Source organism: Phacochoerus africanus, chromosome 2, assembly GCF_016906955.1.
Source record: "Phacochoerus africanus isolate WHEZ1 chromosome 2, ROS_Pafr_v1, whole genome shotgun sequence".
Classification (NCBI taxonomy): domain Eukaryota; kingdom Metazoa; phylum Chordata; class Mammalia; order Artiodactyla; family Suidae; genus Phacochoerus; species Phacochoerus africanus.
Genome location: NC_062545.1, coordinates 228505919 through 228578007, shown reverse-complemented (window position 1 = coordinate 228578007; position 72089 = coordinate 228505919). Strand labels below are relative to the sequence as shown.

At 35.7% G+C, this 72089-nt stretch overlaps 1 protein-coding gene across 1 annotated transcript; it reads right to left on the bottom strand.

The window, feature by feature from the left end:
* Nucleotides 1–48802: 48802 nt before the first annotated feature.
* On the bottom strand, nt 48803–66620 carry ANXA1 (annexin A1). The gene is made up of 13 exons (XM_047767777.1): nt 66425–66620; nt 60444–60520; nt 60243–60351; nt 59617–59711; nt 58408–58521; nt 57893–57983; nt 56244–56323; nt 55996–56052; nt 54618–54711; nt 53672–53767; nt 52533–52591; nt 50318–50440; nt 48803–49156 (listed from the first exon to the last, which is right to left on the bottom strand). The coding sequence occupies exons 2-13, from the start codon at nt 60507–60509 to the stop codon at nt 49100–49102; spliced, it is 1041 nt and encodes a 346-aa protein (XP_047623733.1). The 5' UTR covers nt 60510–60520; nt 66425–66620; the 3' UTR covers nt 48803–49099.
* Nucleotides 66621–72089: the final 5469 nt, after the last annotated feature.

Sequence of the window (72089 nt, the reverse complement as noted above, 5' to 3'; positions counted from 1 at the left end):
ATATTTTAGAGGATTTTTAAGTGACTGTTTTGGAAAATTGGTATCATTTACTCAGGTATTTTTTAATAAGAAGTTTTACCATTTCTTTTGTTTCCCAAAAGGTAGTTTTGCTTTTAATTAGCAGAATAGAATGCTATTAGTATTAGTGATAGTATAGTTATTATTGAGTAAATATTTACTATGTGTCAGACATCTTTTAGTATATTATGTATTTAAGGCAATCTTTTGAGACATGTTTTATCTTTTGAGACTAAGATTATCACCCCTACATATGAGAAAACTTGGACAACAGAGTTTAAATAACTTCCCCAAGATCATGTAGTTAGTTAAATGGCAGAACTGTAATGCAAACCCAGACAACTGACTACTAAACCACTATTCTGAATTACCACTATATCATCAAAAACCAGGTTTAGGAAAAATTTAAAAAAAAAAACATTGGAGGAATATAAATGTTACCTAGCCACTCTCTTCTGGCTAATCTAGGCTGTATCTTTTAGTCAAATCAGAACACCAAAAGGCCTCATTTTCATAGTGTTGTAAATTTTTTTTTTAGAAAGGGACTATTTCAGGAACGCAAGATTAGATTCATTATATTCCTTGTTCATAATGAACTTTGTCATTAGTCTAGGCATGGATCACTTTTTTTTAACTTAGTAAGTTGATTTCTTTTTAGAATATGGCAAGCCTCCAACACTGACCACCCACTAGGACCTTGGTTAAAAACCTACACACAACTTTAAAAACTAAATAGAGCTCTAATAAGATCCTAACTTGTATTAATAGTTTTCCACATTCATTTTTACAATGTTTTATAATTGAGATATGTTACTTCAAGTGAAATGCACATATCTATCTAATCATAAATTTTGTTGAGTTTGATAAGTTAGAAAACATGCTTATAAGGGTTAAATCTATATCCTCAAGGCACAGGATATTTTTAAAACACAAAGTTCCTTTGTGTTCTTTCCTAGTAAATCCCACCACCCAAAGACACTGTTAAAATGATTTCTATCCAAACCACTTACCTTTGGTTATATCTAAAACTTCATGAAATATGTACTCTGTATATGGCTTCTGTCACTCACCTTAATGCTTTTAAGATTATATTGTTTTGTGTATCAATAGCTCCTTTATAATGCAGAGTACTCTTCCATTATCTGAATATACCATAGTTTATCCATTTCTTGTAAATAAATTTTGAGATGTTTCTAACATTTAAATATTATTTATAAAGCAGAAATAAATATTCTTAAGACTTTCTGTGAGCAAAAATTCTCCTGAATAATTACTCCGGTGTGTAATTACTAACTTACAGGATAGATTTTTTTTTTTAACTGAGATACAATTGACAAATAGCACTATATAGTTTTAAGTGTATATAGCATGATTTGATGTATGTATATATTGTGAAATAATTACCACAAAAGTTAAGATCCATCACCACACACAGCTACAATCTTTTTCTTGTGATGAAAATTTAAGATATCTTAGTGACTTTCAATTATACAATCCAGTACTGTTAACTATAGTTACCAAACTGTACATTACACCCCTAGAATTTATAAGTGGAAGTTTGTATACAATTGACCATCTTCACCAATTTAGTCCATCCCCTACTCCCCAATTCACTAATATGTTCTCTGTATCTGTGTTCATTTTTGCATCTTTGGTATAGGATTCCACATATAACTGAGACTACATGGTATTTGTGGTATCTGTCTTTGACTTATTTAGCTTAGCATAATACCCTCAAGGTCCATCCATGTTTTGCAAATGACAGCGTGTCCTCCTTTTTTCTGGCTGAGTAATAATTCCATTGTATAGATACCCCACATTTTATTTATCCATTCATTTATCAATGGACAGGTTGTTTCTTTCTTAGTCATTACAAATAGTGTTGCAATGATTATGGGAGTGCAGGAGTCTTTTTAAGGTAGAAATTTTGTTTCCTTTGGATAAATACCCAGAGACAGAATTTCTAGATCATGTGGTAATTCTGTTTTAAATTTTTTAAAGGAAAATCTCTACTATTTTCCATAATAGCTGCACTAATTCACATTCTCATCAGGGGTGTATAAGGGATTCTTTTTCTTCACATCTTCACCATTTGTTATTTCTTTTTTTTTTTTAATTTTTTGATATTTGCTATCTCCTTTCACCTGTTAGAATGGCATCATGGTTTTGATTTACACTTACCCAATGATTAATGATATTGACCACCTTTTCATGTACCTGTTAATCATTTTTGGGTTTTTTTGGAAAAAAAATGACTGTTGAGATCCTCTGCCCATTTTTAATCAGATTTTTTTCTATCGAGTAATAGTTCTTTACATCAGTTTTCCCATAATAACCACTTTTAAGTAGTTAAGTAGTCTTCACTTGATCTTAGCCAAAAGGCCGAGAAGCGATTAAAGTGGTTAAGTAGTCTTAAGTGTATTCACATTGTCATGAAAGATCTCCAGAGATTTTTCATTTTGAAAAACTGAAAACTTACACCCTTTAAACATTAATTTCCCTTTTCTGCTTCCCTCCAGCCTCTGGTAACCCCATCCTACTTTCTGTTGCAATGAATATGATTACTTTAGATACCTCATGTAAGCAGAATCAGAGAACTTGGTTTTTGTGACTGGCTTGTTTTACTTCACATAATGTCCTCAGGGTTTATCCATATTGTAGCATATGGCAGGATTCGATTCCCTTTTAGGGATGAATAATATTCTGCTATATGTATGTATTACATTTTGTTTATCCATTCATCTGTCAGTGAGTATTTGTGTTGCTACCACCTCTCAGCTTACTGTGAATAGTGCTGCTACAAGCATGGGTAGGCAAATGTCTCTTCAAGACCTTGATTTCAGTTCTTCTGCATATGCACTCAAAAGTGGAATTGCTGGATCTTTTGAGGAAATTTTATACTGTCTTCCATAAAGTTTCTCTCATTTTACAATCCCACCAACAATGCACAAGGGTTTCAGTTTATCTATATGCTCACCGTTCCAATTTATTCATATGCTCACCAACACTTTTTTTTTGTAGTAGTAGTCATCCTAACGGGTGTGAGGTGAGAAGTTTCTCAAATGTATTGGTCTTTTCAAAGTACCAGTTCTTTTTTTTTCAATTTCACTTGATTTCTGCTCTTATCTCTATTATTTTCTTCATTCCCTTGTTTTGGGATCACTTTGCTCTTTTTCAGGTTCTTAAGATTACTGATTTGAAACTTTTCATCTTCTTTATATATTTAGTGCTGTAAAATTTCCTTACTGTAAATTTTCACTACTTTACCTATGTCTCAGAAATTCTGATGTGTTGTATTTTCATTTTCATTTGGTCTAATTCATCTTTTCCCTTTCAGACTTTCCATTTGACTCATGCGTTGTTTAGAAGTGTGTTGTCTGGTTTCTGTTTGAAGACTTTCTTGTTATCTTTTTATTATTGCTTTCTACTTTGATTTCACTATGTAAGAAAATATACTCTGTATGAATTCAATTCTTTTAAATTATTGAGGTTTTATGAGATATGATCTACTTCTATGTATTAAACCAATTTTGCATTGCTGGGATAAAACCCACTTGGTCATGATAGCTTAATGTCTTTGTATAATGTTAGATTCAGTTTGATAGTAATTGTTATGGACCTTGTGCCTATACTCACAATGGTTATTTGTCTGCAATTTTCTTTGTATATGGTATTCTTATCTAGATTTGATATTAGAGTTATGTTGGCCTCTTGAAATACCTTAGAAAGTATCTCTACCAAACCCTGCAAGAGTTAAGAATATTCAGTATTTGATAAAAATTCCCCATGAGGGCCTTTGGAACTAAAGCTTTTTATGTGGGAATTTCTTTAACTACAAAGTCAATTTAATAAATGGTTATAGGGCCTTTTAGATTTTCACTCTTGTGATCCCAGAACATACTCTGATTTTCTTCCCATTTATATTAAAACATAATTTACATTCAGTGAAATCTATAATTTTATAATTACAAAGAATTTATAATCTTTATAATTAAGCATGTAAATGTGAGTTTTCACAAACATATATAGTTATATGAGTACCACCAAAATGAAGATATAGAGCAAGATCATCCAACTATGATCTGTGGACCACATGTGGCCCATTGACTGCTTAAGTTTGGCCCTTCATTTTCTAATCTACACAAGAAATATTATGTTCAGCTGCTAAGGAATCTGAAGATAGAGCTTTTAGAAACTAGGAGAAAGGAAAAAGGAAGTTCTATGAGGTAATCTATTTGTTAAGGTCTCGCAGATGAAAAGGAAGGTTTGGAAATTACCTTTAGCTGTCATTTTCATTTTCCCTGAGTCTTAAGTCTGGGTTTCTCCAACAACCTTAGGCCCAGCATATTTTTATTTTAAAAGCAAAACAAGCAGAAATCATGAATCATACAGAATTTGTGCCCACAGCCAGCATGTACCATTTTGGAAGCTACAGTGTGCTTTGACTCACTGTTAGAGATCATCCTGAGACAGAAAATGTTTATTCCAAATATAGTGCCTAGTCCAACTGGGCATCATTGTGAATACTGTCATTGTTTTGTCATTGTCATGGAGATGACATGTACACACTGGGCCCTTCCCTCAGGAAAGGCTTTTACTAACAGTCAAATACCTGAAATCTGATGATGACTACCACGTGTATCTGCTCCCCTTTTGTGCCTGAATACTCTGCTTTAGTTAGAAAGAAGATGCTTTAAAGTGAATGGGAGCATGGTGAAGTTAAATGCTTAATTAAAATGTTTTAGTCATCAGACTGCATGATAGAAATGGAGGTGTTCACTCCAGCAAATATATATCATTATCACAAAAAGCGTAAGGAAAAATAAATAAATACACTTGAGAGAAAATATGCAAAGCCACAGAGGCTTTGGCATATTGGGGGTTTGGTGGTAAACACAGTGCAAATGTATCATTCCTATATTTAATTTAACCTAGAGTTTGAAATTCACATTAACTCTGAGTGCCATTTTGCTGTCTTCAGGGCCCACCTGGCAAGATCGTCGTAAAGGATCACCAAGAGCCAGTTGAAGGAAGATCTGGAGTTCAAGAAACCTGAGTGCAAGTCCTACTTAGGTGTCTGCAGCTAAGTTACTTCTTACTGATTTTTAGATCTGACTTCCTGCAAATGGGTATATGACAATAATTCTACAGCACGTGAATTTTTATGAAGAACCTATAAAATGAAATATGATCATGGTTATACAATGATAATATAAACTTTTTGAGTATACAAATGTTAATAATTCTTATTTTTAAGTTTTTAAAAACTTATCTGTGAACTGGAAATTAAAATGATTGGCTTTGTTGTGAAGTCACTGTGTACTAAATTTAACCGGGCTAATTCTCTAAAGTTCAGTACTGCATACATATAAACAAGAGTTACATGGAGTTCCCATCGTGGCGCAGTGGTTAACGAATCCGACTAGGAACCATGAGGTTGCAGGTTCGGTCCCTGCCCTTGCTCAGTGGGTTAACGATCCGGCATTGCCATGAGCTGTGGTGTAGGTTGCAGACGCGGCTCGGATCCCGCGTTGCTGTGGCTCTGGCGTAGGCCGGTGGCTACAGCTCCGATTCGACCCCTAGCCTGGGAACCTCCATATGCCGCGGGAGCGGCCCAAGAAATAGCAACGACAACAACAACAAAAAAGACAAAAGACAAAAAAAAAAGGAGTTACTAACAATTATGTAGTTAAAACATTTACATCATCATTGTATGACCATGAGCTATTAGTCAGACAGTGAAAGACAAACATCCTATGCTATCACTTATATGTGGAATCTAAAAATCCATAAAAATGAATTTGCAGAACAGACACAGACTCACAGACTTTGACAACAAACTTATGGTTACCAAAGGTGACAGATGGTGAGGGTGGACTGGAGGTTTGGGATTAGTATGTGCATACTGAGGTATATGGAATGATCGGCCAATCGGGACCTGCTCTACAGCACAGAGAACTCTGCCCAATATTCTGTGATAATCCATGTGGGAAAAGAATTTGAAAAATAAATGATGTGTATATGCAAAATTAAATCACTTTGTTGTACAAAAGAAATTATCACAACCTCATAAATCAACAATACTTCAATACAACTTTAATAAAGGTATTTTGGGTTTTTATCATAATTTTGTACAACAGTCTGCTTTGCACAATTTATTGACCAAGGTTCTACCCCCAACCTACCAATCAATGTATTCTTCTAACCCTTTCCCTATAACTCCTGGAGTTGGCTATCTCTTACAGAATTACTTTAACTCAGGAGTTCCCGTCGTGGTGCAGTGGTTAACGAATCTGACTAGGAACCATGAGGTTGCAGGTTCGGTCCCTGCCCTTGCTCAGTGGGTTAAGAATCCGGCATTGCCATGAGCTGTGGTGTAGGTTGCAGATGCAGCTCTGATCCCACGTTGCTGTGGCTCTGGCGTAGGCTGGCAGCTACAGCTCCGATTCAACCCCTAGCCTGGGTAACTCCATATGCTGTGGGAGCGGCCCAAGAAATGGCAAAAAAAAAAAAAAAAAAAAAAAGAATTACTTTAACTCATAAGAATGCAATAAAACACATATCTAATAATGAAGGATTTTTAAGACCCTAATATGAGGTTTAATGGATAAAATTTTAAGATGATCAGATTCATCAATTTTTTACAGGCTTCAAGGTACAAATTAATACAAAATATTGGTCAATGTAACAATCTTTCTTTCTCTCACACATATCTTTCCCCAATTTTCCTACATCTCCCAAAAGCCTGTTGACTTGGTGGCAAAATGCACAAGGGGTTCAGCAATTCATGAAGTGAAGCTTTAGAAAAAGTCTTTTGATCTAGGATATCAAAGAAAAGAAACTGGCCTCCCAAAAGTCACTCAGCAGAAGGCGACATTGTCTCTACAAACAACAGCAGTGTTTAGGTGTATTTGATAAAGTTGTTGGTTATCATTTTTACAAAATAGAGAACCTCAACAGTTCCTCTAGGGTTCTCAGGCAAGACAGCCTTGGCCCATAATACTTCTATACCATGCAGCTCATCTTTGATGGCACAGAGTGACATTTTACCAATCTCAGTAACACCTGGTAAGTGCCTCCTGTTGCTAGTAACTACCGTGTTTTAATGAACAAATAAATGGCTTATCCACCCTTCTTGGCAAGAAACCCCAGCTATTGAGGTGAAGCATCAGCTCTCCCCATGTTACTTGGGCTAATTGACTCTTTGGATGAAGTTAAATCACACTTATCCCCAGTGGGATGTATGTTTGCCAGTAATCAATAGTTCAACAAGATCCACATGGCAGGTAATTAAGTGGAAAGTAATTAATACCCATCAAAGGTTTTATTAACTGTTTTCCATTCCTTCACTCAAAAGTCCCAATGTACTGTAAGGAAGAGAGGAAGAGGCAAGAAGAGAAGGCAGGGGGAAAACTAGTTTTGTTTTGTAGGAAGCCAAGTAATTGCAATTTTCTTCCTTGGGTTAATTCCATTTTGAGGCTGAAAACAGCTCTCCCAAGTTATCATTTTGTCCGTTTGTTCAATTTGCTCCATTTTTGCAAGTACTCAAGTACTCAAGATCTCAAATAAATACACTACTGTAGAAAAAATGGTTTTATCCTGATATTATAAAGAAAAGGCAGAAGAAAAATAAGGTGCCACAGTATTAGGGACCTTTGTGTTGAAGAAATAGAGTACTAATAGTCTAGATTTGGGAAAGAAATTTTACTTAGAAAACTGTTATCTTGGGCAAGTGGAAAGCTCTAGGTATACCAGTTATTTTTTTGTTACTACCTTAGATTCTTTATTATTTTAAAATATCTAACTTCATTTTTTATTGAGAATCAGTTCTTTCTCCCAAACCTCAACTGCATCAAGAATGATTTTACATCATGGTCTATCCTTTTAAAAATCTACCTTTCATGCCAATACCTTTTGGAGAATATATTTAATGTATAAAAACTTTTCCTTGTGCTTTTGCTTCTTCTCCATATTTTAATTTGAGAAAGGAATTGAGTCAGTTTACAAAGAAGCCCTGATTATAGGTGGGATTCTTGAATAAGGTAGGGAAATGGCATGGGAATGATGCATAAATTAAGAGGACACAAAACAGATTGATCCACTGGGAAGGCAGTACTTCATTTACTTGGAAATTTATCACCTATTGACCAGGTTTTAAAGCTTGGATTATATTTTCAACCTCATTTAGTTACAGTTTTTTTAAAAATGCTGTGACATATGTTAATGATAGGGACCTGGAGAATAGATTGTTTCCAAATTAGATCTTTATTACCAGACCTCTAAAGTATCATACAAGCATCCCTTTCTTGTAATTGAGACCTCAAAACAATTTTCATTGGAAAAGGCACACATGTTCAGGATGACAAAGGCTACAGAACATATGACTACTTGACAAACTGTTATATGCACATTTTACCCTATTAAAACAATTCTATGCTTACAGAATTTTTATAGTGCCAAAATGAAAAAAAAAAAATCCTTCAAATATAACACTATTTTATTCATGAAAATGAATTCTGCCTAAGGGACAGAATTTAAGTGAGTTGCCTATATCTGTCCTAACGTGGGCCCTAAGGGAATGAAGGAAAAGGCCTTAAAAATTTTGTCTTTCCACTAGTACGTTTCCAAGAATCTTATCAATATACGAGATAGCTACTGATTAAGCATTGCATTCCAAGTGAATAAGGCCCTTTTTCCTAGACATGCATCTCATTAATCCTAATATATATACTCCTAATAATATAAGAGGGGGCTGAAGAGTTTTTTGTTTAACACACACCTCATAGCTTTCAGCATGCTGTCTGTCCTTTTTCACGAGGGGACTACAAGTTTAGAGGACTTTTGTCTACGTGGAACACCCAGAAACCTATCATGAGAAAAAGGAAGATATTTTGATGATTTCTTTATATATTATTTTCTCATTTGTTTCTCACCCAAAAATACCTAAGAAGGAGCTATGTCATTGAATAAACAATAAAACAAAAAAATGCAAGTTCTAAGAAACTAAGTATCAGGCTGCATTTTGCAAGTCTATGAGGCCTGTACATGCTCAGCTTTAAGACCAAAGAAAGAGTCAATGAAAAAGACATCAATAGTTTAAAGGATGGGGGAGCTTACAGATCTGAAGGAAAGTTCTGGAGGGACACCTGATCATGTGCTGAGGATGGTGGGTTGAACATGGTAACAGGCTTTGCTCTCAGGATGGGGGGGCAGTGGCAGGGAGTTTCCCAGTTATAATTGATCTCAAGTTGTCTCATTAGTTACTAGGGAAACCAGCAAGGGTCATGCCCCTCACCACCCCCAACCTTGATTAGAACAATCAGTAGCTGAGGCCTGGGGCAAGTACTTAGGGAAGTCAATCATGTGCACAGGGTACAGGTGAAGCAGGCACTAGTCGTGAATCAGGATATGTACAGAGAGCAGGAGAACAGCCATCTTGAACAGCCTGAACTTACAGTCATCGATCGCTGTTCAAGTAGCTAACAAGTGAAAACCGGAACTCGAATCCAGATATATCTGCTCTTCTGGAGCTTTTCATTATCCCCTAAAATTTGTTCCTTTTCAGAGGAGAAACCAGATACCTGTGTTAGAATCATAAAACCCTACTAAGGGAGTTTTTAATAGAGAAGGTGTTAAGACCGTTGAGGGCTCTAAAACCTCCTGCCTTAATTCCAAAACCAGAATTTCTGCGAGAAGTAGGAGAAAAAATACAGCAGTTTGAGACCTCAAGAAGTCTACTGAAATGCGTTTTAGTCATTCTTCTACTTTCTACATTTCCACAGACGAAGGCTATAAGCAAGTCAGGTCAGTTGTTGACTGGCCAATGTTCTCATGTTGTGCTGCATCTTTGCTTTTAGGAGTATGAAACTCCAGCAACTTGACAAACAACTAGTAAGTGACTGAAAAATGACTAGGAAACCTATCACAGTAAAAGGAAATTCAGATGAAGGGACAGCATTTCAAGAACTGCAAGAAGGTGAACTCAGACAAGAGGATTGTTAAATGTCTTCAAGGAAAGGAACCATTAACTTGCTGATTTCTATTAGTATCCCAGAAAATATTAGAAGTTTGTCAGCACTGAGAAAGTTAATATATTAAAATTAAAAATTATTTAGATATTGGATAATTGATTCATGTATCATAATTATCACTGAAACCAAGCAGGGTTCTGTAGGGCTCAGGAGCACCAAAGCCTTTCTGTGTCTCCGATTTCTTGTTTTTAGGAAATGAGCTTCATTCAACTTCCCTGAGTTCCAAAGGATAGGTTCAGACACTTGATGATTGGGGAATGGAGGGGATAACAAAGGCAATGGAGGAACAGTCAAGCAACAATAGTACAGCCTTGGGGCAGGACCCTGGTTTCCTCTCAAGGATACACATAATGACATAGGCATGTTATACACCTAAGAGAAGTTATATTCCTTATGTTTCTCTTAGAAATAAATATATTAAAACTTAGCAGCTTGGAGCTCTTCCTTGTTCTTCTTGTTTGATTATAACCTAAACACAATCACCTGTAAACTAAAGATTAGCCACCCTGAGCACAAGGGCCTGTGGATTAAATATCATTAGCACATGATGTTTTGTCAAGAATTTTTTTACTTTGTTCTAATCTCTGATCAATATGCCATTTTCAAAAGTACTGTTACTTTAGGCAATAACCCAGAAGACCGCCACCAAGATCATGCCAAGATCTCCTGGTACCAGCTTTGATGACTAAGATTCCTCAAAAGAAAGAAGAATGCATGTCTGCCCCAGCCCTGATTCTTATCTGAAACCCTCTTTTTCTCCTTTTGGACTATAAAACCCCCTGCCATTCTTCCTCAGAGGAGGCCCCAGTCATTAAGGCATTAGCCTGCCATGGCCTCCTTTGCCTGGCAAAGCAATAAAAGCTATTTATTTCTACTTCACCCAAAGTTTGTCTCTGAGTTTCCATTTGGCACCAGTGGATGGAGAGTTTCAGCAACATAATCACAACATCATTTCAGCTACCATTTTTCACATAATTTTTAGTCTGCATCTAGAAATTATTCCTTTGCTAAATCAATAAGGGGTTGCTATTATTAACCCCAGTTTTTAGCAAAAAAAAAGAAAGAAAGAAAAGAAAGACTTGAACTCTGCCCCAAAGTAGCTACTGTTAAGAGATCCTCGGACCCTGGACAGAAGCTGGCAAAAGTTAAGAACAATTCCTTAAAAATCTCCACAAGAAAAGCTCAGAGGGAAGAGACAAGATGGGAGAGAAATTGACTGCCCTTACCTCCTCTTGCAAAAATGCCAAAATCAGAACTAACTCCTGAACCACTATAGACAAAAAAGACTAGAATTGACCAAAAAAGATATTCTACATCCAAAGATAAAGAAGTAGCCACAATGAGAGAGGAGAAGGGGCATATCTGCAGTATAATCAAATCCCATCCCCACTGGGTGGGCGACCTGCAAACTGGAAAATAGTTATATCACAGAGGCTCTCTCACATGACAGTTCTGAGCCCCACATCAGGTTCCCCAGCCTGGGGGTCCAGCATCAGGAAGAGGAGCCCCCAGCGCACCTGGCATTGAAAACCAGCAGGGCTTGAGCACGGGAACTCCACAGGACTGGGGGATGCAGAGACTCTGCTCCTGGAGGGCGCACACAAGATTTAAACACACTGGGATCCAACACAAAGCAGCGACTTCAGGCCTGGGCCAGACCTACCTGTGGGTCTTGGAGGATCTCCTGAGGCGGTGGGAAGCTATGGCTGACTGTGAGGGCAAGGACACTGCTGGCAGATGCTTGAGGTGATAGCCATTGGCGTGAGCTCTCCTCGAGTTCACCGTTTTGATGCAGAGAACTGGCCCCACCCAGCAATGAGTGGACCCCACTGCCTGAAGCCTCAGGACAAACAACCAACAGGTGGGAACACAGCCTCACCCACCAGGACACGGTCTGCCTAAAGTGGTCCTGAGCTCATAGCTGCCTCTAAACACATCCTCTTGACAAGGCCCTGCCCAGCAGAGGGCCCTGGCCCAGCTCCACCAACAAAGGGCAGGTGCCAGTCCTTCCCACCAGGAAGCCTGCACAAACTCCTGGACCTAACTCACCCACCAGGGCACAGACACCAGAAGCAAGAGGAACTAAGATCCTCCAACCTGAGGAACAGACCATAAATACAAAAAATTAGACAAAATGAGGAGTTCCCATTGTGGCTCAGTGAAAATGAATCTGAATAGGAATTATGAGGTTTTGGGTTCGATCCCTGGCCTCACTCAGTAGGTTAAGGATCTGGTGTTGCTGTGAGCTGTGGTGTAGGTTGCAGATGCAGCTCAGATCCTGTATTGCTGTGGCTGTGGCATAGGCCGGCAGCTATGGTTTCGATTCCACCCCTAGCTTGGGAACCTCCATGTGCCACAGGTGTGACCCTAAAAAGCAAAAAAAAAAAAAAATAGTTAGACAAAATGAGACCCCAGAGAATTATGTTCCAGACAAAAGAACAAGGTAAAATCCCAGAAGAACAGCTAGGTAGAGCTAGCCAAACTGCCAGATAAAAAAAAGAAAGAAAGATCAGAATAATGATAGTAAAAATGACCCAAGTTCTCAGAAAAAGAATGGAGGCACAGGCCAAGAAGATATAAAAAATGTTTAACAAAGAACTAGAAAAATAAAATGATACATATATGAAAAATACAAACTGAAATGAAAACTGAGGCTTGGAAAGATAAAGACATTTTCCTGGGGTCACAGAGCTAGTAAGTGGCAGAGCCTGGATTCAAAATCAGGCCTTTAACCATAAGGTCAAAGTCTAAAAAGAAGCAAATCTTTACATATGGATTTCCACAATTAAATAATTTTAAGTATTGCAAGTAAATCCAATGCGCAATATTCCAACATCTGACTTCTGACAGGTAGAGAGGAAAAGATCCTGCCACCTTGGTCTAATTGTAGGCAATTACCAGTACAAAGAGGATTCCACTGAGCTACTGATATTGCATGCTACATAGTTTTAAAGAGGTTCGTGGTTCCTAATACACCCAGCACAGGTGCCACTCCATAATTATACTGCTAGCAGCCCTGTAATAAGGACTTTCTTTTTCCCCTTCAATCAATGTAAATGTCTATCAACATAAAATAACCACACATCTTTCTACAATCTGGAGAGTAAAAAGCAATCCCAGGTTGACATAGTATCTGTAATATATCTAGGCATATTGCTTTTTTCAATATGCATTACTGGTATTATTTAACATGCATTGAGGGTAGCCAGCATGCAGGAATAATTAGAACAATGGACACCTCAAAGGGAACACATAGATGCCCTGCTGAACTGATAATGAAAGGTGCTATCAGAGGCAAATCACACCCAATTAAGACATAAAAAGGAGACATTATTAATGCTTAATTCTGACTGTGTCAAGAATCTCTGTTTGCCTTACCTCATTGCTGATAACAGCACTGCCTTGACCTTACTGCAAAATTAATGGTAAGCATTACATTGTTATACTCACTGTAATCTACTAGAAATTTGTATGTGTATGTATTTATGTACATACTTTGTGATTTGTGTCTTTATACTGACATATCATTTAGCCATAACTTTGTTTAGAATTCTTTTAAAAATGGAAAGCCTCAGAGCTTAACATTCCAAAAAATCTGTGTTCACAACATTCAAAACTATTCAAGACCAGCTTAATTTAAATTTGCATGAGTTAAGTAGACACATAAGCTGGATCTCCATTTGATTTCTTGTTTTTTAAGTTTTATATACTTTAGTGTACATATCTAAAGACAATACTTTAGGAGGTATTGTTTTGTACATAATCATTGTACATCTCCTCCAGAGGAATTGATGGTAATCCTTAAGTAGTGTGGCTACATGGCATTTTTTTTAAAGTATATTGAAGTATAATTTATGTGCAATATTATATATAAATTATAGGTATACAATATGGTGATTCACAATTTTTAAAGGTTATACTCCATTTAAAAATATTATAAAATATGGGCTATATTCCCTGTGTTGTACAGTATATCCTTGTAGCTTATTTTATATAGAATAGTTTGTACCTCTTAATCCCCATCTCTATTTTGCCCCTCCCTGCTTCCCTCTCCTCACTTGTAACCACTAATTTGTTCTCTATATCTTTTTCTGTTTCTTGTTTTTATATTCACTAGTTTGTTATATATTTTAGATTCCACATATAAGTGATATCATAGTATTAGTCTTTCTCTGACTTATTTCACTAAGCATAAGTCCATCCAGATTGTTGCAGATGGAAAAAAAATCCATTATTTTTAATGGCTGAGTAGTATTCCATTGTGCATAAATTTTATATATATATAAAAATATATATATATATAAATATATAATATATCAAATATATACCATGTCTCTTTATCCATACATCTGTTAATGGATAATCAGGTTGCTTCCATAGCTCATCTTGGCAACTGTAAATAATGCTGCTATGAAAGTTGGGGTACAAGTATCTTTTCAAATTAATGTTTTTGTTTATTTCAGATATATATCCAGGAACAAAATTGCTGGGTCATACGGTAGTTCTATTTCTAGGTTGTTGTTCTTTTGCCACACCACTGGCATATAGAAGTTCCTTGGCCAGGGATTGACATGAGCAACAACAGTGACAACACCAGCTCCTTAACCCACTGAGCCACCAGGAAACTCCTATTTCTGTTTTTTTGAGAAAACTCCACACTGTTTTCCACAGTGGGTTCCTGTCGCAGAACTTTTACTCAATCTTACTTTTCACTTGACAACTTCCTAAAAGGACAATCTTTCAATTTGGAGTCTTTTCTTATTGTTAATTTTGGGAAGATCTATGTAATGATGCAAAATTTGTATTCTCTGTAGTGACTTGTGTTGCTTCTGTTTCACTTTGGTATATGAGACAGGTCATGATGATGATCTTGGGGGCAACAAAACTCTTCCTTTTTGAAATCTAAAATAAAAACTGATCTTCCATTACCACTGTGTCATGACACTTTCTGGGTAACACCATTCATGTTCTACGGGCACCAAGAGCTTCATCTTGGTAACATGTGTATTAAAGTATAAAGGATTCAATTCAATTCAGCAAATACAGGTTGAGTATTTAGTACTCAACAAGCTGGTTTCTCAACATCAAAACAATTCATAAGCTGATCCAAAAAACACTCATATCCACAATGACTCAAGCCATAGAACAATTCTGAAGATAATATTGATGCAACATAGAGAGTCCTACTCAAAAGTTGCTAAGAGAGTAGGTCTTAAATGTTCTTATCACAAAAAAACGATTTCTTTTTAACCTTGTGTGACATGATGAAGGTGTGAGCTAACTCTATGGTGGTAATCAATTTGCAGTATATAATAAAACAGTATCAAATAAAGACACTATATCTTATCCTTACACACAATTATATGTCAATTATGTTTCAATAAAGTTGAAAAAAAAAAAAAACATAGAGAGTCCACACAGATCCTCCCACACTTGTTCTCAGAGAAGAGAGAGAGGTCATTGCTTTTCTGATGATTTTATCTCTTCAAGTGCTACACTTTTCACAGTCACTGCAGAAGAACAATCTAATCAAGCTTTATTATCTCTACTGCATTATCTTTATTGTTGAGTAGCATGATCCTTCACTGCTCTCTACTCAAAGGTACTACATAAGTACTGTCAGCTGATGCTAAAAAGAGAAGGGTTATATGTGTCTAATAAAGGGGCTTACTAGAGCTGAGTCTTCTATGAGGGCAGAATGAAGTGAAAAAATAGTGATTTTTGTTTTGCCTTGGTGTTCACCCAGCCTCCTAAAGTGTTCACTGATAACCTGAAAAAATATGAGTATAGATGGGAACAAAGGGACCTTATCCAGGATTACCTACATCTCTTGAGCCAGTGACATACACTGTGAGCTGGAATCTTACCAGTTCCTGGGTTCCTTTATCACACAGCAGGAGAATTTGGTGCCCCTGCTAAATACTCATGAAAATAGGAATTAAATATGGTTGAAATTGCCCAACTCAATGACAGATCAATTTCCAAATTCATAGAGGCAATGGAATTGTTAAATTTTAAAACACCTCCCATTTTGAACATTGACTATAGCATTCTTTTCTTGTCCTATATTATACATTATTGTTTCCATGAAACTAGTCACTTTTTAAAGTGTAGTATTGTAGACATGGATACTAACTTGAGGCCTGGAACTTCTTCCTTTGTATTTCCCCAAATCAGGAATGGCAGATACTGTCATGTGAATGACCCTCCTTGTTCATCGAAGCCTTGGGCCCCTATCCATTCTTTAGCTTGGGATGGCATATAGACCTCCTTTTACCTCTGTCTTTGAACCGCTCATTTGTGTGGGGTCTCTGACCATCTCATGTATGTGAGATTCCTGTTCAAGTGAAATTAAATTTGATTTTCTCCTGTGAATCTCTCTCCTGTCAATTTAACTCTTGGATCAGCCGGAAGAACCTAGAAAGGTAAAAGAAAGAATTAATCATTTCAATTTTCATTGTGAGTAAAAATATGAGCCCTGGAGCCAGACAGCCTGTACTATATGGCTACCCTCTGGTTTCTTTATCTGAAAATTGCCAATAACTGCTATGAGGATTAAATGAGCTAGTGCATACGAAGCACTTCCTGCCACATAGGATGTGTCCAATACATGTTAGCTGCCAACAGTGCTTATAATGCTAACCATTGTTGTTAGTATTAATATTAACAGGCTAGACAGATTTACTCTTTTTTATATGCACATTCTCAATATGTTGATTTATTTAATCAACTTTGATTCATGAAACCCAAGGTTCACAGTTACATAAGCGAGGCACATAAATAATAACAATAGCAATAGCATAAATTTCACTGTCTCTTTCATTCATCTGTTTCCTTGGAGCCAAATCTCTCTGAAAGTGCTGCAAGTGGTCTTACTAATTTCTTTTCTTCTGCATTCCCTTTTTCAAATCAATTCATGACTATCAACTTGTCAGAGAGTACACAATTTGCTAGCTAACATTCACATGAGTGAATTCAGATATTGTGCACATGCCATAAAAACAACTTAGTATTTACTGTGCACAAAGCTATAAGCATCAAGAAGTAGAGAGATAGAAATTTTCCTATTCTCCCTTCTTTTATGACCTCATCTCCATGTCTGCCAAGCTCTGAGACTTTCTTTCCAACATGCAAAGACCCTGCCCACCATATACATCTTTGTCTTTATACCTCCAAGCATCCCATGAGTCTGAAATATTTAAAAAATGCAAATGCATAATCCTGTAACATCTTAGCCATACAGTTCCTCAATGTTAACAAAACTATTTGCATTCTTCCTTCATTCATCTAAGTGTGGCCATCCTACATCTCCTGCATGTTCTGGATCTAATCCTCCTACAAGATCTCAAACCCAGAAACTCCCTCTCCTGAATATCTGTCATCCTTCCACTCCCCTCACTGTGTTTTATGACACACTATCTTGGGTTATAATTATTTTTTTACTTATCTCCTTCAATATACTGTAGGTTTCTTGAGAGAAAGAAAAAAATCACTTGTTTTCTATTTACCAGCAATGCTTCATGCATAGGAAGTGAAATTTTAACATATGTGGAATAAATCACCATGACAGATAATTATATAAAGATATAAAGATGTACTCTTTCTTATTCCTCGAATGCTATCCTGAGGCTTATTTGCATGATTTTGTTGTCCCTAACAAAGTATCCGTCACCTAGTTTTTATAAAATAAATCCATGCCATTTGATCACAGACTTGCACTTTACCAATAGTATGTTTCATAGGGAAGTTATTTAATCTCTCAGAGCCTCATTTCTCATTTCTGTAGAGGAGAGAATCTTCCTGGTGTTGTTGTGAAGTGATGATAAGGAAAAGCACCTAGTACAGAGGTACAGCTGTTATTCTACTTACCCTTCTTTGGTGTATGATGGCCTTCTCAAACAATTTGAATATACTGAATACATTTTAATACATGAGAGATTATTTTTCTCCTCCCATACTGGGAAAGAGTAAGCATTTTTTGACAATGCCTAGTTTTTAGGAGAATATGTGGAAGCAAGGCATATGCTTAGAAATGCTGGTGTGTGTGTAAATTAGTGTAAGTTTGGGGAAAGCCATTTGGCAATGAGAGAATGGAAGATGAGAAATACAGAGGAGAGAAGGAGGGAGATGGAAAAGGAAAGTCAGAGGAAATGAAGGAAGAGAGAGGTCAAAAAAGGTTGAGAGAGGAAAAGGAAAGAGCTGTTGGAGTAGATAAAGAGAGTGGAAAGAGAAAAGAGAGAGAAGAGAAAAATAGGCTTGATGCCTTGAAAAGCATAACATTTCTGGATGGAGAGCACAGCACCAGAGCTCAGTCGTTACTTCTTCCCACCCGTCTCATGCTTTGGCTCTGCTCTCTTCCCTGCGGTCACCCTCTGGCCACAAACCCAGAGAGAGGGGGACATGCAGCCACTCACAAAGCCTTCTGTCCTGGGCTTTGCCTCTATGGCCACATTCAATATTTTTCATACCCTTTTGATGGTTACATGTGAAATGCGGGATCAATAAGAATTTGATTGCGGACCACATGAACATCAGAAAGCAAAATAGAAATAGTGTATATTATCTTCTCATTCATTCCACATGGCAATCTCAATGTATGTGTGATATTATGATTTACAGTAAGAAATATATATATTTGGTTTTCACCCCCATTTGTAGCACAGAACTCCTAAAACCTGTGTAATTTTTAAGTGATGGGGGTGGGGGAGTAGGAGGAGAAGATATCTTTTGTTATGCTAATGAGGGGACTTTTGGACACCACCGAAGCTAGGTTCTGGTTGCCAGTGGAGCCAACCATGTGATTACAGGTTTGGAACTTTCAGGGATGGGAGAGGGGCTAGAGGTTGAATCAATAGCCAGTGCCTAATGATGTAATCAATCATGTCTATATAATGCAGTTCCTACAAAAATCCAGAAGTTCTTATAAAAACCCAGGACTGAATTTAGAGAGCTTTCAGGTTGGTGAACACACTTAGATTTGGGAAAGTGGTGCACTCAGAGAGGGCTCCGAAGCTCTGAGGCCTTCTCCCCACACCTGGCCCTGTGCATCTCTTCCATCTGTATATTACTGAATTGTATCCTTTTATACTAAACCTGTGATCTATAAGTAACATATTTCTCTGAGTTCTGTGAGCCACTCTATCAAATTGATTGAATCCAGGAGGAGGTCATGGAACCTCCAATGTACAGTTGGGAGATCAGAAGTACAGTTAACCTGGACTTGTGACTGAAGTGTGTGTTGGGGGAATGGAGGGAGAGTCTTGTGGGACTGAACCCTTAGCCTCTGGAACCTGATGCTGTCTCTGGGTAGATAGTGTTAAGATTTAGTTGGATTCTTGGGGACATTACGCTGGTGTCCAAGAACCACTTGTTGGTGGTTTGGGGAATACCCTTCTCCCCAACATTTGGAATTGGTACCAGAGCTTCCATAATGGATCAGTGTTGGATTTCCCCATTTCTGCCACTACCTATATGTGTGGCTTTGGCTCATTTGGTCCTTCTGTGTCTCAGTTTTCTTTTCTCTTAGTTGCTGGAATCAGCAGTTTAGATTTGAAGTCTGAGTTTCCCAGAAGAACCTGGAAAGTTCTATGGCTCTTCAGTTAGAGGCTGAAGTCAGCAACTTCCACAGAAGGTGAGGAAGCATCTGGTAGTCAGGGCTCAACAAAGCAGCTCTGCTTTTTACATTCCACGCATGATTTCTCCTGGGGAAGAGTTTGCATTCTCTAAACCCTCATATACTGAGTGATCACAGGATTGTATACTATTATTGGCTAGAGACCCACTCATAATTCTGCCTCCCTCCTCTCACCAGCCACATATTCTTGGCCCACCTTTTATTTATGTCCAAAGACTGCACAGCCCTCTATAGCTTGTAGATATTAATGGGTTCATATTGTCTAAAAACTTACAGGCCTCTTTGGTAGATGCACTTACCTCCAGCCCTTATAATTTCCCCTCCCCAAATTTCTCTTCTCATGCACACTAATTATGTATGTACTTGAGGTTTTCTGCCCAGCCTGCTCCCCTCCTTTATATCAGCTGTCTCTAAAGTCCTTTGTGTTCAGCCATAAGCCCTGCTTGTGAGAATGCATGACTCTCTAAGGGCTCCAGGAATTAACCATTGAGGAGCCAAAGTAGCATCATACCTCACACCCCTGAGTGAGTGCAGTCACAAGATATTTCATGCAGAAGAGACGTTACTACTCTGTCCCTTCCTCTGATGCATTTTGTCCTCTGTGACTAAAAATACAGTACTTCTTGTACTTCTAAGGTTTTCCCTTTCGGAGATGATTCCATTCCTTCTAATTCTGCTTGTATCCTCTTTTCTCCACAGGACTTAGGCACAGATCATGTGATGGTGATGGCATAGTTCCAACTTCTGAACTAGACACCACTCACGTTTTCTTACCCACCACACCTTTCATCCTGAAAGCAGTGCAAACCTTTTTCTCTCCCCACCCTAACCCCCTTTTTCTTCCCCCAGAGGACTTATCTCATGAAAATAGTTGCTTTGGACAACCTACTTTATCAAACGTTCAGATATTCCCAGTCCCATGTAAATGAATCCCATAATTGCCTCAATCTCATTTATATCCTAGCAATGAGCTCACAGATTCCCATTCCTTCAAGATTATGTTCCTTACAAGTTGGTGAAGGTTGATTTTGATGGCCTCTTTTCCCCATGTTTAAATACATATACTTTAAAACAAATTAGATTCTTTTATGGAAGAAATACACAAGATGAATGTGAGATGGTAAGGTTGGCAAGGGCTGGAGCAGTCTGGGAGAGTTTAGATGCAGATACACAGATAGATACACATACTATAGATACATGTGGTGTGTGTATATTTATATATGTATGTATGTATAGATAGATAGATAGTACATACGTATGCATATAGGACCCCTTTTGTGTGTGTGTGTGTCAGTGACTTATGTCCTATGTGAATAATTCTATTTATTGATCCACCAAGAGAATGGATATAGAACACTGATACAAGAAAGTATAAGTATGCAAGAGCTTACTCTAACAGAAAAGTCAAAGCCTGAACCATGACTCTCAAAGAATCATAAGAAAGAAAAATGAGCAAGTTAATCATGTCCCTAACTTCCCGTTGGCTATAAAAAAGGCTTTAGACCCACTTGTGTTGTTTCCCTGAAGCAGATATGCTGTTGTACATCAAATATTTTATGCACATTAAACCATTTCCAGTATTTATCATCTCTCCTAGCATGATCTCATTTTTAATATTGTGTTTTTAAAAAACTGAATTATTTTGTTAATGTTACCAAATTATATGCTAAATAAAATTTACTAATATATAATTATATATAATAAACACAGATATACATACATGCATACACACAATTTATGTGTGTGTAACAGATCAAAAATTTAGAATATTTTTAGAAGGATTGGGTAAATAAAGCATGTTAACTTAGCAGAGGCATATATAACAAAACCAAAATAGCTTTTCCTGAATGCTTGCCATTATTACCAAAAGTGTCTAGGTGCCAAGAATTGTGCTATGCAAAGCAATGAAAATGATCTCACATCACATGAAAATAAAAACCATATTAGGAATTAAGTTCACATGAGATGTGAGAATGAAGAAATGAAAAATGAAAGAAATAAGGCATAATTTTAGAAACAGTGATGCTTACCAAATCCACAAGTAAATTTATTTTAGTATTTTAAAGTATGCAAGTACAAGGACAATATATAGAACTCCAACTCCAATCTGAGTAACATTTGTCAAAGCCACCAATTTTATGGAGTTGTCCATAGGGCAGTCAGGTATGCATATCTACATCACTGTTTTGAAAAATATGACTTAAGGCCCTCACCGAGTCATGAAATCAAAGTAATAGAAATCTTTTTAATAGAATAGATAGAATACAATCAATTAGAAAGGAATAGAAAGATAAAATAGAAAAGATAAACAGCTATGTATTATCCAAAGCAACAAACTTTGCTTCAGACAAACATCTATAGAGAGACAGATATGAGACCTTTTTATTTTATTTATTTATTTATTTTTGTACTGTGGCTACCTACCAAATGTTTGGACCAATACTTCCTTTTACAATATGAGTGAAAAGTAATTTGCATGATACCAATTAGATGTTCTACTTTGAAAGTATTGCCAATGGTGACCTTTCTGCTAGTACAAATGACAAAGCACTTCACAAATAAAACCCTGCAGTCAGAATAATCAACATGAAGTGATGATGTGGGGGAAGAAAAAGAGGGAGGCCAGAGCAGTGGGGAGTGGTTGGCAGTGATAAAGAGCCACTTCAATCTATCAAAGAAAAAAAGGGCTGCTATTAGATTAGCTACTGTCCACAACTAGCAGTTTCTTCTCCACTTCCACATCCCATATACTGTTTTTTTTTTTTTTTCTTCAAGTGTGTGAGTTCTTGGACAATACAGATTTTGACATTTCCCATAATATAGAATGGCTCAAAAATCATTACAATCAACAATCATTACAATCAACTGGGTGAAATGGCTGGAAGATGCTTAAATGCCTTTAGTGCCAGCTTCTCACTCACTGAAGCAGACCTCAGACCATCTCTCACCACTGATTAGGCCATGGCTTAATGCATTGTAGTTGGGACTCTGATTTACTAGGAAAAGGGGAGAAAGGAAAAAAAAGGGGAAAAAGTTGAATGTTTTAATATGAGCTGAAAAGTTTCCCTCCTTCCTTCTATATTCTGTATCTTCCCACCACCTATATTTTCATTCTAGTTATAGAGACAAGCTACATTTTGGATTCTACATTAGAGCAAGTTTCTCTATTCATCCCATGAGACTTCTCAATCTTGGGAGAACTAAGTTTGAGGTGTTCTGCACATGCTTGTGATTTAAACATTTATTATAGAAATGAGCTACGTCTTCATCTCAAAAAAGATCTGGAGAGACTGTGCCGCATAATGGAGGGAACTTAAGCTGTGAGTCAGTTCACCTGGGATTTTCACCCAATCACTAAATAGTAGTTTACATAATATAGATACATTCCTGCATTTCTTCAGGTTTAGTTTCCTCATCTGTAAAGTGAGGAAAGAACTGGGCTAACTGTTATTAGAGTTTCCTTTCATTCCAAAACTCCTACCATTTCTCCTAAATCCATGGGATAAATACAAAAATTCTCACCAAATAATCTATGTGTTTGTTGGTGTAAGCACTGAGCCATGATAATACCAACTAAATAAAATATAACTATAGGCTGCTAGTTAGTTGCAAACTCTTGTTAGTTATTAGTTGCTAAAAACTAGAAAACTTTAAGAAAACCAAGAAACTCAAAAGAGAGCAAAAGTAAAACAATAAAACCTATTTAAGAGATCACCAAAGAAAGGATCCATATAGACGTGCCTTTATGGAGGAGTAATAATACTGGTGTGCAGATAGAGCAAAAGTCTGAAGAGTGACCCATGGGTAGGTGAAGTGTGGGGAACATTTCACGTTCTAATTTCCTAACTGTCTTTGGACTCTATGCATGTTTTCATTTCTACTTTTTTTTTTAAGGCATTTGAGAAGACATATTTTTAAAGTTAAAGAATCAATTTAAAATGCTAACAGCAGCTTCCTAGTTGTTAAAAGGGGAATATCCTCCTTCCTAGAACAAGGACAAGTAAGGCTAAGCACAGTTCATTAAGGCCAGGGATCTTAGCAGAAATGGCTTGCTGTAGGCACTGTTGAAACAGATTGGTTACAGCACCATGTCTAATAATACTAAGGAAAGCAAAACTACGACAGGTGTCCAACTTGGCAGTCATTCTCCCAGTAAGACCATTTGGTTTTTGGCAACCAAAAAATAAAGCTCTATCAGATATACATAAGAGATGATTCACAGCATCTAATCTCCAGACCTTACTTTCCTTCCTTCCCTGGTGACAGGAAAGCCAAAGCTCTTACCTGTAGAGAAACATCACAGGAAGATATTTTCAAAGCACTCTTCTTGGTCACTCATTCTTACGGATTGGAGAATTGTCCTCTTTCTTCAATGGTAATGAATAACAATGTTAATATAGATATTCTCCTAACTGTGTCAGATAGAGATCAAGCCTTTGACCCTTAACTGATTTTTGGTAAAAAATATATATATATAAATTCTTTTTTTTTCAATTAAAAAAAAAATTGTGGCTGTACCAGCAGCATGTGGAAGTTCAGAGGCCAGGGATCGAATCTAAGCCATAGCTGCAACCTGCACCACAGCTGTGGCAAAAGTGGATGCTTCACCCACTGCACCAGGCCAGGGATTGAACCCGTGCCTCTGTAGAGACCCGAGGGGCTATAGTCTGATCCTTAACTCACTGCACCACAATGGGAACTCCAAAAATGTAAATTCTTAAGTATGTCACTATTATAGTGATGGCTAATCTTGAAAGGGACATTATGTTGCCTCAGAGCTATAGTATAGAGCACTGGCTTTAACTCCAAGCTAGTTAGCTGTTTGGCTGTAGGAATGGGATTAAACTTCCCTAGACTTCAGGTTATCTATGCAAAATGAAATAATAAGAGAACAAAATTAAACCGGTATGTATAAATAGTAAATGATACACTAAGTGCTTGGAAAAGCAACTGGCACATTTAAGATTCAAGACAATTTTTGCACTGATCTTATACATACATGTTTCAAGGTCAATTTGGTATTGTAGCTAAAATCTGGAAATGTCAGATTTTCCCACATAGCTATACTTTTATTAATGTCGTTCAATAAATTTCTACATTTTTTTTCTCTTTTGCTCTGTTTTCATTCTCTATTATCTTCTATTTAGGCCCTGTAGTTGCTTGCATTGTTTCCCTGCATAGTGGAGAATGTTGGCAGCCCAGGTTTTTGCTGTATTTCATTTTCAAAGATGTGTTCTCAGACCCTCAAATGTGGCACTGCATCTCTTTTTTGTATTGTCAACTTTTTAAAAAGCTTGATTCATTTAACCGTGCACCGGCATGTTGTTAGAACTTGGCTCTCACAATCCACCTGGGAGAACAAATAAAATCTTCCAGCCTCTGCTGATGCATAATCAATAAGGACATGGCTGTTTGTGATTTTACTTATCTTATAGCTACCGCCGCAGCATAAATGCAGATTAGAATACTCAAGGATTCTGGGAGTATATCTAAACTTCACTAAGGGATTTTAATTTCTGATTTAATGGACCCACCATGCATATTTTTATTGTTTTTCATCTACTAGAGATAAATTACTTCAATCTAAATTCCCTTAAGACAACCAATGTTAGCACCCTGACTTACCCCTCAATTAGCAGGTTCAAATCTTTATCTCACTGCTGTTTCTAGTGTTACTTCAGAGAGCATATAAAAACATGGACGTTTCCTGGTTTGACAGTTGGTGAAGGGTACCGCTAACTCTTCACCATATTATTTTGACCTTTTCATTTAACAAAATAGTAACTCAAGTAATGTTTTAGTTTCCTAGTGCTGCCATAACAAAAATAACACAAAATAAGTGGCTTAAACAACAATATACTGTCTTGAAGCTCTGGATGCAGGAAGTCTGAGATCACTGTATTCACAGAACCATGCCCCTCCCCTGCCTCAAAGGCTCTAGGGCAGGGTGTGTTCCAAACCTCTCTCCTAACTTCTGACAGTTCCCTGTGTTGTGGCAACATGACTCCTGTCTTCACTTAGCTTTCTCTCCATATGAGGGTCTACCCCTGTGTTCCAATTTCCTCTCTTAATAAGGACACTAGTCCTACTGGATTAAACCCCTCTCCTCCACTGCTATGACCTCATCTTTAACTAATTACATCTACAAAAACCCTATTTCCAAGTAAAACCATGTTCTGAGGTACTGAGGATTCAGACTTCAACATATAAAGCTGAGGGGTTGGGAGAGGGAGCAGGATTCAACCCACAACACAGCGGAACACACAACTTCACTGATGAATTAATGACTTTATTCCAAGACCTAGTCTATAATAAGAGCTTATTTTTCACATGGGTCTCTGGTAGATGAATTTATAGCACAAGACTCCCAGGAATTTCACTCAGGATGCTAAGTGATAGAAACACGTAGAAGAACACAAGGACAATATTTGTTGACTGTGAGCTGACTGTCCAAGGAGAAATAGCATCTGGCTTTCCAAGGCTGTGGCTGACGTTCACAGTGTAGGATGTGCTAGAAATCCCAATACACACACAATCAAAGCATGTAAGGTTCTTACGTACAACACTGACTCACAACACAATAACACATCTGAATCTGCATAAAAAGTCTAGATAGACCCGCTTCCTGAATAACACCTAAATTGAGGTGTAAAATTGTCAGCATGTTAACACCAATTCAAATAAAGGAATCAATTGTTAAATCCTCTGATTCCTAGTTCACGAAAGAGTGAACTTGATGTAGGCGTCCATTTCTTCATCCAGCCATTCCAAATCCTTTAAACTTACAGGGGTCACTCTTCACCATTCACATCTGCATATAGAATTTAGCGAATAGTGTGGGTGAAGGATTTGGGGTGTGCAGTTTACCACAGTAACAGAGCTTTGTTTGGGAGACAATCATTTAAATAGTTCCTTTTGCACTTCCCGTCGTGGCTCAGTGGAAATGAATCTGACTAGTATCCATGAGGATACAGGTTTGATCCCTGGCCTCACTCAGTGGGTTAAGGATCCAGCGTTGCCATTAGCTGTGGTGTAGATTGCAGATGCAGCTCGGATCTGGTGTCACTGTGGCTGTGGTGTAGGCCAGCAGCTACAGCTCCAATTCGACCCCCAGCCTGGAACCTCCGTATTCGGCAGGTTTAGCCCTAAAAAAACAAAAAACAAAAACATTTAAAAATAGTTCCTTTTAAGGACTTTGGTTTACTAAAAATTATATTTATGGCTAACAGAGTGCTTAGCACACAGCTGGTGCTGAACAAAGTATCTGTTGAATGAATAAAAGTGATTTACCAAGAAATCAATACTTACCCTATTTCAGTTTTTTTCCATAAGCATTCATTCATCATGAGCAAAACTCAACCTGGAGACTAAGACAAGAGGAAATAAGTAAAAGAAAAGGTTGAAGACAGAAAGATGGGGGAAATGACAAGGAAAAGGAGGGAGAAAGAGAATTGGCACCACAGAGATTGAGACCACAGTTCCTCCGTTCTGTGCACTAGACCACGCAGCTCTTCCCGAGGTCATTCTTATTAAAGTATATGATACCCTCAAACAGAACCTGGAATTGAAATGCTTTTAAAAATGCAACATGTTTATTTAGTATAAAATAAATGATTTGCTAATTTTTTTTTTTTGAAGTTCAAGAGGCTGAGTCATAGCAAGAGCTCCTAAATCCTATTGGCTTATTTTGATTGCATTTGCAAGTACCTCATGAAAATGTGCAAATCAGCCCATCTCAGCATTTCAGGCTTCCTGTTGATTGTGTGACAGAGTTGCCAGGCACATAACACATTTGTTTTACAGCACTGCATGATGAACTCACAGTGTTTTACCTCCAGGACTGAAAGTCCTTAATTTGTTCTTTGAGGAACAGTCTGTTTTCATCAAGAGACATGCTTTCGTTGATCAAGCAATTCTACAGAGAGTGACATTAAAGAAAAAGGATCTGGGGATAAGGGTTAGCGAGGAAGTATCTTCCCAGTGCCTATGAAAATATAGCAGTTCTTATTTTCCAGTTAAACACATTTATTAATTTTTAAATGAAGTTTCCAGAATATGCCTATATCCAGCAAAACAGCAATCTCCAGGGCAGAGAAAAAAAAAATGTAACAAAAGCAAAGAAAACATTGATCAGTGAACTTGTCATGAGTGGTTTAAGGGAAGTCATTCAGTGTCAAGGAGTATATAACACATTTAAAATATGGTTTTGGTAAAACATTACTCTCTGCTTAAGGATCTATCATCAATTTTCTAAATCGAGTTTAAACATGTTGTGGGGTGAGAAAAATATATGCACAATAGATACTGCTTTTCTAGTTGGTATTTAAATTCCTCTTAGGGAATACCTTGATGTATTCATTTAATATAATCATGTACCCCCTCCATGTCAGCTACTCACCACCAACTACCCTCTTCAGACAATGGAAATTCAGGGATGAAATGACAGACACCCATATGAAACCTACACTCTAGTTTGAGCTCATCTTAACAAGCCCCTGAGGGTAAAGTTGAGGTGTGGGAGGCTTGGGTGAGAAAAAATCAAAGAGACTCAGTGTGCTCTGGATAGGAAAGGAGCAGTAATTTAGGGATGAGGCAAGCACAAAATCAAGTAGAAGGTAAGGTTGTAGAGGAAAGAGAGAAAGAATGAGGTAAAAAGCTTAGTGAAAATGACTGGAAACTCTGTATTTGTATATCTCTGAACTCTTTTTAAAGCTCTTTAAAAGGCACCATCTTCTTTTCTATGCACAACCATGCTGCTAGATAGACCTAACTGATCCTACTGAAAGCCAGTAAGACAAAGCTCTGAGAGGCTAATTGAGTATCTCAAAGTCACACAGCAAATGATAAGTCACTTCTTATTTCAGGAACTTCACTTTTCCACAACACACTTTTTTTTTCTTTTTAGCCATGTAATGACATCAGAAAATTGGCAGTAGCTTCAGCCATCGCCTAACCCATCTTGTCTTCTGACAGTGAGAGAGCTCTGTACAAATGATCCACAGTCAGAGATCTTGAAATATCCAATCTTTCTGTTGCATTAAAAACAAATATCCAGAGGTGTGGAGAACGTACATGGAAAAAAAAGAGAGTGGAAAAGATGTTGAAGTTTAAACAGCTCTTATCATGCTGGGTAATTGCTTTCCATAGGTTTTGTTTTTTTTTTTAAGCAGAAATTATAGATCCATAATATGCTAATGAACATTCACACTCACGGCATGTGCTGTAATGGAGAAGCATGCAGCTTCCATTCACTTCTAAACAGGCTGCCAAATGAAATCATACATAGTTTCAAGTAATCATGGATTAAATAATATCAGTAGCTTACTTTAAAATACACACACACACACACACGCACTACCACCACTACCATAAAATATTTTAAATCATAATAAAAGAGAAATATAAAGAACTCTTTAGAGCCAATTATGAAATGATCCCCAAATTAAGCATTTTTAAAGGCTAAATGAAACAAAATATATTAGGAATCTAAGGGAAATTTTGTTCTTCTCCAAGTTTACTGTCAATCGCAATTCTTAGAAATGCCAGAACCTGAAAGACATAACATCAATTTTTTAAAAATGTAGCAATATTAAGCACAGGACAATCCTCCTAACACTTTCCCCTAGACCAGTACAACTTCTCAGCCTCTCAGTGTGCATGGGCTGGAGTGTGGGTATGTTTTACATACATGTGAATACAGCACCCATTCCAGCTCTTGCCACCATCCCCTCAAAGAAATATAGTTGCCAGCATTTCAGATCTGAACACATTGGATTTCAATAATTTACTAATTGTCTCCCCATTTTGCCAATTGATGGGGAAAATCCCAGACAGTAAGCAGCTGATCATCCTTATCCTTTCTCTGTAGTGCGTGACTGCAGTGCAGCGCAGCCACAATTCAGTGCAAAGCAACACCTCTTTCTTCCTCTGTTTTCTCTACTTAAGGCTAAACTGGACTTGGCTACTTGTCCTAATTTGAGTCTGTATTAGTAGTGCCCTTCCTGAAGATGAAATTCATTTTACTCCCTTATGCCTCCTTCTGAGGAATTCAATTCACAGCTGAGACAATACTTTCTCAGTCCTAGAAACATGTCTTACTTAGCTCCCTAAGTTAAGGCAGTTTTGTATTTATGTGTGTATGAACGTACACATGAATGCACAAGTATGTCTTAGTTTGGATTCCTTCATAATCCTGAAGTAAGGATTGAGCACAAGTAGTTGATTTGGAACATTATCCCAGCAACTAGCCGTGAACGGGTAGGGGGCAGTCGTAGGTTGTGTTAACTCTCCTTTCCCATTGCAAGAGGGCAGACTTGGCTCCAGCTTTCAAAAAAAGCCATTGGGCAAAGACAAGCAGTGGGTGGCATTTAGAAGTCTAAAGTCCATGCATTACATGGTGAGTCCCTAAGGAGTATAACAGGGAACTAACAGCATTTGCTACAGGATAGATAAAACCTAGACAGGATAATAAGAGAACACACATCATCAGGGTGCTATTAGGATGAAATGGAAACATACACATAATCCACTAGGGTCTGTGTGTGATGAGTATTCAATAGATATGTCATGTCTATGACTATTATGATTATGATGATATATTATTTTATCAATCTATTGTGTCTTCATTTTTATTCCCTTAATAATCATTCTTCTCTGTGCTTTTTTCTATAGGCTTCCTTGCCTATTCCAGAAGTTATTTTAGTGACTTATGATTGTAAATAAATTATAAATGTTTAAAAGTAGCAAATAGAGAGGCACAGTTGGAATTACAGAATGGAGCAATGAATGGGACTAAAAAAACATTACACAATGACCTACACATCATCAGCCCTGATATATTACATATATAAATACATAGCTATTTGTCTATAAGCTGTTTAAAAGACAAAATCAGCAAGACTGCAAGCCAGAACTAGTTGCTTGTTAAATCTGAGCAAAGATCAACTGATGACTACTAACAATTAAATGCTTGAAAACCCTCAATAAATAATTCCTGAACATTGACTAAGCAGACATCCTTTTTGTCCCCAAAATCTTCTTTGTCGTTTTCAGTTGTTGTTGTTCATACAGCACTTTCAGAAAAGAGCAAAAACAGTGGGTACAGGTCCAAGTCACATATTAGGGAAAAACCCCTTTTCCATCTCTGCAGTGAATGCAGGCTCTATTTGATCCATTTGTTTAGAATAATGCATTATGAGATCAAGATTATAAATCTCAACTTGGACAGACATATAAAGAAAAAGCATGAAAGAATTAACATCAATCTATCATCACTGCTAAGGATATAGCTTAAAACTATCACTCATGGTGGGGTAATAATATCATGCTTATTAGTAAAAGAAGATTGATTCATTAAAAAACACATGGAAATCTCCCCCCCGGCCCCTTTTCCAACTTATTTCCACACAACTTAGAATAGATATACAAGGAGATCCTGCTGAATAGCATTGAGAACATTGTCTAGATACTCATGTTGCAACAGAACAAAGGGTGGGGGAAAAAATGTAATTGTAATGTATACATGTAAGGATAACCTGACCCCCTTGCTGTACAGTGGGAAAATAAAAAAAAAAAAAAAAAAAAAGAATAAAGTCCCTGGAGTTCCCGTTGTGGCTCAGTGGTTAACAAATCCGACTAGGAACCATGAGGTTGAGGGTTCGATCCCTAGCCTTGCTCAGTGGGTTAAGGATCTGGCATTCCCGTGAGCTGTGGTGTAGGTCGCAGACATGGCTCAGATCCCACATTGCTGTGGCTGTGGTATAGGGCAGCGGCTACAGCTCCAATTAGACATCTAGCCTGGGAACCTCCATATGACATGGGAGCGGCCCTAGAAAAGGCAAAAAGACAAAAAATAAATAAATAAATAAAGAATAAAGTCCCTTGGGAAAGTCCTCTTCATTGATCAGGGATCAGGAAAGTGCTACCTAGGTCCATATATGTTAAATTGAGCAGTCCTTTGCCAGATTATCCATGACTCCTCGTATGGAATTAAATTAAACAGCTAGCTAACTAGATGGATAGACATAAAGATATATATTGAAGGATATAATGAATTCTTAATCTATTGCCCACTGTCAACAACAAAAATAAAATAAAATGACTTTAAAATAATCGAGTTATTTCAAGTTAGCTGTATTTTTACTGAAGGTCTAGGTGGGTCTTGTTAGGGAAGTAGAAGGAAAGAAAATTCACTAAATAGTCAATATAATAAAACAAGTTATAAAGTGACCATGATCTCAGCTAGTGATCACAATATGAAGACATCAAATACCAGGAGTTGGAAAAAGAGAGCAAAGTAGCTGCCACAGTGAGGGCTTCCAAGGAAAGTCGTACTTGCCTTGAAACTCATGTAGGAGGTTCCTCGAATGAATCATTGATAAGGAGATATTGTGTTTATATGGTTATGGTTGCCATATTGCTATGACTACCCCGTCTAAACAAGGAACAAGAAAACAAGAAGCTCTTCATTGCTTTCCTATCTCCTTCAGCTTCAGACAGCAAGAAAATTGAGTTATCTACACACACACACATACACATTCACACACACAGAGGCAAGAACATTTTAACCCCTGCACAAAGCCAGACATGGTACTTACGGCCCTGACAATTTTCAAGGCCAACTACTGGTTAAATACTGGGAATTAATGAGAGGAAATTTCTGTTACAACATATTCAACAACTATGCATCATATTGCCAAGGACAAAAGGACAAGAATATTTTAGAAAAGTATACTTTATTTTTTTTAATTATTTGTAATGGACTTTTAGAACAAAGTAATGAAGTAACTGTCTGTTTTATCTCTTTTTTAGAGTCAATATCCCAACCTCAGAAACACCATACATCTTCTATTGTGCAGTATCTTCTGGTAGTACTTCTAAAAGGGAAAATGGGGAGTTCCTGTTGTGGCTCAGAGGGTTACTAACCTGACTAGTATCCATGAGAATGGGGGTTTGATCCCTGGCCTTGCTCAGTGAGTTGAGAATCCAGAGTTACTGCAAGCAGAGGTGGAGTTCACAGATGCAGTTTGGATCTCACATTGCTGTGGCTTGGTATAGGCTAGAAGCTGCAGCTCTAAAAATTTTTCAGGTTTTACATGTTTGTTTAATTTGGGGATATTAAATGGATGTGTTGAAGCATGGAAAATAAATAATAGATTTAGCAAAACTTCCCAATTTTGAACTAACTAAAAGGGAAACGGTTCTGAATTAATGACAATTTTGAAGTCAGTACTATCATTTTCCCTCCTGAGTATATTCAGGACCTCACACTAGGCTAATAAAATGTTGCCTAGAAACAATAATTAGAGAAACTACTAAACAAGAATGTAAATAAGAATGAGCCACAATTTGTCGTGTATTGATTGTTTTAAGGGAATATTCTGAAGTACAATTTACATAAACCAATTAAAGACAACCCAGCAAACTAGTTTGCATGATAAAATCAAGCCATGGGCTCCTAAAACTAGAGAACTAACAGTCCAAAAGTTTTTAGACATTTACACAGCAAGCCTAATACAAATGTTTCATTTCAATAAACCCTACACATCTTCAATCCTGATACTAGTATTTTACTTATACTGGACAAAGAAAAGAAGCAATGACAATTCTCCATACACAGATATACACCCATACTCATCCTTTGTTGACATGCAGCATGGAAGAAAGACAAACCTCATGCACATTTTGCTCTTGCTATTTAGGGACTGTAAGAATACCATATAGGGTGAAAAGTAGAATATCTAGAAAAAAATTAATGTGCTGATCACAAATAAATGGCCCCTCTGGAAACAAAAGCAAAGATAAATAACAAAAATAGTCTATTTTTTAATCTTCCAGGGAATAATAATTTAAAATACATTTTTACTTTTAAGATGTAGAAATCATGATACCAGGCACCAAACAAACAAAAAATTGTGGTAATTATAGTTACGGTCAAATGCCAATGAATCGATTCAGTGTAAGGTAGAAACGAGAGGACAATTAAGACAGCGTCTTTAAAAACACGATTCTATTAATCAAACTAGGAAACCAGACAGCAGGCAAATGCCAAGAAATAAGGGTCTGATGTCTGCCCTTTCCCAGACATTTGTGTCCAAGAGTAATGTAATTTTAAAATGTGGGTGATAACAGTGCCTAGTCAAAGAAAACAGTACATTTTAGGTGTGTAATGAAAGATTTTCCTTGACAGGCAGGGATAGAAAACACTGTTACTGGACTAATTCAGATAACTTACTATCAGTTCTATAAAAAAAAAGATAATTTTCAAAATGATGCAAAAATATACAGTTCTTTGTTTTAGTTTCAGCCAATCTCTACTCATTAGTTACCAATAAGGAAAACAGGTGAATTTTTTTTGTTGTTGTTATTAAAAAAAAACACTTATGTTTCCTCCACTGATCCTTTTACTATTTCAATTGGAATTTCAGAAGTTGTTATAGCACCTCCAAGCCAGCATCAAAGATGCTGAAGTGATTTGCTCAGTTTCATAAATATTTGGAAATCAAACTGGACTAGAATGATCTATCTTGACTGTATTTCTAAGAGAACTTAGTACAGTGAATGTTGCTTTGATGCAGATAGAACAATAGCTGACAGAGACAATAGAGGCTCATGTTTCCTTTTTGTTTCCCTTTTCAGTGTCAGAAAATCATCAACAATTAACCATCCTGGCACAAACAACATTACAATAATCAGCCACCCAACAATATGGGTTTTTTACAAAAATGGAGAGCGTCTGAAGACAGTATATTTTGAGCCTTCCAGTGTGGTTGGTCCTTGGCTGCTTTGCTAGGATGGTAAAGGACAGTCAGACTTCATTAATGTCAACTCTGATAAAATTGCTGGGGACATGGGGACTTCAATTGTTGAGAGGTGGACTAAGTCTACCAGTTCTTTTAAAACCAACATTTAACAAAGCTTTCTGAAAATATTACATATGGCATGTATCAACCTATGACATGTGGCCAGTAACAACAGATATAAATTTAACTTGGGAAATGTGATGTGAAAGGCATAGTAACTCATTAACAATGTGTACAATTCGGCTCTAGAGACAATACGCAATTAATTAGGCATGGCACAGTCAGTGTATAGTTTTGACCACCAGTGCTGTCATGATCAGGGGGTGCACTGCAGGAATTTTCAGTGGGGGAGATGGAGGGGTACCTTTTGAGTTATCAGGTACATGTTGGAGAAAGTTCTTACAAGAGACTTGATAGTAAAAGGAGCCATCTTGCATACAGGTCAAGGTTACATAGGAAAAGAGAGTCTGGTAGCAATGAAGAAAGAGAGTTTTATTACTGTCAAGAGATATATTTTTGTTAGAAAGGGAAGTCAATGGTCAATAAATAATATTGTTTAAGGGATAGCAATGTGGTCATCTACTAGAACTGTTTATCGTGTAGACAAAGCCACGCTCTGGATAATATAGCAGGAATGATACAAGTTACAGTTACAGTCCTTTCTTCAAGAAATTTATATTAGACTTGAGACATCCACAAACCTTAAGTTTAGAAACTATAGCAGTGCAGAGCAGCATACATAGATAGAGTCACCATCAATGTTCTGAAGATACTGATCATTATTGTTTAGAAAAGAAGTTCAGCATTAGTAAGAGAAGAGCCAAGAAAAGCTATTAGAGGCATGATAAGAGCAGGACAACTGAACTTCAAAGTAAAAAAGGAGAGACATGTGTGCAAGATGTGAGGTGAAAGTAGGTATAGGGAGGAACAGTCACACTCTTTCTGGGGGATTTGAGTAAACAGATTGGACTAAAGCATTGGATTCTAGACTGTGGATGGCTTGATTGCCATGCTAAAAACAACATTATGTTCTAGAGCAGTGCTGCCTGATGAGGGAAATATTTTATATTGGTGTTGTCCAATAGTGTAAGCATATGTGGCTATGGAGCACTTGAAATATGGCTAGTGCAACTGAGAAATGGAATTTTAATGTTATTTAATTTTAATTAATTACAATTTAAATTTAAGTGGTCACCTGAGGCTAGTGGTGTCAGCATTAAAAACAGCACAGCTCTGGAGAGTAGGGAGTCACTGTAGGTTTTAATGTAGGCTTTAAGCAGAGAACGACAAGATAAAAAATATATGTTAGCCAGATTAATTTGGCAGCAGCGTTTAGGCAAGTTAGGGGGAAAAACAAGTAGTTTTTTTGAGAATGTACTAAATTTATAAATTGATCTGGGAGAATTGACATCTTTAAAATATGTTTTCCTTTCACGAACATGATGTATTGTTCCCTTTATTTTTTATTTATGTATTTTTATTTTTTTAAGGCCACACCCATGACATACAGAAGTTTCCAGGCTAGAGGTCGAATCGGAGCTGCAGCTGCCAGCCTACACAGCAACTCAGGATCTGAGCCTCACCTGCGATGTGCGCTGCAGCTCATGGCAACTCTGGATCCTTAACCCACTGAGAAAGGCCGGGGATCGAGCCCAAGTCCTCATGGATACTAGTCGGGTTCGTTACCACTATACCACCACAGGAACTCCCTGTTGCATTTATTTAGCTTTTTTCAATTTCTAAATGTCTCTCACCAAGTTTATAAACTTATAGTAACATAGTTCATAATAACAAAAATGTGGAAACAACCTGAATGTTCATCAACATATAATGTGTGAGTAAAATACCATGCAATAGTCTATTGCAAGGAAAATTAAAGAGCTATGGCTAAATGCAATATTATAAATAATATTAGATAAATGAAAACACAGTTTTATATATACAGTATTCCTCCATTCAAAAGAGGACACAATAACAGGCAAAACAAAATTTTATTATTTTTTATATGCATAGTAAAATCACAAAGAAAAGCAAAAAAAATGATTTACTAAAAAAGAATAATGATATCCTCTACATGGAAGGGATACAGTTCTAACACGGAGATTTTAGGGTTATTATTAAACCAGTAATTTCTCAATCTGGGTGGTTCCTGTTATAAGGAAGTCACACTGTATATATTTAGAGATAATTGAAGAAATAGTAGCCAGACAGATAAAGTTATTATTTACAACAAAAACAAACATTGCTCAAATGCTTTGCAGTTACTGTTCATAAAATTTCTAATCTATAGAAACTCACCAGTCTTCAATACTATTATTTACAGTGGTGTCTAAGGCTATAAGTACCTTGTTTATACATTAAAAACTGTAGGGTTTTAAAAAAATGCTACACATTGATTATAATTTGTCCCACTTGACAGTCTTTCATTATTCTATTTCACACTTGTGTAATTTTATATTGATGATGAATCTACTCCTTATTGACTGGTATCAAAACTTCCAATATTGATAAGTTTCCGAAATTAGGTGAGCTTGCTAAGGCAAAAATAATAGTAATCACAGACTACCTCACTATCGATTAATAATAATAAAACTCTCTCTCACTTCTCCCCTTCAAAACAAAACAAAGAAAAAACAAACAAAAAAATAGATTTCACAATAAGTAAAAATATTTTAAAAATCAAAAGAATGTCAGTTTGAATCAGTGTGCAGAATTCTCTTTTATTTTATAAATTTCTAAAGAATATCATCCACGTGAAACTAACACTGGCATATGTCACCTGGATGGTTTAAGAAAGAGTATAGCAAATGGAAGACAGATTAAGACTTTTAAGAGTTATAGAATTTGAATACAATAATCTCAAGGGCAGATAGAGGATTTAGAAGAGAAATCTTGCTTGTGTTCACTGAAGTTTCCCCATATTTGTTATTTCGTCACTCCCTAATTCCTTGAATAGCTTTTCAGTGAAAGAATTAAAGGACAAGACTAGAGGATTGTTTGGGGAGGGAAGAGAATGAGGGGGTGGAGTGTAGCAGCTTGTGAGAGAGAAGAGGATCCTGAAGAAATGGGAAGAGAGTTATTAGACCCAACTGTGGGAAGAAAATAAAAACAGCCTAAATCCCAGAGGTCTGAGCAAAGGAAACCTTGGGGAGCTTTTCTGGACCTGAAAAGGGAAAGGAGGCTGAGAGGTAAAGGCCAGGTGCAATTTTCTGAGGAGGAGAAAAACTGCAATGAGAGCCCACAAAACAATTAATCCTGAACACTGAGAAATAGGTACACCAGAGGACTGGTCTTTGCTTTATTCTAGATTCTGACTGTGAGTCATGATCAACAAAAGCACCTTTCTCCTCAGCCAGGAACACTTAGCACACAGCTAAAATATTTAACTCCTTTCTGTTTATACAGCTATAAATGGGTTATGTACATCTATGTATAGTTAAAAACAAAAACAAAACAAACTTACCTTTATTTCAAATGATGTTTTCGTAAGAATCCACATTGTCTCCTGATTAATTCCTCTACCACCATTAAGGAAATAAAGTTATACCTAGAAAGACTTCATGGTGTAAAAGTTAAATGGTGTAGATTGGCCCCTTTTAAAAGCTTCTGCGATTTTGTGTGTATGTGTCTACATTAATGGATTTAATATCATTAAATTGCAAAAGGCAGGACAGAAAGGTGATGTTTTGACAAAGTGAGTTTGGTTGTTTGAAAGCAGCCCCTGAAGCAGTAGCTCTGAACTGGGGGGCCTTGTGGATTTCTCCATAATGCAGATAAAACTTCATGATATATTTAAATCCTTTTCCGCAAACATTTCCCTGATTTGTTGCCAAGCTGTCACTGAATTTAGTAATCCAGACAGATTACCATAGGGGTTCTATTTTTAGGGTCCTTCTGTTACTGTGGCAGTTGCAGCTGATCGGATTATAGCTCTATCCTACCCGTGTAAAATGCACTGATGCTTCAAGAGAAACCTGCATTCCACTCATGTAATTACAATGTCAGACTCATTGCTGGATGTTTCTTTCTGAGTTTATTTTGTAGTTCCATTGTGGCCAATCCATTATTAACTCATGAGATGGTGTGTTTTCTTTTAGTATTGTTCTGTGCCTTTCAATACTAGCTTACTATTGAGTGTATGTGTATTTTGGGGGGCAGGGTAGGTGATGGAAAATGCATGTTGTGGGTCAGAGAGGACAAATATAATTTCTCTGATTCTGAGGGCAGAAAAATGTGTAACCCAGACACTTCTTTCTTCTATAAATGACAATATCGCCATCTAGTGGTGAAAATGAGCTCAACGCTTACATACTACCTCACTGTCAGATGAGGAAAGCCCCAAATTTGTCTCAGAATGTAAATTGCATTTTACCTTTAGAATATAAATTTTTTCCTAATAAGAACAGATGTTAACTAAGTCAAATTGGATCCCTTTATGCAGTCTTTGCAAGGGAAAAAATAATTCCATTTACTTCAGAGAAATTTTGACCTCCAGAAACGACAGTCTCTCAATATCCAGGTGCACAAAGTTGTCTGTAATCTTTTTCATGATTTTTAATAAGACTTTTGAAGGGAGGCAGTTACAAAATTTAATAAAATAAGTTGAATTAATTTCATGTGGATTCTTGTATTTGGTCTAGGAAGTAAATTACCCAACAAATTTCTCATCTCCCATAAACTATTTTTATTAATTTCATAGTATTTATACCCCAGTGAACTAGTATATATTATATACATATAAACAAGTAAACTACATTATCTTCTTGGACAAAAAATGCTGAAGTAGAATGTTAAGATTTTTCCGTTTCATAAGTTATTGCAACCTCAATTAAAAAGGTTGCAATATAAAGTCAATAATTTAAGCTTGTCTTTTACAAACATTCTTAAGTTATTATAACTTGCTTATGAAAACTCAGGATTTTTTTAAAATTAATCTTCCAACTCATATGTTATACAGCTTGTAGTAACACATTCATTTACACGAGAGTCATCAGACAACCAAGTTAATTCTCTGAAAGCAGCCACTGAGCTTACAGCAGAGCTCCACCAGGTGGCAGCATTCATAGGGGCAAGATCCAAAACCCTCCTGTGAAGTGTGGACAAGAAGGGTTTGTGCAATTTCTAAAAAATTCCGCTCCATTAATCAAGTGCGGGGTACAACTGAATTAGGGAAATGGATGTTAGCTTTATAATGCCTTGGTCGAAATAAAAATAACAAACATAGGATTATATAAAGTCATTACTGCTTCCATAGTGCATACATAGTTTTACCCCATTGTTGATAATTTTTGTTTTTATATTCCTTTTTTTATGGCCACATCCATGGCATATGGAACCTCCCAGGCCAGAGATGGAATCTGAGCCACAGCTGTGCCAACATGGGATCAATTAACCCACAGCACAGGGCTGAGGATCAAACCCACATCTCTGCAGCCACCTGAGCTGCTGCAGTAGGATTCTTAACCCACTGTGCCACAGTGGGAACTCCTGCTTTTGTATTTTTTAAAAAACGATTTTCCGTATTTTTCATGCCTATAGCCTGTGTCTGCTGGACAAGATTGTAAATCTTATGAAGAAATAAAATAGGATTTCTATTTTTTTAACGTTTTTTTCCAACAGTTTTTTGTATATACACTCAGAAGAAAGTATCACTAGATGGCGGTAAAGATCAAAAGTTGAATGAAACCCAGGGCAGAAAACTTCCAAGAATATTAATTTCGAAATAAATTATGAATTTGCACATTTGAAATAAATATAAAATTTACACTTACAAATACAGTAGTTAATACATATCTGAAAATATATGCTGTCATACTCTGTGGTTAAAGAGCAGATTATCTTGAGGACAACAATGGAAATTTTGAACCCAAATGTTTAAAAATCACAGCCTAGTAATGATATGCCTGTTTGTATGACTATGCACTCCACAACTCCATGGAGACAAACTAACAAACTTTTTATATTACATGAAAATCAGTACAATTCAGTACCTTCTGTCAGAAAGTGTGTATTCCCTGAGCAGAGAAATTTCTTCATTTAGTATTTTAGCATTCTTCATTCTAGTATTTTCTTCACTTTTGAGGAACAATTAAACAGACACACACAAAAAAACAATATTAGGATGATGCATAATAATTCTCACTATATTTAAAGTTACTTTTTAAAAATTTAATTTCACATTTTGAATTTTTGCCTGCATTTTTAAAAAGTTATAGTGCTCATTGCCATCTTTAAGCAAATTTATCATTTTGCTTCTTTGCATAATATGAATACTTATGCCAAGACATTTTAGTTATATATAGCCTTTGTGCTCTAAATAGCACCATTTTTGTCTTTTGATATCAGAGATCAAAGGAACCTTAGCACCTATATAAACAGATTCACCTCCAAGAAAAATCACAAAAGTAAAATGTTTTAGTGAATTGCCCAGTGGAGCAGAAGTTTCTCCTCTCAGCTGTAGTTCTATTAGACGCCTAGCCTGGGAACTTCCATATGCCACAAGTGTGGCCCTAAAAAGACAAACAAACAAGAAAAAAAAAATTAACCTCCAATGTCAAGTTGCCCTCGGGTAGATAAGAGATGTGAACCAGCAAACAGAAGGGACAGAGGATGCTGAGCCACAGACTTCAATCCTTCCCTGGCCAATGACACCCTTCTCTGTGGAACACTTCAAAAATTTGTACAGAGTAACTAAGGGAAGAAGAAGTGGAAGAGAAACTAAGAAACTAAGCTCTTTTTTCTAGACAGAGAAAGATATATAAATAGCTTGTTAAATCAGACTAAAATTCATACCAGATGGCACTAAAAGTTCATTTCTTTCCTCCTGAAACTAATTATGGAGGTTTTTGTAGAAAAATAGATTATTTTTAGATAACATAAAAGAGTTACTTTAGGGTTAGCTTCCTAGATACACAGCTAGTGCATTCATGTGGGTTCCCATTCAGAAGACCCCACATTTGATTTAAGCGCCTGCTCTCACCATCTTGAAATTATTAATAATTTTTGGACAAGGACTTCAATGTTCATTTTGCCGTATAATCATGCTTAGCCTCATATTATGACACAACTTTAATTTTTTTAAATCCCTCTAGAGACAAACCAATAAGCTCTGTTTCTTTCTTTTCCTTCTGAAAATTAATACAGAACTTGTTCTTTCTGGGACTACATAGAGAAGTCTTATGTGTTAGATTTAGAAAGACTAGAGAACTGAATATAAAAAGTTTATGCTAGATAAATCAGGATAAACATATTTAAAGAATTAAAGTTTAGGTATTTGAGGTCAATAGTTGGTTTGCATGGTGACAACATAGAATTTGCAGTGGTTGCAATCTTCATGAAATTGGAATAATAATAATTGTTTCCAGTTAGAAGCAAGAGATTTGAAGTTTATTTCCACTAGATTGGCCAAAACAAAACAGACTTCTTTCCAATTGGGTTGTTTGGTAGATGACTCAGCTTGGGACTAAGCCTGAATTTCTATGGACTACTGAGGTTGGGGAAAAAACACCCACACAGTACAGATATATTCAAGCCATTTTCCTTCCCTTTCCTTTCTCTCATGCTAAGGTTTTGCATTCTATCTTGCTCTTATTTCACAGGTACTTTTCCTACTTTTACCTTGAACCCATTTATAGTTTCATATTCACAGAAAAAGATAGGCAGTAAATAAGTTTTCCACTACTTGAAAGGCTGCCACTGTTGAATTTAATAATCTACAGTGAGGCAAGAAGATAAAGTATATTATCCTTGGCTTAGTTTACTACATGCAAGAAATCTTCATCTATCTTTGTAGTAGCTAGAAATGATCTGATATTTCTGATATTATAGAACATTTGATAATGCATTTTCCCATTAAAGGAAGGTTTCTTTGTCAGAAGTGCATGGCAAGCTCTTCATAGTAACAGCAGCTGCTATTTATTAACATTTGTTGAGTTCTGTATGTGGGCCAGATGCTGGTTGTCTCATTTAGTTTTTATCACAACCATCAATATCCTTATTTTACAGATCAGCAAACAGAGGCACAGAGAAGGTAGGAAACCTGGCCAAGCCTTACCAGTGTGTGGTAGGGCTGAATTTGGATGAAGAAGCCTGACTAACTCTGAATTATGATTGTGAAGACACTGTCTTCAGAGCCAAAAAAAAACAAATAGTGGTTGGTAATAACTGCAAGAAGATACATTGTTATACCTCAAAGCTTAAGAAAGGTTTTGGAAGGTGGATCACCGACTATTGAGTCAATATCCCAAGTCTCTACCATTGAAACTAATGAAAGGATCCTTCCCCATGACTGCATTTTAGGTTTCCAGATACTAAAAAGAATTTTCTTGTATTTCTGGCTCTGCCTGAAGCAGGTACACACATGCCAGTACAGGGATTTCTTTTCGGTCCACTCTTTTTTTTTTTTTTTAAGTCATTTCAGTTTGGAGCAAAGAATTAGTGTAATCCTAGTTTAATCACTACAAGATCTATATCATCTCTAGAAAAAAAAATGGATAAAAAAGAAACATCATTCAAACATACTCACTGTTCAACCTATTATTACAAATTACCTTAGTTTTTGAAAGAACTGAATTTTTTTCACTTTCTCCTAGGTGGTTTAATGTTAGCCATCCCTCCAATTTTGTGTGCACCTATTGTTGGTCACTTTAACTCCATGATGTCTAATCCTTGGAGCAACTCTATAAGGCAGGTTGTAGCAGCAGCAGTAATAGTAGTAGCAGCATTTTTGTTTGTTTGTTTGTTTGTTTACTGATGAAAAAGTAGCTTAGAAAAACTCATCTTCAGGGTCACTTAATTAATAAGTGGTAGAGGCTTGATGGGAACTCAGATCTCTCTGGTTCTGAAGTCACTATTCTCTAGAGCACTCTGCTCATATTATAATAAACCTTTAGCAAATATCCACAAATGTCTTCTCCCCTCGTCTTTGCTAGGAATATTCCATAATTTTCACAAAGGAAAAAAATTAATAATCTCAACCCTCATTTACTGAGCATGATTTTTTGAACTCTGAAGTAGCTATGGCAATAAATTGAACATGCTTTGTAAGCACCCCATAAGAAGTTTCACAAAATGGTTGTCTATTTCTTGTATTATAATCAGAATAGGAGACCCATGACTTTCTTTTTTAAAGCTATGACAACAGTAAATCTGCATAGCCACTCCGTGGAGGATACTGCAAACAATCTTACCTGAAATGCAATGACATGTCATTGTCTTTCATATGGTGGAAACTCAATCTAGTCTACTTAGGGAACACTGAGATTACCACACAAAAAGAGAGATGCCTGACCAGCCCTCAGTTTTCCATGTCCAGCTAATTATACTGCAGGAGATTCCCTGAGGCAGAACTGCTTAGCTAAGAAGGAAGAGGTGATTCTCTGCAGGGGTCTTGGTGATGGCAGAGTGCTGGTCTCCTGATCAGGATATGGGAGCACTCAGAAAATTATTGTACTTTTTTTCCTCTTGCTTCTCATCCCACTATAACTCCCAATTTTCTTGCCTGCTTCTAAACCTGGACTCCTAGCCTTCTACCCATTCTCTGTCCCTTTCTCCAACACACTCATCTTCTTATAAATTACTCTTTCCTAAGTTAAGCCAATTAGTTTATCTTGCTTTCAACCAAAGACCTAACTGATACTCCTCACTTTTACATTCATAGAGGCGTTCTGCTTTATACCATCACATACACACACACTCACCCAGCTTTGTTTCTAAGTAAAAGAATCAGTTTAGGGAACCCTAAGTGGTTTCCAGACATGATCCTAGACATGATGTTCTGATCTCTGGCAGCCACCTTGAGAACACGAGATAACCAACATAAGGGACATGCCACACGATCACAGGATTTCCTGATATCATTCAATCTCTGAGCCAATGTCAGCTTCAGTTATCTCCTGGATTTCTTGTGGAAAAAAAATATATTTATTTAACCATTGTTAGTCATCTTTTCTGTTAATTACAGAGGGCCACAAAATTGATACATACATAGAAAGTCCCTGTACATTCCATATGAGGCATATAGGAAAAAGAAGAAAGAAAGAAAGAAAGAAGTCAAAAGGAAGTGGAGCTCAAGGACTTAACCTAGACCCTCTGGTGACAGGTGTTACTGAAGTGTGACACAGGATACAAAGAGCAGAGGTGGGTCACTGTACTATTTGTTTTATTATTTAATAATTAAAATAAAAATAAATAAATGAGGACAAATAAAACTAATAAAATGATTAAGAAGGTTGTGAAACATTTTAGCCATCAATGTAGTATGTAAAGCATATGTGTGCTGAGCCTGGATAAAAAAGGATGAAAGACCAGTAATTAATACAGAGGGGATGGATGGTTTTACGGTGTTAAATATTTTCTCTTTTGTACTGTTTCTAGATTTATACAGATTGTTGAAAATATTATTACTATTTTGTTTGAGAAATTTTTCATTGAAAGTATATGGTTTCTACTCCTCCATGCTAAAATCAACAAGCATTACCAGTTTGTGCATATTTTAACAAAATTACCATAGGTTTACAAAAAGTTACATATCGGTCAAGGAGGGGTGAATGAAACCTTTTTTTTTTTTTTTTCTGCAAATGCAAAATACTAGCTACCTCCTTTGTGTGTTTGGTCACTTATTTAAAAATTTAAGTATGTGTTATCTACTAGGGTCTAAGTTAGGTGCTAGTGAAACAGAAATGAATAAAACAGTCTCTGAAACTTAGAGGGGAGTAAAGGCAAATCAGCAGGTAATTACAATACAGTATTATGGGAGCACTGGGGGGATTTTATGTATCCAAGAAGACTTTTTGGAAAAGCCAATGTCTTAACATGTAGCTGGAACTACATTAGAAAGGCAAATAGAGGAAATGGGGAATTTTCCTAGAGTTTAACACTTTTACTCATAATATTGTCAGAGATTTAACTTATACACCACAATTCACCTGTTTATCCACAAGGAACAACTTTCTTAGCATTATGCAATTTCAATATCTTGTCATGGAACCTGAGACAATAGATCTTTTTCTTCCTTTTCTCCTAAATCTTAACAAGGAATACCTTTAATAGTTGATGTTTACATCTCACATTTATTTTTCTTTAAACTTGGCCATTAAAGAAAAATATACCATCAAAAAAGAAAATAAAATTACCTTTCATTTTCTTATTAGAATCACCAAAAAAGGAGTTCCCTTTGTGGTTCAGTGATTAACGAATCCGACTAGGAACCATGAGGTTGCAGGTTTGATCCCTGGCCTCACTCAGTGGGTTGAAGATCTGGCATTGCCATGAGCTGTGGTGAAGGTCGCAGACGAGGCTTGGATCCCACGTTGCTGTGGCTGTGATGTAGGCTGGCAGTTGCAGCTGACTGGACCCCTAGCCTGGGAACCTCCATATGCCGCAAGTGCAGCCCTAGAAAAGACAAAAAAAAAAAAAAAAGAATCACACACACACACAAAAACACCTCACTGTATCTATAAGCAACAGAGCATATTTTGATTTTTTACTTATTATTAAAATAACATCCTTGTCAAAAGACCTGGTGTCTGAAGCAAGTTCTTATTCGGTCTCATTTCTTTCTTGGTTCTTTTTTTTCTATAACTTTGGGGTCAGGAGACCTGTGTTTAAATTTATGTTCATTCACTCACATACTGTGTGACCTTGGGCAAGTCATGTGACCTTTGGTAACTTTTGATTCCTCATATGTAAAAAGCATATGACATTTCCCTCACAGGCTTGTTTGAAAACCAAATTTAAAAATAATTAAGAAACTAAGAATCGTTAAGAATAGAGGTTACCAATAAACTCATTCATTCAACAATTCAACACAATAAAGGACCACTAATCTCTCAGGTATTCTCCATTTTGTTGCTTTTCCCAATTCTGTTACTCTCTCAGTTACTACAGCATTTCACCTATATCTCTATATAACCATTATTACATTATGCTATCACCTTTTGCATGCATTTTTGTCTCTAGATAGTAAGCTTCAAAAGTTGAGAACTGTTTTAATAGACTTTATTTTTTTAAGAGAGTTTTAGTCTTACAGTAAAATTATGCAAAGTTCCGATTTACCCTTTCTCTCCCTATCACACAGTTTTCCCTATTACTAACTTCTTAGGTTAGCTGGAACATTTGCTAAAATTGATGAACAAATACTGATCCATTACTACCTAAGCTCTATACTTAGAGTCCACCCTTTGTATTATATAGTTCTATAGGTTTGACAAATGCAATGTAGCCACCATTATAGTGTTATACTAAATGGTTTAATTAACCTAAAAATGTCCTGTGCTTCACTTATTTGTTTCTTCCCCCTTCTCCTTAAGCCTTGGCAACTACTTATCTTCTTGCTATCTTCATAATCTTGCCTTTTCCAGAAAATCATATAGTTGGCATCTTTTGAGATTGACTTCCTTCCCTCAGCAATATGTGTCTAAGATTAAACTGTAACTTTTCCTACATGTCTTGATAGCCCATTTCTTTTATGGCTAACTAATATTCTATTGTGTGGATATACTATGGTTTTTTTATCCATTAATCTTTTGAAAGCCATCTTGATTATACCCACGTTTTGGAAAATGTGAATAAAACTGCTATAATCATTTATGTGTAGATTTTTTTGTGGACATAACTTTTCAACTCATTTTGGGAAAATACTTAGCAGTGTGACTGCTAAATTGTATAAGATTATCTTTAACTTGTAAGAACTGCCAAACTGTCTTCCAAAATGGCTGTACTATTTTGCATTCCTATGAGCGGTGAATGAGATTCCATTATTCCATTTGGAATAGATTTTGGTCATTCAAATAGATGTGTGGGTGGTATCCCCCATGTTGTTTTAATTTTTCTTTATCTAATACATGATGTTGAATATCTTTTCATACGGTTATTTTCCATCTATGTATCTTCTTTGGTGAAGTGCCTTTTCAATCTTTTTCTCATTTTTTAATTAAGGTGTTGTTTTCTTATTGTTGAATTTATGAGTTCTTTGTATATTTTGGCTACTGGTATTTTAATCATATCTTGTTTGCAAAGATTTTCTCTCAGTCTGCTTATTCATTCTTAATAGTATCTTTAACAGATCATAAGTTTTTCATTTTAATGAGGCCTAATCAATTTTTTCTTTCATGGATCATGGAAAGCTCTATATTTTTATCTTCTAAAATGTTTCTTTATACTTCTACTTACTACATACTCTCTTATTCAACTCTGTATCCACTTACCTAAATCTAGTATCTGGAATTTAGTCAGGAGCCTCTCAAGTGGTTTTTGATAAAATAAGTAGTTTAGTACTTTTGGAAAGCAGTATCAAATAGAATCCTAGTAGGAAATGGCTGGGAACACCAAGCTAGGAGTTTTGATGATAATTTTAAATAAGGGACTATTTATAGAGGAGTGAGCAGGTTAAAGGAACCAATGTGGAATACTGCAGCACCCAAAGGCCAGCACCAGCAGGTATTCCAGGGTCCAAGGGATAAGAAAAGAAAGTGTTGAGAGTTTGAGCCATCCACAAGAAGTTGAAATTGCATAGAACACACATGTTAATAAATCTATGTAGAATCAGAGAGGATCCTTCGGATCTCCTATCTTCCACGAGGTGCTCCCGTGGCTGAATATCAGGACCTAAGTTTAGGTAAAGAGTCTTCAGATGTGACACCAAAAGGAAAATCAACAAGGGGAAAAATCAAAGAACTAGACCTCATTAAAATTTGAAATGTTTCCTCTGAGAAAGACTTTATCTATTAGGAGGATACAAAGATAAGCTATAGACCGAGAGAAATATTTGCAAACCACTATTTGACAAAGGACTAATACCTAGACTATATAAAGAATTTTCAAAACTCGACAATGAAAAATAAACAAGGCTGAAATGCAAAACAGTGACAATATCAAAAGCTGATGAGGTTGTGGAGAAACTAGATTACTTGTAAATTTGTGATGGGAAAGTAAAATAGTATAGCCACTCTGGAAAGAGTTTGATAGTTTCTTAGAAAACTAAACATGCAACTACCATTTTTTTAAAAAGTGAGCAACTTTTACTGCTGTTGTCATTTAATCTTTACACAGGTTTATGGAATACAACAGAATATCCAATTATTACAATGCTGATGCAATAGATCTGTTATTATACAGGGATACTCTTGCAATGATCTGTACCCAGGCACTAAAATGTAAAAAGTTCATTTTCTAATTCTGTGAATGTTTTATTTAACATGTAAAATTATTCCATTAGATGATGATAATATAGAATTCAGGCTCCTGTTCCTTGATATCAAATTAAACAACTGCATTACGCACAAAGGGAAATCCGAATAGAAGAACCAATCACACAGCAATTGGCCTGTAAAATCATTTTATTTTCTGTGACATAAACATATTCCTCAGACAATGTTACTAGAACAACCTCTTCATGGGGTTCTATAGTTTGGGGTAAATATATTTTTTAAAAAACTTATCTCTATTATATAAAGTTGTAATACAAAAAATGATTTATAGGCTATATTTTTCAGAAAGGAGTTAGCTAGACTATAATCCTGCTGAAGAAATTTTCTTATTTAAGTCTATGATACGGAATGAAAAGATATGATTAAAAAGACTGCTGATCAAAAAGCTTGAGATCATCAAAGGAATGTTTAGTCTCTTCCACATAGAGCAACCAGAATTTTTTCATAATCTCCCTTGGTTTCATCCTGTTGATTAAAAAATAAAGTATATTTAATGCTATCAGAGACCATAATCAATAAGGTATTTTTTAACTGTAGAGTAATTATTGTATTAGTAGACAATAGTTGTAGAACATATATCACAGTACATCAATTACCCAGGATCCTAAGAATATCACTTATTCAATTGAATAGTGTAATTCATATAGAAATAACTGGTATTTGTTAATAAATTTTTATATGAAAAGCAATAGCTTTCAAAATTCAGAATGCAAATCTCAACTGATTATGAGGTATATTAGAGCCATTATTTTCCAGGAATGAAATATTACACAGAGTTAAGTATAATACAATATAATTTCATAACACCTTGAAGAGTATCTGAATTAGTCAGTCAGAGAGAAAGTTATCAGCCTATGAAATACTCACTTTTCTTGGTAGATGTTATCCAATATAAACGCCAAATTGAATTTAAATAGTCACCTATCTTTCATTAAATTCAAAATTCTTTCACACCTGACTTTCTTTTTTTTTTCTTTTTTTTCTTTTTTTCTTTTTTTTTTGCTTTATAGGGCCACACCCATGGCATATGGAGGTTCTCAGGCAAGGGGTCTAATTGGAGCTATAGCTGCTGGCCTATGCCACAGCCACAGCAATGCCAGATCTGAGCCACATCTGAGACCTACACCACAACTCACGGCAATGCCGGATCCTTAACCCACTGAGCGAGGCTCGGGAATGAACTGCAACCTCATAGTTCCTAGTCGGATTTGTTTCTGCTGCACAACAACAGGAACTCCACACCTGTCTTTCTTTCTACTTTTTAGGTTGAACATGCATTTTATACATTTTACATACTACAAAATTAGGAAAAACTTTAAAGTTTCTAATCCTCTGACCAATATTCATTGCAACATAAATCATAAATCATTATATCTCTCTACTAAAATATTTTGATTGCTAAATTTACATAGGGAAATTATTTCCATGACTACTGGAAAACTCCAGTATAGAACTCACTAGTAGATTTTATCACTGAAAGTTCAATTTACTTTAAATTATATATCTTAATATAACAAATTACTCTTACATATGAAATTTACAGATATAATGTCAGCCTTTCTTTTTGAAGAAGTTGCAAAAGAATTTGTCATTTGTAGGGGTAGCATTTTGAAAATAGCAACATACCAGGATGGCTTGGCAGAGGGAGATACCATACAACTTCTGATAGCATGCTTTGATGTCATTCATGTCAATTTCAGAACGGGAAACCATAATCCTGATCAGTGTCTTATGACGAGTTCCAATACCCTTTCCAAAACAAATGACAGTAAGTGTCCCTCATACAGAGTATCCTTTTAATAAGACATAGGTTTGAATATGCAGCTTTTTTGCTCACCTATATAGTTTTTATAGAGAAACTATTCCCACCTTAAAATACGCAAACACACACACACAGTTTACACAAGTGGTAATAAAATGACATGAACCCAAATGTGACATCAGCAGTATGTAAGAACTTTCATAACCTCTTAAATGGTCTTCTACCATCCAGTCTTTCCTCTGTCTAAACTATTCAATAATTACAAATAAAATGAACTTTTTTTTTTGTCTTTTTAGGGCCGTACCTGCAGCATATGGAGGTCCCCAGGCTAGGGGTCAAATCAGAGCTGTAGCTGCCGGCCTACGTCACAACCACAGCACCACCAGATCTGAGCCTCTTCTGCAAACTACATCACAGCTCCTTAACCCATTGAGCAAGACCTGCATCCTCATGGATGCCAGTCAAATTTGTTTCCACTGAGACATGAAGGGAACTCCAAAGTGAACTTTCTAAATTGCAAATCTTATCACCTAATTCATCTATTCATATGGCCTTTAATGGCCTTCAGATGCTTTGATGATGAAAACCAATCATTTTATTTGGGCTTCCAATGCCGTCTAATGCTACGACTTCTTCTCACATCACACACTCTCACTCTAATTATATTTAATATCTGATATCCTTCTACCTTCTGGACCAGACTTGCTTTCTTCCTTTATCTCTTCTACTCCTACTCTCATCTAATTCCTATTCAAATATCAGGTCTTAGTTTAGCTGACAGCAAGACTACACTGATTTCCAAAGTCTGGAGCACACATCCTTCTTCTGCTCTTTTACAATACTAGGTATTCATCATTACCCATCTAACTACCTCAGTAGCTAGCAAAGGCATAGGGTCAGGGATTGTACTGCCTACTCCCAGTGGCACAATGCCTATTGCTTCAAAGGGACTCTTTCCTACTAATTGAATGGTTAGATCTCTCTCTGAAGACTTCTTTATTTTGGAGTTGCAAAGGGAAAAAAAGACAACTTCATAACTTTTCACAATGCAAGTATACAGGTAGCATCCTATACAACAGGATGCATGCTAGATAATTAACTACAGTGAAGTGGTTAAAGTATTTCAAATACATCTTAACACTTTTCACTTCAGTGATCTTAGAATAACATTTAAAAATCTTAGAATGACATACTAAGCAATATCATGGAAGACAGAATAATAAAAAAGATAATGAAGCTTAGAAAGGGGGAGATTGTAAAATTTCAAACCTTAACAGAAGTAGGTTACTAAAGTCATACATTAGAACAAGTATACTCCCTATCCTCTGATGACTCAGGTTTTATGCAAATCATGAGTAATCCACAAACTACCTACAAACTCATCTTACTATTTTACTTATAAAAGAATATAATAAATCTAACAGAATTTTCCTGTAATAAGTATATTACCTCTTGCATCGGATGGAAAAGAAATCTTTTTTAATGGAAATACATTAAAATGAGTGTAATTTTCAAACAATATGAGGTTTTCTGTTCTTCTCTCCACACACAGTATTTTCCCCCAATCAAATCATACATATAGGTTCCTATGAACTGGAGATTGGCACTTGCCATCTGCCTCTATACAGAATGAATCATGAGCCACTGTAGCTGCCAATGCTCAACACCCACTGAAAGAGCTCAGGGTGGAGATCAGGAGTGAGGCACTCTGTGCTTTGGGAAAACTGGCAGAGCAGGTCTTCAGATAAGTAGATATTTTTAGGAGGAGATTTTATAAGCCCAATTCTTACATCTCCTCATATCTAAAAAAAGCACTAAAATCCTTCGGGATGAGGTCTGCTTCTCGTGACAAGCAGTAACCTTCACAAGACTAGTAGCAAATTTCTGCAAAATGTATGTTTGGTTGCATGTATCTCTTCCTTCATCAAAACCACATATATACCAACATTTCCCCCTGCCTCTTTGGAGCAGTATCTTAGAGCTCTCTGAAATGCTTCTTCCCAGGCTATGGTCCCCATTTTGTCCCAAATAAAACTTAACTCTCATTTAACTTATGCATGTTTTTTTAGCCAACATTACCTTCATGGCCTGATGAAGCTTCTCAGCAAAGAACATTGGCTTGCTTGTAGCACACTTCACTAAAAGGGAGGCATATTTTAGTTGACATATTTACCACAAAAGAAGAAAGATGCATTTGAAAGAAACAGGAAATAAAGAGTTTTGTAAGTAGGATTCCATTCTCCATTCCTGTTTCTCACCTCCCATCCTAATATGGGATATTTGGCTTATAAGAAGCTCTTCTCTAGATGGTGATTTTGAATATTCTGTCTCCTGACAACATCGCTTATATCCTATTATTTTAAATCTACCCAGTAGCAACTGCAACAACTCATACTACCCTAAATATACTCTTCATGGAAACAGGGAAACCAGTAGGTGCTCAAGAAATACTTCTTTCATCTTGTAGTAAGAAATAATATTTTAAGTGGACTAGAACAGCTTAAAACATAAAGAAGCTGCCATATAAAACACCAGCAGATGTTAAGATCCTCTACCTTGATACTCAAACCTTAAGAAGTAGCATCAACTTACAGCTTGTTAGAAATGCAGAATCCCAGAGCCTACTCCAAAACTACTGAGTCAGAATCTGCATTTTAACAAGATTCCCAAGGGATTCATATGCACATGAATGTTTGAGAAGCACTGCTTTAGCATGCAGGTTCCCAAACAGTGACTGGTCATCTGAATAAAATGGGAAACCTTTAAAATCTTTTTCTTCTGAAGACTTTTCAGAAGGCACCAGAGACCTACTGAATCAAACCTGGACTTGCCCAAAATTACTCAATTAGCAAGTGCCAGACTAGAATGTGGATCTGTACTTATCTAATTCCAAATCCCATGCTCTTAATAACCTCTTTGACTTTCCTCTGTGCCAACCCCAGCCTGGCGTATTGCAGGGTATAAGCAGGTGCTCAGTAAATACTATTCATCTGCACATCTTTTTGAAAAAGGAAATAATATCTGTTATTACTAGGAAGATCATTGTATAACTTCAGCTGAACATTTATTGCCATTATCTTACCTGTTGCCTCTATTTGAAACACAGATAAATTACATCTGAGTTTTTGTTTCATTTTGTTATATTTCTTTGTAAATTATGAGACAGCTGACGATGTAATTTCAAGTTAGAATACCCTTCCCTCTCCAGGACTACATACCAATAACTGTAAGGCAATTCTCGATGTCACCTTTCAACTCCAGGTCCAGAACTTTGTTCATGTCATGCTTGCTGTACTTGGAATACTTCTGAAACACTAAATATTAAATTTAAATTCAGAGATGTACAAAACACCCTATTCTTTAGCAAACTTTAGCAATATCAGGGCAACTGAGTGAAAGCATTCCTTAGGAGGACTAAACTTCAGAAAACACATTTTAAAGCTACTTATTCAAATAAGCGTGTTTTGGATACTTCATCTTCTCCTCAGAAAGTAACTCACATGGCTATTTTGGTGCCTCTATATATTTTCATGAAATTCTTGCAAATGTTGACATTTATGAGAAGTGGCATGTGATTGACAGCCATAAAACAGCATCAGAACTAAGTGCCACAGCAAATGGATCTTCCCTCATATAAAGATCTGTGTAATAAATTTCTCAATTCTAACATTAGAAATCAGAGTGCTATTATAAGATAATAAACTTTAGGTAAGCAAACTTCCCTTTGCTCTGGCTTCCAGAAGAATCTGAGCTAAATCTTGTGATCAAAGGCAAGAACACTTTTTTTGTTTTTTGCTAGTAGAACATCTATATATCTTTCCTTCACTTAGTCCTGAGGTTTTTTTGGTTTTCTTTACTGTAATTTCATTTGTTCTGTTATATGTGTATATTTTGTAATATCTATTCCAAATATTCTGGGGAGTAGAAATAGTAAGAGTAGTGTTCTATATGTCAAAGTCACCAAATGTGTTTTAACTAGCATAAAATAGTGGCTGGACAATGCTGGACAAATACACAAACAGCAATAAGGATTCAGGAGCACTGCATTCATTTGGTATAGGAGTGACACTGATTAAAATTTCTCTCTTCCTTTTCTCTTATTTGTCCTCAAAATAACTGCATCTTCTATAAACAAGTCCCAGGAAACATTTGTTTTCTTATTACCTCTGCGAAGATGAGGATAGCTTCTGGTAGTAAGAATGGTAATAAACACATTCACATCTGTCCCTTTTCTTCGTTCTCCTGCTTCATATAAAGCCTATCAAAAAACACAAAAATATGCATGACTATCTGCTGACTTGATATATGCACAAGAATGTTAGATCTCTTCAAAGATCTTTGAGGCAACTGTTTTGTGTCAATACAGAGTAGGCAATGCCAAGATTACAAGTTCCTTAGAGATGGGGACCTTATTTTGTCAAGTATCTTCCATAGTATTTCAAAGTTTGCCTTGCAAACACTAGAGACTAGTTATGTGTTTGCAGAATAAATATTTGTGGAATTTAATTGTTTTAAGATTATACCTATCATGACAACTCTAAGGGACTTTCTTTTTTTAAATTTTTAATTATTCAAAATAATTACCAGTAAATGGTACTAAAAGATCAATAATTCAACCATTACCTAGATCTTGAATTTTGACGTTGGAATTTCCAGATTCAAATTCTGACTCTACAACTTAATGTGCTTTGTAATCTTAAATAGCTTAACATTATTAAACTATAGATTTCCCTTTTTTGTAAATATAAAGGATGATCCTTGTGTATTGCCACAAGCATTCTCTGTTAACTTTGAAATCTTAATTACCATCCTCCTCCTGGGACACACTAACCCATGTAGCCACCATAAAGATATATCTAAGAGCCCTGAGAGTCTTAAAATGGAAAGCACATTCAGAAATGCCATAAGCAAATAAGAGTAATTTATTACTATGGGAAATTATTTAAATACTAACTTTTGTTCTTTGATATGATTACACAATTTCTATTAAAATGGTCAAACTTTTAAGCAACATAAGAAGTTATTCTGGACTTTTCGAGCAAACATCTGATATATGTGCATTTATTCAATAAAAGTTAATGAATGCCTAAAATGTGCAGGCTAATGTATTAGTACAGTGAAGTGAATGGAGGTAGTCAAGTAAGTTTCTATTCTTACTAACTCACAATGATGAATTTGTAGAGAATTCTATCCTATGAGGAAAGCATATGGACACAATAGCTATCTTTATTTTTTTAAACAAAAATTTCAGGCCCTAAAATGGCATAATTTTTCTAATATTTCCAATGGATTGGTGTGTAATAACAAGCAACCTTGCTGAAACTATGTGTGACAATATACTTGAAAGTATATAAATATCTATTTTTTATAATTTTGATATTATCACCATAATATTTGTACAATATAAACTTATACCTATAAATCATTCCATGGTTCACTGCTAAAAGAATATTACATGTGCTTCTTTCTTTCACTTTTCTTTCTCAGGCTTTATTTGAAGTAGGAATGTGGATTCTAGGAGCATCTGTGGGCATTTACTTACCCTTGCATCTGTATCAGCCAAGTCATCATTTATAGCAAGGTCCTCAGATCGGTCACCCTGGAAAATATCCCATTCTCTTGTGAGTAGTTTCATAGCATGGTTTCACATGATTTACTCAATCCCTTTAAAATAACATGAGTAATATTCCTTACAAGAAAGGAGTGAATTGCTCATTTATAGGGATAAATGAAATCTAAGATTTTACTTTTCAAAAAAAAGAAGCATTTCCTGAACTATTTGAGTTATACCTTAGCAAGAGAAAGCAAAGCCTTCTGATAATCTCCAGATGTGTCTGAGGTAATGTCTTTAGCCAGATCTCTCTTCAGTTCTGAGAAGTAAGAAAAGTATATTTTGCAGTTAATTAGTGATAAAAATAATATCTGACATCTCTGTATTGGCTCACAATTTGCAATGCCAAAAGTTCAATAACTTATGGAACAACATTTAAACTATTATCATTTTTTAATGAAAATAGAGAAATCAGAGAAAAGAAATTTTTTAACTATCAAATTTATTTCCTATAAGGCAATTGAAATAATTTAGATAATACTGTGAATGAAGACCTATAGTCCTAAAGCTTTTGCTAACAAGAAGAAATTGGGGAGGTATACATTATTAAATAACTAATTATGAAATAAAACAGACCAAAATTTAATCAATGGGATGAATAGGACATTTATTTAAAAGGATAAACCAGAAGTACCTGATTGAACACAGACTATTTATTTACTTTACATATGATAAATATCTTATATGTAATAGAGTTAAATTATGAATGCTTATGTATACACATCTATATTAGATACAGATTTAAATGTTTTCTTTGATAAACACTTAACTTACAAAGTGATGATGTATTAGCAAAAAAACTGAGTTTAAAATTGGCTAGAAGACAGAAAAATTTAATAAGCTACCACTGAACTCTACCTTGGGAATAAAGGATAAATATGGATATTTATCTTTATAAACTATGTTTTATCAAATAAAAGACGAACAATAATGCCCCTAATGATGCTTATCACTGATAAATGGATCTAAGATAAATACTGACAATGAGATAAGAACTGCAGAATGGGGTTAAAAGCTTCCTTATTCTGATTTCTTTATTAGATTGCTCTGAAAACAGTGCACAAGGGCTATTGTATTCTCTGTGCTTGGTATGAAAATCAAGCAGAAAGAGCCTCTGTGGTGCTACATATTGTGTGGGGAAAAGAAAAAAGCTGGGGGCTCTGGAAACTAGAAAAGGAAAATCATAAAGACCCAGCACTGCCGAGGACCCACTCGCCGACACTCTCTTTACAGTATTGAGTATATCATTTAACCATGTTAAACTGAATAGATAAAATGAATCCATGGCTGGTGTTTCATCATCTGGATCTAACTGTAAATGGAGAATGAGTCGTTTATGTTCATAATGGTAAAGCTGTTTGCATCATAGAATTATAATTACCAAGCTCTTTAACTTTTCAAGGACAAATGTTTGGACATTTTAATATATTTTTTGCTATCTTTTCAAAATGAAAGACAACAGGACATTTTTAATGAAATAAATCTCAGAATAAGAAGAACTGTTTTTAGCAAATTCTTTAGATTCAGTGTTTTAAATTGAGTTTTCTACTGCAATAACATGTAGCTGTTTGCCCCAGAAGGATATTTCTTATTAAAGGGCAAGCTTGATGAGGACTGAGACAATTGTGTCCCTTATCTGCAACCCAGCAACTTAAATGCTGTCTAGTAACAGTAGGTGTGTGTGGTAGACAGTGACAAACAATGAAAAAATATTTTAATACATTGTTTCCGGAGTTCCAATAATAAACATCCATACTCAATTTTAAGAAAAGTGTATCAGATTTCCGTTCCAACCAAGGCATTTGGACTGTGGGACATTCAAACTTACCTTCTTTATACACTCTGTTAATTTCTCTGATTTCTCTGTTAGTTCTCGATGCCAAAATTTCATTCAGAGTATCTTCATCAGTTCCAAGGCCCTGAATTGAAAAAGAAAAAAACGAATGTAGAAAAATCTTCACTCAAGAGTATCAGCTAGTTTTTTGTCCAAAAAATTTCTTTAAATCTGACATTTAGTAAATTTCTCTCAGTATTTAGTTAATAGTCATAATATTTAATATTGCAATAAGGCATATTTATTATATTGCTCTAAACTAAAATCAGTTTAAAACCAAATTTATAAAACCAAATTTATAAAAACTGAGGTATGTAACATCATGAGGATAGAAGAAATAACACAGTTGTTAACACCAACATTTATTTATTCATTCATTCATTTTATTTCCACTGATTGATAGTCTCATACTAGTTGCTGAGAATACAATAGGAGGCATTCTCTTGGACTGTGCAGTGGACTGGACATTCTCTTGAGGAAAAGAGTTTTTCCTAAATCAGGTGATTTACCTTCATGGCAGCACGGAGTTCATCAGCATCAAACTGAGCTGGAGTTTTCAGCAAAGCCAAAGCAACTTCCTCAAGGTGACCTGTGAGGGCTTTCTTCAGAGCTTCATCCAGGGGCTATAACAAGGAGGTGTCATAAAATTTGGGTACATAACACACTAGGTGATACAGTAATGTGATATTACCTGATCTTTAGGTAGTTTTACCACTGATTCCTAAACCCAATCATCATTTAGAGCTCCATCCCTTCACATAGAAAAGGATAGCTGTATATCACTGTATATCTAAAAGATATACAGTGATTAGAATGGAATTTACTGAATTTACTCATAACTTCTTAAAGTTCAGGGTTCTCAATCTTTTATACAGGAAAGAAATCACAGAGCTCAAAAAACAAGGGTGGTGAATTAACAGAAACAATAGTAAGAATACTTTAAAAAGAATGTATTAATAACTTTTCCAATCTTTGAGGTTTACATTGTTCAAATAAGCACTATTACCAGACATTGACATTATATAGTTTTCTAATTGTACTCCTTTAAAAAATTACCCATATTTGGTCTAAAAATATAAGGCTTACTTTTTTTTCTTTTTATAGCCACATATGTGGCATATGGAAGTTCCCAGGCTAGGGGTGGGGTTGAATCAGAGCTGCAGCTGCCAGCCTACCTCACAGCCACAGCAACACCAGATCTGAGTCCTATGTCATAGCTTGCAGCAAGGCCGATCCTTAAGGATCCTCAACCCACTGAGTGAGGCCAGGGATAGAACTTGCATCCTCATGGACACTACGTCAGGTTCTTAAGCCACTAAGCCACAACTGGAACTCCGAAAAGCTTATTTTAAAGTAGACATTCAGACATTAAACAGCTCAGTTTAAATTTTAACAGAAGACGCATTTCAATCAGAACGTATTCTTTATTGCCAATAGTAACACTGATGTCTATTATGTTCAAGTGAAAAAAAAAGGTTGTCTCCAATACAGAATACCACACGTGCAGAAAACCAAGATGACAAACAATGTATAAAACTATTAAATTTGTTAGAATTGATTATATTGCAATCAAGGGGATAATACTGTAATTGCAGTCTTAGTTGTAATGGAAAAACAGTGGCTAGAGACTGAAAGAACTAGACAACTGTGCTTCGAAATCTGTATTTAAACATTAAAGTGGCCGGAATTAATTTTCTAAATTAACCAATCCAACCTACCTTTCCTTTCTCCTGGAGATATGCTGCCTTGATCTGCTGACGCTGTGCATTGGTTCTCTTAGTTAGAATTTCAATGATGGTTGCTTCATCCACACCTGGAAATAAAGGGGCCCTCAACTTTTAAAATCAATTTTCTTCATCTTTAATAACTGACATAAAATGATTCATTATCAATATGCTTCAAATGAAGTTCTTAGCAAAACTTAGAAGAATAAATTACATCAGCCTAGGATATGGATACAACACTACATATCAAATAGAAGTACTCTGGAGGACATTCCATTCACTTGAATGAAAGAAGGGGAGGAAATTATTCCTGGTCTTCAGCATTGCAGTGTTTGGTTCCTACCTCAAACCCTTTGTGTGAGCAGAGGTGTTGACTTCAGAATTGAGTCTCTGCCAGAAATGAGGGGTGAGAATATCTGTTATAGCAGTAGAGATTCTACTGATTTGACCAAAACTTTCTAAATGCTGAGAAAGGAAATATATCTTTGTTGACAAAGAAATCTTTTTATCTTCAAAAATGAAATAGGCTCTTTCCACTGCACATATCTATTTCCCAATAGCCATTCAAATGACCATTCTGAAAAGTCCAGGGGGAGAGTGTTTTGGTGAGATATAATTACCTTTCACTGTTATCGCTTTATGCAAGGCTTCAACATCTGAGGATGGATTGAAGGTAGGATAGGGGCTCACTGCTGACCCAGGACCACCTTTGGATCCTTTCACAGTTTTCTGTGGATGACAGAGAAATAAATGACTGTCCATTCACTTATATGAGTTTCTATTTTAATATTTAACTATTATTTTACTGTCACTTAACTTACAATGTATTCTTGCTCTTCATTGTCAATAAACCAGGCCTGCTTAAGGAATTCAGATACCATTGCCATTTTTGAAGGATCTGGAAAGAAAACAGGTAAATGCTTTTACAAACCACAAACCCACCATGCATACACATTACCCCACCTTCTTACATAGACATAGAGCAACCACACCCTCACTTTCCAGGATTATTCTTAGAAGCATCATAGATGCTAGATATAGGGGTTTTTTGTTTGTTTATTTAGAGAATTTACCACCCTTGAGCAGAAATTCATAGCCTCAGAAACTTAGCTCTTTCTCTGATTATCCAGTCAAACATTTGGGATGAGATGACTTCTGCAAGTAAACACATAGGCTGAAGAAAAGAACTGGCAATTCACTTTGTTACTCTAAATTTACAGACCACCCACTGTATGCTAAGGACTGAGGGCACAAGAACACTGAAACACCCCTTCTCTCAAGGAACTTAGAGAATAATTCTGTTTTCTTTTCCATTCCTTGGTAAAAAATTATTTTAGCACCTGGAATAATTGTTACACTCACATCTCTTCCTATATGAGCCGTGTACATACTAGTCCTGCATGTGGTTTTGTTTTTTTGTTTGTTTTGTTTTGTTTTGTTTTGTTTTTTCCCAAAACACACACACACACAAATTAAAAAAAAAAAAAAAGGAAAAGGATTATTCTACACCAGGTTCTTTGCTCTAATTGGCTTCACTAAAGTGAAATTGCACCATGCATGCTCTCTTTTGGAAAACTTTATCTTAAAGAAAATTGCTTGAATTGCTATCATGGTTCAGCAATATTTTAATTTAATAAACCACCTATATTTTTAGAACCTGAAGTATGTTTAAAAAAATTAATATGTTCTCTGTTTTATCTACAAAAGAAACCACTAATGATCAATTTTGTCTAGGGATGAGTTTTTAGGAACCCAGGCTCTAGATCTGTGCTGATTTATCTCTGCATACCCTTTTGTTTACTTCAGGAGAATATCTGAAGGAGATTGGAAGGATAATCTTAGCAGTTTTAAATTCTTGATATGAACTTAAATGGCTCATGAGGAGAAAAACCCATAACCTGATTCCTTAACAGCATGTTCAGACAATGTATTTCAATCCACACCTGCTGAAAAATAGCTGTAGTTCCAAATAATAAGATTAAACACATGAGGGAAATAATATCCAAAACAGAAACTATCTCCACTTAGTTATCATGGGGATTGTTCAAATTACTGTTCTGTCATCTCTGAGAAGAACCAATATATTGTGCACTCATTTAATCTCCTCCCCCCAGCGACTGATAAATTTAAAGTTATTTCCTGAGATAAAGGCATAGCACGCAATTTTGCACAAGTTTTTAGTTCCTATTACAGTATAATCTGGTGCAATTTCTGTTGGCACATGGAGTTTCATTTCCCTATTGCTTAATTGGCACATCCAAAACTTCTTGCTATTTCTGGCAAGGTTTCAGCTATTTAAAATTTCCATTTTTACCATCTCATCCATGCCCTTTATAAAGTAGAATTTTCAAAATGAGTGATGTGATTGGTCTCTTAGAAAAGTATTTTTCCTTCAGTTACAGATAAATGTGTTACAATATTTCTGCTCTTTTGAATTAGAAAAGAAAATCTTCAAAAGAGATCAAAGAAGAGTTAAAGCTAGTGTCAAATACAAATTTAAAAATGAGCCTCACAACTTCAAAACAAATTTTCTGAAAACTTTACTATACTTCATAATTTTTTTCACTTTTAGAAAAAAATTCACTGAAACACTTTTTTCACTTTTTTATATAACACATTCATTTCTTAAAAAACAACTTGAGAAAGCCTAGGAAATTATATTAGTTTATTAATTACATAACACAAAATAACAAAAATAAAGGAGTTAAATAATTTGACACAAGGGTATCTAAATGGGAGACAGTTTTGTGACCTATCTTCTCTGTTTCTACATTTTTATCTGAAGCAAAAATGTAGGATGGCCTGAAAGTATGATCTGCAATATGGTCTGGAAAAGAAAAGCAACCTGAATAGAACTTGCCTCAGGAAAGTACTTGGGGAAAAAAGAATCTCAATTCAACCAAGTAACTCTCAGCAAAGCTTAAAGAGACAAGGATTGTAGCAGTTTATAAAAAATTGCCCTAAAGGAAACATTTTATCATGTAATGCCAGGTAAGTGCTCAAATGCAACTGCATGTATTACGGAAATTTTGAGTTGCAGCACACCTTACAAATGTCACAGCAAAAATACTTTGCTCAAATTGTATTACTAAACCATTTCATCTGTTTAGTACCTCACCTCTGCAGGAAAACCCACATTTTATATTTGATAAAACCCATTCAATAGTGTGAAGGGTTCTCAACAAAATGCATGCAAACATGCTTTGTAGATTGTTACATGTTATATAAATACTTTTCAGATATTTTTACTATTCATAGAATAATCTCTAGAAATTATAATTGTACAGTAAAAAAAAAATTTTAATAACCCTGAGAATTTACTGAAAGTTTTCTTTTTTCTGTCTCTCTTTTTAATTGCAATGTTTAGGATATGTACTAGGTATTTAAGAGCTTATTTTATCAATTTTCCTTGGCTTGATATATATTTAATCTAGCTACCAATGAGTTCTGAAACCAAGTTTATCTCAGTCCTTAACATCATCTAATTTGAAGACAAAATTGGCCTTTGATATACAGACTGACTTTTATGGAAATTATTTATATTCCAGAGTTAGTTATTCTAATTAATAATCTGTGAACATGCACTGCCTACAAACCTCATTTATCTGTGAAAAAGTGTCTAACTTTCTAGAAATTAACGTTTCTGTGTGTATTTATATGTCATAAGAGAGCTCGCTCTCTTCCTCTCATTTAGCAAGAAATTGAAGAAGGTAAATCTGCATAAAAATATGTTTAAGATGCTCGAAAAAGATGGAGCCATGCTTACTAAATGTAAAAGAAAGGTATTCCAGAAACAGTACATTACCAATTCTGCCAACCAGACAATTTGAGAAAACTAAGGCTTATTTTGCGCGATGGCCATGTCCTTATATTTTAATTCATAGAGACAGAAGTAATTGGAGATATTGGGACATCATATCTGCAGTGTTCTCTCAAATAACTATTAGCGAAGGTGAAGGGAGAAAGGGAAGAATTCATGATAAAGCAAATGTGGTGAAATGTTAACACTTGGGGAATCTGGGTAACAAGTGTTTGGCAATTCTGTGCAATATTCTTGCAACTTTTCTGAATGTTTGAAATGATTACAAAAAAACCTTTTTGAAAACCACATCCAGAATTTCTGACAGAGGAAACCAAGTTTTGTGGTCCATCATGTCTTCCTGATAACAAGCGAGAAAGAGCTGAGCTCTACAATGACAGAAGTAGAAAGTTCCTTACCAAGCACAGCATTATTTTTCCCATTTTCTACCTGAGAAAACAAAGGGTAATTCTTTCTGGCATTTTCTAGATACTAGTTGCAAGCATCAAGGCATATACATAAATTCATGCCTCCTGATTCCAAAATGTTGTGTATCCTTTTAAACTAGTGACCAAAAAGGCAGTGATAAAATCAGTGTTATTTTTACTAGCTCATGCTGAAGAATTCAATCCATTCACAGTTAATCCATGGAGACTGTGGCAGGTTTCGCCCCAGCCCTAGGGAGTTTATTTTCAATGCTTTGGCTTCTGCATAATTCTTTTCCTCGAATATATATTTCACAAGTCTTTCCCACACCCTCTCATATGAGAAAAGGCAATTAGACTGTACAATGGTATCACTTACGAAGAACCACTTTATGGAAGGTAGTCTAATGAATGTTTTGCTTCTAGGCCTTTGGATAAGGTGTTCCCTTTGACTGGAATGCTGTTTCATCTTCCACACCCAAAGACTTCTGCGTAAACGATGGCTTCTGGTAAACGATACTTCTAGGTGAGGATTCAGCCTAGATCTTATCGCATCCTCCAGGAGGCTTTCCTTGGTTCAGCACTGGGGTGAGTGACTGTGCTCTCCCAAAGCATCCTGCCTTTACTCCTATATTTGCCCCTAGTGTTCTGTATGATGGTTTTCTATTTACTTATTTATATCTATAGCAGCATTCCACAGGAGCTAATCTACTACTCATTATGAACTCCAATCCCTGGCAGAATGCCTGGTATTTAGTATGCAAATAAGCATTATTAGATGAATAAATAGTATATCAGTACTAGTTATTTAGGAAATATAACAATATCAATTTAACAAATGGTTTCTACCTGCAACTATAGTATGTAAAAATAAGAGTTGAGGAGTTCTGAGTTCTAGTTTGATTCTCTTCAACTCAAGAAAATATTTCAATTCTCCAGAGGGGCCTCCATTTATAAAAAATAAGGGTGTTGGGATACACAGTAGCTAAGATTCATTATAACTCTGAAGTTCCCATGTTAAATCTCACCTCAAGTAGACAGAGGTAAAGAAAATTAGCATAATGAATGAAGGTATAATTTGTATCTGTTCTGATCTTTTTGATAAAAATATCTCCAGTTTTAAGTAAAGAGGAAATCATTTACTCAAAAAAAAATGGCTTTTGGCTTATTACTGAAAAATAATAGGTCATTGGTTTCATACTGATTTTGAATATGTTATAAATTAATGCGTCTAGAGAGGATTAAGAACCAGCTCAGTAGCTAACATCAGTATAAATTAATTTTTGAAGATGTTTTGATTGAAAAAATAGTTAATAAGCATGAAACTCTGGCAGGTTTCTTAATAATATCATTACTGATTTTGTCAACATTAATCAAACGTATGTCTGTCACATGTGGTTGAGCCTGGGGCTAGACTGGCAACATAACTTCTGGAGAAGAGTCCATTTCAGAATTATGAAATCATCATTTTATCCCATTTGAGTCATTTTGCAATGTGCCTACCTAAATGCATTCCTGCAGGCCAAGGAGAATATTACTTTTTTTAAGACCATATATAAATTTAGTCACAAACAGGGCAAGAAAAAGCACACCTTTTTGATTAACCAGCACTAAACATCTGATATCCCATCATTTAACATGCAGCATGAGCTAAGAAAAAAATTCTTAAAGGAACGTTTGTAATAAGCAATAGCAAGATATGTGGTTAAGATTCAAAATCTCTCACTTTTGCATGTATACCTGACACTAGTGAAAACCCTACTTTAGATAAACTGTACTTTTCTAAGGAGCTTTATGGCCATGAGCTCATTCAACAATCTCAAAATGCTTCTAAGTGGAGTAATATTTAGAAGGTCCTATGGCATTCCCAAGGGATAACTTATCGGACACCACCCAGGAAATACTTCCTTTCCCTTAGGTTTTCAAATCAGCACTTGAAAAGCCTGTCTATGACACAGAGATTACAGGAAAAAGAATATGGCCACACCCTCTCTAAATGAAATGATTAATAAACAGATCCTCTTATTTATTTACACTGCCTGAGTGAACATAACATTAATTTCCAAATTTTAATTACAAAGGGCAAGATTGCCACTATGAGTTCTGAATATTCTTCTTTCTTCTTCTTCTTTTTTTTTTTAACATTATTTAAGTCCGGCTATTTTGAAATATTTCCCTGAAACCCCCACTCTGGGTTCTTCCAGCCTGGCTCCCCCCAAACTCCCACCATCCATATTGATTTCCATATAAAGCACACACAGTTCTTGGGAAGTCATAACTTGTGGGGGAAAAAACACATTCTTTCCTTCTTTTCCATGATACCTTCCTTATCAACGGTACAATAAGCCAGTTTTAAGGAAACAAACTCTCCTTATTTTAAAAATTATATTTCTTAACTGAGAACAAAATGTTTCATCTTGTGATTCCCAAATATAAATAGCCAATGAAATTTTACAGGGAGTTTTATCAAACATGTAAATGCAGCTAGCCATAAATTCCACAGAAATAACATTAAACATTGTGATGAGAAAAGTTTTCAAAACAGCCAAAACTAACTAAAAGGAAAACCAATACTTACCTTTTCTTTTTCCCCTGCCTTCGTCCAAAGAACTAAAGAGTCTCCTCTGAATGTTTCACACTAGAAGTGGAGCCTTGGGCTTCTCATTTTATAGAGTTTGAAAGGAGACCACACCTAGCAACCAGAAGTTAGTAACTGGCTGCCTTTTGTTTGAAATACAGGGCTCAGCCTTGCCCCAACCAAAGTGAAACAAGCCTTGCAAAACTACTCACTAAACCAACTCAGAGCTGACAGCACAGAGGAAAAGAAACGGAAGGAAGGATTTTTTTTTTAACCTCTTCAGTTTGTACTGTTTTTTCTGGGGGAGTAGATGCAAGAGATTTTCAAATATGCAGTACTGTCCAGCTCAATTCGGATACCAATGATTGGCATGCTTTTTAGTTAAACAAGTTGTGAAATGAAAAACCATAAACTTTAAAACAAAAGTAAACAAAAAACCTCCTTTGGCTAAGTCTCAGCTTCATCACTAATTACTATGTGATCTTGCGGACATATTTAATTTCCTTGAATTTGAACTTCTGTAAAATTGGGGTAATATTTTCTAGGCTGCCAAACTTCTAGAATTCTCATGACAATTGAGAATGTATATTTGTACATTTTAATGTTATACTCTACTAGATAATTCTCTATTTCACCAGCATTTTTCTTGCCTTCAAAATAAAAGTTTTGTGCTTGCATACAGCTTGTTGATATAAATAAGAAATATAAAAGAAATAAAATTTCAGACTGTCCAAATTTCAAACAAAGTTAATGAAATATGATCAGTATGACATTCAAAGAAAATCTTGGCATTAGGGGAATGCCTATATGCATTAATTCTTTTTATAGAATAAGTTATATGTAAACTTTGATACTAACAGATTGTTGACATTCTAGAGAATTTGAACAATAAACCAGAACTATAAAATGAAAGGATTAATGGAGTAGCAGCTATCACAGTACAGGTACCTTAAGAAATTCCCCACTTGAAGCAAGAAAAGGAAATTTGTTCTGGCAGCCTGATGGTGATTCATTTTCACTCTTAATGAAAGCCTACAAAATTGTATAAGATGTTTCCATTAAAGTATGCACAAATATGAACTCTCTCATAGAGTGATAGTTCAGTTTATACTGAACTATTTCAGTGATTTGTTCTTTTTCCTCTTTTTCTCCTGTTATCTTGGGTTTTTATATATATTTATATATATCAAGTTAGGAAAAATCAATGAAAATGAGATTATCAGTTTTTACAACATATTCTAAATTCTAATTATAAGACTATTGTTAATGAAGTCAACATATCCTGAAGTAGGATAATCATCTAATCTAAATATCTGAATAAATGCCAGTTTACTATAAGTATGCATTGAACTAATTCATTAGGTACTAACTAATTAATTGGTTGGTATTATTGCAAATGGATCTCGACAAATGTAGATCAGCTTTCTAAAACCACATTTATTTATTAGGCGAAAAGGGAAAATATAATTACACAAAACTTTTCTTCTATTCATATTTGTGTTCCTAACTTTGATAATGGAAACACTGGAAGTTTTGTGCACAGTAACACTCCTATGAAATGAAGAAAAAAGTTTATGTACCTTTTGTAAAATATAACTTCCTAAAAGAAACATATAGTCATTTATTGTTTTTTATGGTTACCAGTAGCATAAATTTAGAGGAACTTTGCTATATATTTGGTTTTATAATGGATTGGCAGACATATAACAGCATAATAGATGTGGTATTTGTGGCAGAATTGAGGACAAAAAGAAAAACATTTTTCCAAAATGAACTTCGAGCTATAATTCTAAAGACAATAAAATTCCCAAATATAAAAAGAACGTCACTGATCCTATAGGAATAGTGCTCTGAATAATCTCTTGGAAACTACCCTCCCTCTCCCAGTACCACCACAATAATATGAAGTGGAATTTTGGAAATAAAACAAAACATATTATATGTTACCATTAACAGCTAAGGGATAATCACTGGTTAAATGCTTCATGTACTTGAAATGCCACATACTACAACTCTGGAGAAATGAGTCACTGCTCTTGCTGTTTCTAGATGACTCACCAGCTCCATTTACTTTACACAGAGAGAAAATAGGAAGTGAAGGAAGAAAAGGGGAAAAAAGAGAGCTAAAAGGAACCATTATATTTTATATTTTTACAGCATATTTATTTCTGCTCCTGTAGTTTAGGCTACTATTGAGCTGGTCATCAGCAACTGAGATCACTGGAATCAAGAGCACTGTGGTGCCCTTTCTCATTTCACTAGATTTTCTGAAATCTTGTATAACCCAAGGACAAGACAGAAAGGGCTGAACATGCACTCATATTAAACTTACTGCAAATATCAGGGTGTGAGTTTTGAGGTAAAAGTTAATCTCATATATAACTTAAAGAAATACCATATTTCTCCCATCCACATGTTGTAAATGAAATAGCTACCGAACAAAAAAAGGTAACATACTTGTGCTGAGGCCTTATGTCTCTGCCTCTCTACATTTTCTTTTGTGAGTGAGAAATCTAGATAAAACAGAAACTCGGATTCAGTGGTGGCTTAGTATCTATTACTGTGTGACTTAGGAAAAGTCAGTGAATGATTCGGTGAGTCAGTTCTTACACTCCTTCCTAGGATCATGCTAGGATTAGTAATTTAATGTTTCACAAGTCTTTTTTATCCTTGAATATAGTATCCCCATCCCTCTATGTATTATCCTAAAAACAGGGAATAAGATGGTCATGATGGCTATTGTAACTAATTTTATTCCAATGAATTCTCAAGAAGTTTTGGGGGAGAAAAATTAAGATGTGGGTTAGGGTCAAGAGGTCAAAGTCTGCTTTCTAGGTTCAAGGAGAGCAAACGCACTATTTAAATCTAAAGTTGTGCAATTTCAAGTTTCCAAATGCCAGCTTAATTACTATACATTTTATATGCAAATCTATAGCCTTTCATGATTTGTACTATCATAGCGATTTTTCCTTTTATGTCAACCTTCTTGGAGTAAAACTTTCTGATGAGAAAAGAAAATACATATAAACTCATTGCATAAAAATATTTGAGTAATAGATATTATTTATTAAAAAATCCAATTAACAGAAATACTTATTCATTGCTGGTAGGAATACAAAATGGCACAACCCTCTGAAAAATTGCCTGGCAGTTTCTTATAAAAGTAAACATAGTCTTAGGATACAATCCAGTGATAGCACTCCTAGATACTTTAATGAGTTGTGAAAATTGTTTTCACAGAAAAATCTGCACACAAATGATTATAGCAGCTTTATTCATAACTGCCAAAAACTGGTAACAACCAAGACGTCCTTTAAGAAATGAATGGATAAACAAACTATTATACATCCATACAATGAAATTTTATTCAACAATAAAAAGAAATGTGTTAGCGAATCAGGAAATGACATAGAGGAATCTTAAATGTATGTTGCTAAGTGAAATAAGGCAGTATGAAAAGGTTATGAACTGTATGATTTTGACTACATGACATTCTGGAAAAGGCAGACTCTAGAGTGCACACAGATCAATGGCTACCAGGAGTTTGGGGAAAAATGTAAGGGAATGAGTAGGTGGAACACAGGGGATTTTTAGGGCAGGAAATGATTTTATACTAAAAAAATCATCATAATCATAATGTCATATATATGATTTTTTTTACATTTGGCAAAATCCATAGAACTGTATAACATGAAGAGTGAGCTTTGATGTAAACTCTGGCATTAGTTAATAATAATGTATCAATAGTGATTCACCAATTATAAGAAATCTACCACAGTGAGGCCATATATTAATAATAGAAGAAACCGAGGCCAGGGAAAAGGGATTTTATGGGAACTCTATTTTTATACTCAGTTTTTCTATAAACACTAAACATCTCTAAGAACTAAATTTTATTAATTTAAAAAAACCCAGTTGACTATATAACAATAGGTTTACATTCTTAAATTGAATAGTGCTATTATTTTCAACTTCTATTTGAACTGAATGGATTAAGTAATTTAAAATAATTCTTTAAATAGGAACAATTAGAAAAACTGGATCCCCATTTTAACAGCACATTAAAAAACATGTCTAGATACATCTAAGGATCAAATGGAAGAAAATAAATAAATACCATACAGAATCTTTAGATTAGGGAAACTGTTTTCTACAGATGGAAACCTAATATGATTTTATTTTTATTTTATTTTATTTGTCTTTTTTTTGCCACTTCTTGGGCGGCTTCCGCAGCATATGGAGGTTCCCAGGCTAGGGGTCCAATCAGGGCTGTAGCCGCCAGCCTATGCCAGAGCCATAGCAATGCAGGATCTGATCTGTGTCTGCAACCTATACCACAGCTCACGGCAATGCCGGATCCTTAACCCACTGAGCAAGGCCAGGGATCGAACCCACAACCTCATGGTTCTTGGTCAGATTCATTAACCACTGTGCCATGACGGGAACTCCCCTAATATGATTTTAATACACACAAATAAAAACACATGTAGAAAAATAAAAATAAGCAAAATCAATAGATTCTCACTAAAAGTTCAAAATTTATTTTCATGATTAGTAAAAAGCTGATATCTACATTGTACCAGAAGCTCTTATAAATAAATAGTTGAGGAAAAAAGGCAAGCAACCTAAACAACAGCAGAAATGAAGGAAAAAATGTGAATATTCAGAGAAGCAAATCTAAATGGCCAAACAGGAAAAGTTGTTCAAATGCACAGTAGTGAAGGAAATACTGTTTAAAGAAACAATGAATATCTATCTATCTATGCATCACAATGAAGATGGCTTAAAACTTCCTATAACATCTTAACTGGCGAGACTATTAGACAAGGGATACCATTGTACATTGATTTCATGTGCTTATCTGTTTGAAAAGCAATTTGGCAACAATTACTAAAAATATACACAGAAGAGGATACTTGAGGGGTAGGAAGCAAACGAGGAAAAAGTAGTCCTAAAGTAGATATATCAGGAGGAGAAATTATGGGAAGGAAGATGTGACTAACATTGCCCAGACTACAGAATGGTCATTTAGAAGGAGGATTAAAAATGGGCTTTAAATTTAGAAATTAAGAAAGAGATGATGGCCTTTTAAGTTTCAGAAGCCGAGTAGAGAAAAAGTGGTCTTAAAAGGATGTAGAAGCTGAGAACATGAAGTTACATGTATGCAACTCTTAGACATCACATACACTTTCATAAAATGATGGGAAAATGGACAGCACTGAAGTGTTCGTTGTGAGGTAGGAGTGGAAAATCTGAATACATTTTTAGTGAAAAAGTACATTAAATTATTAAAGAACAAGAGTTGAAGATAAAAAAGACAGAGCAAAACAAAAACAAACCAAAAACCCAGGATAGTTAATGGAACAAGCTTTCATAAGATTTGGGAGGACAGAAGAACCAGTACAGAGAAAGAATCACTACCCTTGGGGATGAGGAGTATCCCTTCCACTGAGGCTCTCTTACATTCTTCTTTTCTAGTTGAAGATGTGATGGGAGGAAAGAGAACTCATTTTTTGTCTGTCTGTTTTGGGGGGATAAATGTAGTCATTCAGAGAGGCAGAGATGGAAAAGCAGTGGCAAGGACTCTATATGCTCTAAGGGAAGAAAATATGAAGACAAAACAAAGAAGGTGGTCGTCTACAAGTCAAGGAAAGTAGCCTGGAAC

Excerpts from the sequence above, each read along its gene's own strand:
- ANXA1 (XM_047767777.1), bottom strand. The coding sequence starts at position 60,509 with ATGGCAATGGTATCTGAATTCCTTAAGCAGGCCTGGTTTATTGACAAT. Across the intron at positions 53,768-54,617 it reads CTATCCTCATCTTCGCAGAG|TGTTTCAGAAGTATTCCAAG; the intron begins GTAATAAGAAAA and ends TTTAATATTTAG. Across the intron at positions 52,592-53,671 it reads GAATTGCCTTACAGTTATTG|TGAAGTGTGCTACAAGCAAG; the intron begins GTATGTAGTCCT and ends CCTCCCTTTTAG.